Consider the following 72,089-nt stretch of genomic DNA (forward strand, 5'->3'; position numbering starts at 1 on the left):
GCAGATCTGGATAGAAAAGAAAAGAAAAGAAAGAAGTGCAGAATGAAACAGATAGTTATCACTCAGCCAATATTTATCAACCACTATGTCCTGAAAATGGTTAGGGCAATATTCGTCATTGATGTAGGAGCTCAATCACGGATTCAATAAATGAGTATTTCATTTTAATCATGCGTGTAACAATAATCTCATTTATCTACCAGGTAATTTGATGCATGTGCTCTTTAAGCAAATTAGACTATAATATGTATATGATAGAAAATTCCAATTTACACTAAGAAGCCAATATTAATGTCAATCCAAATTAAATAGAAGTTGATGTTATAGCTTTCGAAATCAATCTGAGGGTACCAAATTATAAAGAATAGGCCAGAAATCCTGCCATCCGATTAAGCAACATCTATAACTAGTTAAGTATCAAACAAGAACAATCATAAGCCTGGGATATCAATGTTAATCCCCAAGCCTGGTAAATCAGTAAATCTATGCAATGAGAACTCATAACATGATGCTTATTAATTTTCATTTTATTATGATATTTCATCCCATCAAATATTGGTTAATAAAGAATAAATCTATATAATTAAATTTAGAATTCTCCATATGATAGAAATTCCACTTCTGAACAATGTTTAGCACTTCCATCGTCTTAATCATCCAAAAGTATATTACTCCTCGCATGAATATAATCAACTCAGCAAGTTATTATTATTGAAGGTCATTAGATTCAAGCAGTTCAATTAACCAATTTTTGCATGCAACATAAGATTATGAGACACAGGACAACAACTTTACCATTAACCTTGAAAGAAAAATGACAAAAAAGAAAACTAATTAGAAAACAGAAGAAGAGATTCATATTGAGAATACACCAACCAGTATATTTCAACAACTGAGATTAGTTGAATCACTCATTATGAGTAATGGAGACATGTGTGAATGTGTACAATGGCATCATCACAATATACTAACATATATATTGGTTTTCAAATCAACATCGCAACAACTACAATGAAAGGAACAGTGAACTGAATACTGAATGTCTAAACCAAACTTGAATCAGTAAAATGGAAGCAATACTATTCTATAACCCCAACCATCAAATCATATTAAAATGTTGACATTAACACTTTGTCTATATTATAAGTACAATGGTAAAAAAGAAAATGACAAAGTAAATTGCATTCAAGTCCTACGTAATTCAAACACTTTAAAGTGACATTCCAATGAATAATGCCTCTAGTTCAAGCATTTTCCCAAACACCTAACACTCTAAATACATAATTGAAGTACTTTGAAATCTCTATCCAAACTAATTAAGTAGAAAAGCAAAGCTTCTGGCATGAAAAAAGGGTGCACTGACCTGAGCACAGACGTCAACAACAGCATCAAGGTCATTCCCAAACTCATCTATGTCATCTGAAAGCTTCTGCAAGAGCTCAACTTTGAACTTCCGTGTTTCCTGCAACATCCAAAATTATAGATAACAAAAACAAAAAACTTAAAAAAAATAAAAAAGAAAGAAAGAAAGAGCAGTTACAAATTGTGCAAAATGAGGGCTTGGGGCGGGATAGGGGTGGTTATGGGTGGGTGAAGCGCTGAGAGTGCGAGGGAGGGTGGTTCTGGCGGAGAGGGAGGGAGGAGAGAGTGGAAGAGGGTGGCGCAGAATAAGGCAGGGAGTGCGTAGGATAAGAGCAGCAGGAAGAGGATAGAGAGTAGTCGTAGGGAATGAATAAGAAGAAGCAACAAAGGAACTGAAAAGCTTCATTGGATACTAGTTACTTCAATTCAAATGGCGCTAACTTCAGATTTCGAGCTCCTACTACAATTTACAACACTGCTACTTTTGTTTTTTTTTTCAATTTTTTTTTCTCATCCTTACCAAGGGAATAAAGTAAATAAACTCAATGAATAATAATACTAGGTCTTTTTGTTAATTAAATTGGCCTAACATCAACAAATATTAGTTATATATAGTATTATTTTAAATTTTATTATTTAATTTTGTTAGATTTGATTCATAAAAGTACTTAGATAATAAGTTTCTGTATGTATAAAATAGAATTCAAATTCTGATACTTATTTAATTAATGAAAATAAAGAATTTGATGGTCTCAAAACGTTTGAACCATTAAATAGTCTCATAATAAAATGTTTTTTAAGTTTTTTTAATAACTGCTGAATAGTCTAAACTTAAAATTAGAAAATAATTATTCAACAGTTATTAAAAAAACTAAAAAATATGTTTTGTTATGAGACCATTTAATTGTTCAAACGTTTTGAACCATAAAATCCTTTGCCACTAACTATTAAATCAATCAAATTTGATTATAGTAAATGAATTATATTGATTTAATGCCAATTGGGCTCCAAAAACAAAAATAGTCATGTCAGTAATGTGATTTGGGGTTTGGAATGGAACCCTAGGCCCAAAATATCCTGAAAGGGCCTCACTTGACCAAAGCAAAAACTTTCAAACAAAATTCCAATTCAAGTCCCCAAAAAAAGACACAAAATTCCAATTCCCATTTACCTTGTTGGGGAATACTACCCCACCAGCAAAAACAACAAGATAAAGAAAAGGTAAACTCTTAAAATTTGACCCAAAAAAAAGCTCTTAAAAAAACAGAAAGAAAAGGTAAACTGGGAAAGGAATATTAAGCACTGTTGCTTAATCTGAGTGTAGCTTCCGACAAAAGGAAACAGGAATGAGAATGTTGCAGTCTTACACTCTTACATGACACATTGACACAATGTGATTCTCCCTTTCTTTTTTCCTTCTCTTTCTTTCTTTTACACAGATGCACATATTCTAATTTATTACCAATGCAATTAATTAGCCTATGCACCACTATTTGTGCTAATTTCCAAAGAGATAAAATCAAGGCGTATAGACTATAATGTGCTACAAGTGCGTAGTAGAAATTGATATAGCTAATTTTATTATTATTTTGAGATCTTTTATTAATTATTTGATGATTTAACTATGTTATGACTTAAGGACATACACATTTTAAGAACACAATAATGGAAATTGTTTAGTTTTTAAAAAATCATTTCCTCTTTTTGGGACAAATAAAATAAATTATTTTCTTATAGTATTTTTAAATGTATTCTTATGAAACATGTTAGTAAAACTTATTATTTAAGTGCTAAGTATAAAAAAACACACACATCTAAAGCAAAACTGAAACCAACTCAAAATAGTGAAAGCAAAAAAATATGTTCAACCCAATACAAAAAAGATATTGTTCACATGTTTTGGCTATATTATCGTGTATGTCATTTAGAGTAGTTGTTATTAAGCACAAATATTAAATATATTATAATATAAGTTAATTCATATTTAATCTGTAATCCTTTTTGTGCATCCCACGGATGGTATAATTTGAGAAAAAACTAAACCAATAAAAGAATTAAGGTATTTACAACATCACATAATTTAGATGAGTTAGAACTAATTAAAATCTTAGTACTTAATCATTAATATGTGTGTGTGTGTGGGAAAGTATCCAAGATTGATTGTGGGATATTGATGTGTTTTCATTCCTGCTTTTGCCATATTCTTCTCAGTTCTCACATGGATGCAAAGATATAAATTCAAAAAGTCATCATCATGATTTGAAGTATTAATATTTATTGATCAAAGAAGTGTAGGGTGAAAGAGGATATACATCTTTCCCCTTTTATCAAAGAGAAAAAAAAAAAGAAAAGAAAGATATAATGAATAATGAAAAGGAAAGAATAATTGAATGACCAATAATGGTATACTTGTGTAATCTACTTAAGGTGAACACTTAGAATGAAAAATTAAAAGTGATATGCAAGGAAATATATAAAATTTTAAGAGTAAATGTCGTTTTCTCTCTCTCACTTTGCTAGAAGGACAAAAAGTTCTTTTCTTAATTCAAAAATTTTTATTAGTCAATTGGTGGCAAATTTTTTTTATATTGGTTAAATACATATGTAATATATTAATATTGGAAGATTAGGTATTTTTTTTATATAGTGTTTTATTCAAATCGGACGGTCCGATTTGTTTGAAAAAAAAAATAAACTACAAATCGGAGGGTCCGATTTGCTTGAAGAACAAAATAAACACCAAATCGGAGGGTCCGATTTGTATTTTTTATTTGTTAAAATGAAAATCGGACGGTCCGATTTCAACATTAAAATTTTTTTTTATTTTTGAAATTACAAATCGGACCGTCCGATTAAGATTTTTAACTTTTTTTTTATTTTTTTCCAAACTCAAAACGGAGGGTCCGTTTTCTGCTGATACCATATATATGAAAAACATCTCTCTTTTTCAGAGTGTTGTATTGCTACATTCTCTTCTCCATATCAAAAATAAAAAGCGTCGATTGGTTTTTACTTTTTAACTATTTAATTAACTGATCTAAACGGGCTCTATAAACAATGACCTAATGATATATCAAAAATCGCTTAAATTAATTATTTAAATGATTAGAGATCGATTTAAAAATTTCGAATTATAAAAGAAAACACTTTATAATTAATATTATTATCATAAAATTTTCTAATTGCTTTAAAGTAAATATATGTAAATCGAAACAATTAAACTTAATTTACATTATAATTAAAGCACATGATATATTGCATTAACTTGATTTGATTTATTACTTTTAATTAGATTCAATTTATATGTATATATTGTAAAAGTAGTAAATTAAATTAACTAGATTCAATTTATATGCATTTAGTGTATTAGTTGTAAATCAAACTTATATAAAATAATCTCGCTAGATAATCAACTCCTAACTAATAACAAATTAACAAGCGTTTTTAACTTGCACTCTATATTAATTAATTGTCATTAATTAGTAATTATTTAAATGTTATTTTTTAAAAATATAAAATTATTAATTATTAATTACAGTTATTTAAAATTGACTGATTAAGAGCTATTTACCTATATTTTTTTGGTATAAAATTAATGTGAAAAATAGACATATATTTAAGTTTTTTCGTTTTAACTCTTCTCTCTATTAATTAAACTTCACTTTCACAAATCACAATTCAATTTTACGTACAAGCTTTCGACTAAAAGAGCCATTCAAATAAAGATGTTTAAAATGTAATTATTTTAAAGACAACATTTTCTAATAATTAAAATTCAACATATATAATCGATTAAACTGTGTTATTTTTCTCGTCAAAATTAGACCAGACAAATTGATTTAATCGAAAAACTGATAAATCAAATTTTGAATTAATTTAAATTAATATTTTTTATAAAAAATGATTACAATACTCTCATTATAAAAAAATGTTTAAAATACTTCTATTATATAATATATATATATATATATATATAAATTAATTTTAAAAATCTTAAATTCTAATCCTATAATGACATAGAGAGAAGAGAAATGTTAGAATTTAGAATTTTCAAATTATATATATAATAGAAGTATTTTAGTTATTTTTTATAATAGATATTTTATAGTTATTTTTATATAAAAATATTAATTTAAATCGATTTAAAATTTAGTTTATTAATTTTTAAACTAAATTAATTTGTTTAGTTTAATTTTAATAAATAATTAATTAATTATATATATTAAATTTTATTTTTTTTAAAATATTTTTAAAAAAATATTTTTTTTTATCTAAAAAAGTATTTTAAATATCTTTATACGAATGATTTCTCAAATAAACAGCAGCTTCCGCTTTTTGTGCTATCCATTGTATCTTTCGTTCATTACATATGCATGCGAGCATCGATCAACATGCATCTAATAAAATCAAACTTTGTTTACCAACCAAAAAGTTAATAAAAAGTCACCTTGACCAAAACTTTAACCAATTTTACCAAACCATCATGTCTTTTCATAACTACGTATGACTCTTCAAAAAATTTTAACTATTAAATAAAAATACATAAATAATTATTTTTTTACAATATTTTTAAATTTGCGAATTCAAACACTAATTATATATTTAATATATATCTTTTTCTCTCACACAATAATCTCTCTTAAACATAAAGCATAAATTACATTTACACATAGCTCTAGTTGTCTTAAGCTAAAAATATATTTTTAAAACGGTTAACATAAAATTATGTATTTTAAAAATTTAAGTTGTTTATTAAATAAAAACACAACAGTATATATAAATAGAGAATAATATTACACTAATATCTTAAAAACCGAAAAAAACTTGCATGCATGCATATTCGTTTTCTACACTAATTTTATATAAATCGAAGTTATTTTTAATTTAAAAATAAAAGTTTCACTCAATAATTTTTTATTTTATAATTTGCTTTCACATTGTGATAGTAATCACTCAGATAAAGATGTTTAAAATATTTCTTTTAAAAGATATTTTTTAGTAATTAAAAATTAACACATATAATCAATTAAACTGTGTTATATTTGTCAAAATTAGGCCAGACAAATTAATTTAACCGAAAAAATAGTGAATCAAATCTTGAACGGATCTAAATTAATATTATTTTTATAGAAAATGTTTACAATATCTTTATTATAGAAAATGATTAAAATACTCCTATTATATATATATATATATATATATATATTAATTTTAAACATCCTAAATTCTATCCCTTTACTTTTCTGCCGCCATAGGATTAGGATTTACAGTTTTTAAAATTAATATATATAATATGAATATTTTAGTCATTTTCTATAATAAAGGTATTATAGTTATTTTTTATAAAAATAATATTAATTTAGACCAGTTTAAGATTTTATTATCATTTTTTTTGTTAAATTAATTTGTCTAGTCTAATTTAGACAAAAATAATACAGTTTAATTGATTATATATATTAAATTTTAATTATTAAAAAACATTTAAAAAAAAAAACGCTCTACATGTCTTTATTTAAGTGACTTCCATTGTAATAAAACTCTAAAAAGATCCGATACTTTTAATTTCTTAAAAAAAATCCATATATAAAAAATTAGAGAGAGCATATTAATTGTATTATGCTTTATCGGAAATTTTCAAAGCGACAATAAAAGGGAACAGAGAAGAGTATCATTGTATGTTGCATGCGAGCCTATAGTTAATTACAAGTGCTATGAATCCAATTAACTAGGAAGAATCATTATTGATAACATACAATATATACAAACAGAGTTTTACGTGTAAATATGATATGATATGAAATTTATATTGTCTAATAATAACTAGCGTTCACTTTTTTCATTTGTTGCTTTTCCCTAACTTACCTTTTTTATTTTTATTATCTGTCTTTTATTCTTTCTAAAAAATAAAAATCCAATTGAATGGGACATGAGTGTCTGCATGACTTTAGAGTAGTAGTGCTGTGTCTTGTATTCAGCATCAGAATCCTCAGCAAAATAACCATATATCTCATGAGAACTCACTATCATTATTCTCGCTTTATTTTGAAACCCTCAAGGGACATAAAATGGAACTTTATTTTTTCAGATACCCATACCCACCAAGTATATGCTTAAATTTTACAACCAAAAGACCAAATAATTTTCTTGAGGGAGAATCTTTGCACGTTAATGACGTTATTATAGCTTTTTTTTAATACTTAAAAATATTTTTAACCACTTAATAATTTTATATTTAACTAATTTGTATGTTATTAGTATTATTATTATATAATTGAAATAGATGGTTATAATTTTTTTTTTCCGCTAAAACACACATTAAATGAATTTTTAAAAAATGCAATAATCTCTTCCTCCTTTACACATGGCCACCAAAAGTTGGAATAAATTCCCTGACTATAAGAGAGGATAAAGAGCTATATATATCCCCAAAAGCCCTACCAATTTTTTGAGAGGAGAAAAGTATGGTTGGCTTTTTTGTTGTATACTTAGGATTCCTAAATATTCCCACTTTAAAGTTCATTTTGTTTACAAAAAAAAAAAAAAAAAAAAGAGGTTCGTGGGGGAGGGTTATATTTTTCTTTTTAGTGCAAGATAAGGAAAGCAAATAAATGTAATGGATTACTATATACATTTAAGACAAAAATAAAGGAAACTCGGTAGTGCACAATTGGTCCCCAGTGCCACGCTCTAATATGTCTACACAATGTTGATTATAGTTTAACTACTTGTAGAGTTTTTAATAATAATTATTGACATGATTATTATATTCCTTTTCACATATGCCATAATAATAAGTAAATCATAAGCCATAACAAGATAAGGTCTTCAATATTGATGATGAAGAAAGCCCAAACTCCCATGTGTACTAGACTACTAGCTAGTATTCTAGGCTCATCATGAGAAAGCTAATGGCCTTAGAATCTATATGATGTTGTTGTTGTTATTATTATTATTATTATTATTATTGGACAGAAGAATCTATTTGTTATTGAAGTTTACCTTACTAGTTACTAGTCAATCAATAAAAACTTGTACTTGAGTACTTGACATAAAAATAAGTAGCACAATGAAAAACTCAATTGCCCACCCCGATAAATTAAATCTTCTGTGAATTAGGTACATAAAATTTAAAAATAATTACTAATAGGGTAGTGTTAGGGAGCCAATGGCTTAAGTGTACAATGTGTACAATGGGCTAAATTTTTGGTCCATATCTAGAACTGATTTTGGAGTTCACCAAAGATCGAACTCTTGACCTTTCGAATCTAGAACTCTAATACCATATCTGAAACCACTCATCCCAAAAGCGTAACCTGACAAGACAATGTAACACTAATGGTCATATCTCTAATACTTCTTAAACCTCCATTATACACATTGTACGCTTAGGCCATTGACTCCCTAGACTTTTTCTTACTAATATAAGCATTTCCATCCAAGTCCTAATAATAAATCACCGGGTTTGGTAGCCTCGCACCATTCATATATAAAAAATATATATTATTCAAAAGGGTCCCTAAACCCATAAATCATATATACTTACGTCATCAATTCATCATGATAATTAATAATAAACCCTTTACTTATCTAGCAATTAAGGGAAAAATAATAGTATATATATATATATGTAAACATTTCATGAAACGAACTATAAATTTCATCTACTTACTTAGCTAGCTACCGTGTTCTAAGGTTTGTTTGCATCGCAAACATACAAATTTGTGTCACTTTTACAAATTGATTAGGAACGGATCATCGGTTTTATTGTGTTGGTTATATTAAATTTGGACTAATTTTTTATTGTTTTTAAAATATTATTGATTGACAAACAAAATTATTTAATAACAAAAAAAATATTAGCCAAAATTTATCAAAATTTACTATTTTTATTTTATTTAATATATCTTATAATAAATATATAATAAATAAGATAAATTTAAACTATTTGAATTGATTAACTTTTATTTCTTTGATTTAATTGATTAGTAAATTATTGCAATCTTTCCGTTTCACTGTTTGTCCTAATATCCGTCTCATTAACCTTATAATTCAAAAGTAAACTTTTATTTAATTAATTAATGTCAAATTTTTGTCGCACATGAACCGTGAGTGACAATTATATTTCTTTATATGTATTGTGTATAAATATGAATGATTAATTAGATTTAATTAGCACTTGATTCAAATTTTTGGATCACGTCCCGTAGTGTGGGTCTAATGAGGGATATGCAATTAAATCGATTGATTGGAGATGCAGCTACCTTTAATTAATTGGCACGTCTCTGAAAAAATTGCCAAGTGTGGGAATAAGACATCTAATTTGGGTTATAAAAAGTACCCCCATATGAAAAGAGATTATGACTCAGATGACTTAGACATTTTTATCGCATCGAAGAATTCTTCTGTATATTATAATTAAAAAGGATAAAAATATGGATAATAATTACAAATTTCCCCAAAACTTAAATTAATTAATTAATTTAATTTCATCTTTGTACACATGCAGTTCATGCTAATATCCAACTAAAGCAATGGAAGAAATAAAGAGGTATTGAGCTATATATAAGATTGTTGTCACAAATCTATTATAAGTTTTATCATGGTCTATCTGGGAAGTAGAATATATATATGGTTTGATGAACATAAATTAATTAGACTTTAGAGACAAGCGTATGAGATGTGATGGAGAAAATGAAAATTTGTGCCAATAATATAAGCTGTCATGTGGTTGTCATGCAAAGGTATAGAAGGATGATAAAATTTCATGAGAAATGGTTAACACTTATTAACATGCTTGTTTATTACTTTTTCTAAGAAAAATGAAAAAACAAAAAAGACATGGTGGTGGTATGTTAGTGCTACTGGATGCAAAAATAATATACCTTATGTCGGAGATAGGAGACTAAATGACAACATCTTATAGAGCTGGACATTTCACTATTTGAAGAGACTACATAGATATTATTATTACAGAAAAAATTCTTGATTAAAGTATCTTTTCTGAGATCTGTATGCTTTTTCCAGCTTTTGCTCTTGTTTTTTTCTCTCTCTTTTTGAGCTTGGCACTTCTAGCTTTAATTTGTACTATTTGTTAGCATAATAATTATTATTAAAAATAAAAATTGCTAATTAAAAGGCCGGGTTATATGTTGCTATATATTAGTTTCAAAGCCCCCTCTTTAGGTGGCCATTGTTAATTGTTGCTACCCCATGCATGTTCCACTTCATTATGGATCATTTAATTGTGTCTAATGTGAAAAAGAAACATGGTAAATAATGATATCCACATGTTTGGATCCAGTTATATAATGGAAGAGATTGTTGGGTGGCTAATTCAAGATGATTTGTATATATAGAATACCATAATAGCACAGGCTGGAGAGAAGGTCACGAGGCTCTTAAGATCAGAGGAGTCATAGTCACTGATTGGTAATCTTTTATGACTTGAGGGACCAAGCATTGCACCCCCTACTCTTCACTACATTCCACACATGCAATTTTCTTTTCTTTTGTTTTTCCCATTCATTCATTTGAGTAATAATAAGAACAAAGGCAAAACTACAAAATGAATCACATGAGAGCTTTGAAAGGAACAACCAGATGAATATATACACAAATATACAAGTCTAATAATTCAGGGTGTACGTTAGGATTTGCATGGATATATATATTACAATATATGTTCAGTTTTGAATTATTTAGGAGCACATAAAATCACATGATAAGACTTAAGATTAAGAGGACATGTGACCAAAATATGAAATTAATAAAGTCATTTATTAATGAATTCAATACAAAGCACACACAAATAAAAGGCCCCAAAGACCTTTTTCTCTCAATTTTATAAGCCAAATTTAGGCCACTATGAAAAAGAGGGTTCTCTCATGATCCCTCTCTCTCTCTTGAAAACAAATAAAAGAAATCCAAAGTTTAAACCTATAAACACGTATTTCCCATCACACGCGTGGACACCAGGCAATGGAGTCCTGTATAGTTAGGCCATACCTCCAGGCCTAACAAGAAATAAACAAAAAATGTTAAAAAAAATAATAATAAAAATATATCACACCCACACACACTTAATTGGCACGTGAAAACAGCACCATCTGCACACGTGCCACAGTAAAGTCCACAAAATGTAGCCAACTCCAAACTGTTGCTGAGTAGTGTTGACTGTAGAAGAAACAATGATGCATGTTGGCAAAGATGAGAAGCTTGACTAATATGATGACATGAATAATGAACAGCTACCCCCCAAACTTCAAAGCTTCAAATTCAATACGTACCTGGCTCCACTATCTTCATCTATTTCACCAACAATCAATGCAACCTTTGAATATTCGTCCAATCTCCAACCCCCTCTTTCTTTCTTTCCATGCATCCACACTTGCATTGCAAGACCAAGCCATAAATGAATCTATCAGTATTTCCCTTTCTCAATTCTCACTCACAGCAAATTCTATTTATGTTACAAAATCTTCCCTTCCCCAAGGGAATCTGCAAAGCCATTAATGAATGGCAATGCCAACCAACTTGAAATAATAATTATTATAAATTATAAATTCTCCAAGCTGCAAATCCATCAAACTCACATCATACATATACAATATACACTTTATAGTAATCTACACCATCACTCATGAGTCAATTTTTAATCACAAAAAAAAAAACCTTCTAAAAAATTTTGAGGTTTCTACATAGACAGCATGGACGACCACCTTATTTCCTTCCTTTTCTTTTTTGTTTCTCCCTCCCTCATTATTTATTCCCCCACCCCCTCATTTTCACACGGAGTTTCCCTTTTCATCTTCATTCACCCGCAAACTGTCATTTAATTTTCTCCTTTTATTGTAAGAAGACAAGGATAATGAAGAAGAGGGCGAGGGGAATGATGATGCAACAGTGGTAGTACTCGACCTCATTCGGGTCCTAGTTGTTACTCGCATCTGTGGCAAATACTTAGGTGGATTTCTCCGATTACTGTGAATCACAATAAGTTCTTGCATCAACTGGTAGCACCCTATAATTTTTTCCTGCAACGACCACATGCATATATATATCTTATTTGGAACCTGATCTGATATCTATAATAATATTGATAACTTGTACATGTATATCTATTAATTATTTAGCATAGTACATGCTTACTTTTCTTAGTCCCTGGCACCATGATTCAGCATTCTCAGGCTTAAGAAGAGACCAATTAGGAATTTCATTAGCTGCACAGAGTATTGCTGCGGCAGCAATACATGATGGCCTGTAAGCAAGAAAGCTAGCCTCTGTATGTCCACCAAAAATTCAATATAACAAAAAAGAATTATTAATAATCACATTGAGCAACTAACAATGAATGCTTTAATTTCATTACTTTCCACTAATATTTAATTATGTCAAGTTTCAACGGTGTGATTCATTTATTATATTGTCTATGAAGTCCAGCTACCTCAACAACAGTTAACTACCATAATGTCCAACAAATTGAACGAAGGGCTCTTTGAAAATATATGCTTTTTAATTTCATGACCTATACCTTGGATATTAGATAAGATGATTTCCGTAGCTCGAGAAATGAGGAAGGGAGTAAAATTTCCAGCTGAATCAATTTTGCACGCAAAGAAATCAAGGAAGCTAAGTGGGGTAACTGATCTAAGCCTCCAATCCAACACACTAAGAACAAGTAGCTCCATCCTACGTATGGTTCCCGGCTCAAATACGTATTTGGCTCCTTCCACCTGTTTAAATAATTACACATGCCAAATCATCAACATAGTTTCTTATTAATAGTTGTTTTGAACTTTGAAAGGATTCCTCATATACCTGAAGGTCCAAGAGAGAGGGAACAAGAGGTTCCTCCATCTTTGCCGCTAAAGACAAACAAGCAACTGATAGAAGCTGAAGAGTCCACCCACTTGTTTGCTGTAATCAAGTGTCAACATAACGGAAATGCTAATAATTAAGTAATTATCATTATCTTGATTCGTGATCACTGTATAATAAACCATTAATAATTTGTTTAATTTCATAGCTTCTATATGTCTTAAATAGTATTCACACATCAGCCATGCACGTGCCAGGTTAGAGAGTAATACTAGAAGCTTGCCCGACCTGTCATTTTCCATGATCCAAAAATCTACAACAGTATACTTTTACAAATAAAAAATGTTAGTGGTATATTAAAATCTCTTATTAAAATTAGTAACTAATATATTTGTATATAAATATATGTATAATTTAATTTATTTTTAATATATATTTATATTTAATATATATTTTATATTAGTGATTAATATTAGTGGCTGATTTTGATATACACGTAATATAATTGGTTCTAAACACACATACATTATGAAAAAATGAATTATATATATGTATTTTGTGTATATATGTTTTTGTATTTTTTATTAAAACTGATGAAATATTAGGTAATTAATATTTTTTTTGTTTTTAAAAATTAACCAATTTTATTTGTCACTAAAAATATTAGCTACCTAGTATTTTATAAATTAATTTAAAACTGGAAAAAGATAAAAAAAAATTGCATTTCTCTTACTTATATATACCATATATATAGGAAGAGTTTTAAGTATATCGAGAATACCGGTGTTTCAATTGTTTTAACCGTTGATCTACATTATAAAAAATATATATAATATATATTAATTGAAATCAATGGTTAAAATAACTGGAACACCGGTGTTTTTGGTACATTTAGAAGTTTTCCTATATTATATACTAGCTACTTGATACTTGTTTTTACGCGAAGAATTGACTTGCTAATAGTATATATTATTCGTACACAATTATAGCGAAAAAGGTACTTTTACATATATATATATTTATAAATTTCAAGACTATTTTATCATTCGTCGAATATAAACAAGTGCTTTATTTAATCAATAATTGACGAGTTAATGTTATAGTAGCTGCGCTGCTTTTGGATTCAACTGAAAACGATCCAAAACCAATTAGAGTCCTAGACACAATAATTAGGTCTTAATTAAATATGAATACGTAACAAACAAGATAATAAAGAGAGTAGGTATTTGCACACTTACTGTAGCCCAATCTAAAAGTTTTAAGCAATTAAGTAATCAAGTAGCAACATATTATTGACTCTTGCCGATGTTATCACGGATAGTCATACCATGGGTTGCTATAATGAAATACAAGAAAACTTAATACAAGAAAAAGTTAAAAATCAAGTGCAATTAATTTTATATACAATTAATAGAAAGAGTTTTAAATGTATTTAAAATGTATTGAAAATATTAGTGTTCTAATTATTTTAATTGTTGATCTGAATTATAAAAAATATATATAATATATATTAATTAAAATTAACGATTAAAATAATTGAAATATTAATATTTTTAATATACTTAAAAAATTTTAATTAATAATTAAAAATTATTAAATAATTTTATAAATTTAATTATATTATTATTTAATGTCTTTTAATTATTACCTTTACATGAAAACTGAAAAGAGAGTACATGAGTTTTCACCATGCAATTAATAAGAAGTTTTGGCATTTGAAAAGTTGTGTAACTAATTACTGCGTTAGAAAATTTCTTCCCACGCACGTGACAATATGATTTGATTTGACGAAACGTAAATTAAAGCTGTGGAGAGGAGAGTGCTGACCGGCAGCTGGCGAGAGTCCAAAAACCGATCCAAGTAATTAACGGAGAGGTATGCCGTCAGAGGCTGAAAGCCATAGTATGAGTGAACCTGCGAAACACGTAATAATAATTAGGGAAAATCGAAGATCTAGAAGTTACTAGAGAAACGCAGTAGTTAGTTACGGCAGTGGCATTAATGTAAAATGAGGCATTTTTGGAAGGAACGGAACGAGAGAAGTGGTATTCAGTTGTAACTACCTTGAGGATCCATGCAACGGATTGTTCTCTTGCGTTGGCGTCGAGGGAGCGAGACTGAAACCTGGAGAGGTACTCCAATCCGGGGACGAAGTTGCGTTCGTGCTCCATGAAACACGCGATGGATTCCTCCGTCCACGACGACGACAATGAAGAAGACGAAGAAGACGATGATGATGAAGGTGATTCCGGCGAGTGTTGTGTGGAGAGGATTCCGGAGGAGTCCTCGCAGCAGAGGAGGTCATGGTGGCAAAGAGGCATATGTATGTGTAGTTAATTCAGTTTGCTGCGGCCATGTGGATGGTTGAGTCGGCGGAGAGAGAGTGATGGACTTTAAAAGCAGTGTGTGAGAAATAAAGACAGAGTGTGATGAGTGAGTGGAGGAGCGTGGTTGGTGAAAGAGATGTATGTATTGTTGTGTTTGGTTTGGTTTGTTTTGAAGCTTCAGCGTCTGCCTGTTTCACTTAAAATATAAATTCATCAATTATACATTTTTTTCAAATAAGTGCGTGTTTGATTTGATAAATAGAAGCGTGGGGACAGTAACAGTAGTAGATATCAAACTGAGATATGGTGGCATGAGATGATTGGGCTTCCATAAATCACCCTAATGTAACTATTTGAGCAGTACTGATAGAAAGATGAAGATGAAGATATTGTTTGGATTAGATGGAATTTGAGACAAGTCATTTTCTTACTGTTTGGATTCACGGTTGGTGATTAGAATTGAAATAACGGAAATGGATTACAACACTATTGAATATCAATTTTATGGGTTAAGTACTTTTTTCGTTTCTAAACTTTTGAGCCAAAATCGAAATCGTTACTAATCTTTTTTTCTTATTAAAATCATCCTCGATGTTATAAAATGTTAAAAAATTGTTCTTTCTATAATTTTTGGACAAAAATGACCTTCAACTATCATTTACCCTCATTTATTCTTTTTCCTTCAGCAACACAAACAGAGAGGAGGGAGAGCAAGCCACGAAGAAAATAACAGAGGAAAGGGTGGAGAACAAAGAGGAAAAAGAAGAGAAGAGGAAGAAGAAGGCACCGTTGATAAGAAAGGGCGTCGTTGGTGACGTTCTCCTTCAGTGTTGACTCAATCCCGTTCTCTCTTTCGGCGTCAACTCCTTTTCTATTGCGTTCTTTCTCGTACAGCGCAGATCTGCATTATCTGTTTCTCTCTTCTGCTTCTTAAAACTCATCTCTTTCCATATTTATTCATGTAGCTAGCTCTTTCTCTTTTGTGACTAAATTTGTGTCATTAATTATTTGAAAATTTTTTATTTAGCTTTTAATTTTGGCATGAAGTTTTTAGTTGTTACAGATGGTTATATTGTTGCTAAATTTGTGCTGCTACTTCATTTACTAATTTACAATCCTATAATTTTTGGTTGTTGATTTTGGATCTGAAATCATAGTTGACGATGATTGAATTGTTGTTTGATATGAAATTTTTGTTAATTTTGCTGAAGGTGGCGTCGGTGGTGTGCCGATCGTGGTGGGAGGTGTTGCGACCGCTGAGGGAGGCGATGATGCTGCTCCGATGGGAGAAGAAGTAGAGAGTCCTCTATTTGTTTCTGAAATCTGCATTTTTTCTCTTTGAGTTTGAAAGATTGGATTTTTGAAATTTTTTGTCTTGAATTTGAATGTGGTAGTGTTGTCGATGGATTTTTGAGTTTGAATGTGGTGGTGTTGTTATTGATGGATTTTTGAATCTGAATATATTATTATTGTTGTTGATTTTGTTTTAGTTTTGTTTGCTTTTTTTTAATTAAAAAAATAATTAGTATTGTTATTGTTAAAGATTTGTAGGAAGGCTGAGGAACAGTGAAATAAGGAGTGGAATGTGGAAAGTAAAGAGGAGAAATGATGATGAAGAGTATTTTAGTCTAAAAATTTAAAAAAGGATGATTTTAAAGCGTTTTTAAACGTTGAGAATAATTTTAATAAGGAAAAAAACATCACGCATACTATATTTAAAAAGAAAATGAACCAAAAAAATAAATGAAGATGACTGCGTATCATATATTATGTCAGCAATATTATACAATTAATAATTTTTATTATAAAAAATTTAAAAAATTATTAAAATTTATTATTTTAATTATTATTTAGTCATTAGTTTAATTTTTTTAGTTTAGTAATTAATAATATATTTTATCTCATATTTTTAAATATCAATAACTAACTAATGACTAAAATTAATAAATTCACATAATTTTCTAACATTCTTCTATTATTATTTTAGTTAACACTTAATCAATAATAATTTATATTTATAAAAATTTATACAAAAAATATATTGTTCATACTTTTTTTCAAGAAAGAGATTAAAGAATTCAATATAAAATTTATGGTCCTCTAATTATTCTTCCCTTTTCGTAATGTCATAAAAAATAATTAGAATCACAAAGATTACGTTCAAAAGACAAAAATGTACAAACCAAACAAAATAATTACCTAGGTATTAGAGTTGTGTGTACGTACTTAATGAAGACAAGTATGATATTGAACTAATTGAAAGAAATACGTGTCGAGATTAAGTAATAACTTGATTAACTTGTAAGTTTGTTAGAGTGTTTCTGGTTTAGTTTGTTAGAGTCTTATGCATGTATAGGTTTGTTGGTCCAGCTGTAATTAGTAGTGATTAATTTCGGAGAGTTTGTTAGACTCTTGCGTGAGTCTTGTGGCTTAAACTCTCATATATAAGGCATGTCAAGTTATTGTTGAACTTAAACTTAATTCACATTTTTAATAATATTTTTCTACGTTTCTGATTCATGCTCTCTCTTCTAAAGCACATTCATTCTCTAATTTTCTTTATGGTATCAAAGTGCCATTGGTTCTGCATTCATGGCTAACGCTATTATTCCTTTCCAATCTTCTTCAAACATCTTCTCCTACCCAATCTTAGACAAACTTGATGAGAACACCCATCGTACCTGGCAGCAGTTAGTATTACATGTCATTAATGGAAATAATTTAGAAGATCACCTGATTGAAGAGAAAATTTCAGCACAATTTGATAGTAAAGCATTGAAACAAGTTGGTACAGAATCTGAGTAATACAAATCATGGAAGTTCAAGGATCATCAATTGAGGACATGGTTACTCACCTCCTTGGATCCCCCATTCAAGAACAGAATGCTTGATTGCCACTTTGCTTATCAAGTTTGGAACAAAATGAATGACTATTTCTTCCAGATCTCGAAGATAAGGATTCAGCAACTAAAGACACAGCTCAAGAACATCAAGATGCATGGATTGACCGCTACAAAATATCTTCAAAGAATCCGCAAGGTAGTTGATGCACTCGCTGGTATCAAATATAGATGAGCATATCACTGCTATTACTGATGGCGTCAGTGAATAGTATGCCATGTACATATCATCAATCATGACAAGATCTGGTGCGATTTCATTAATTGAGGTTGAAGGCTTGCTTCTGGCACATGAGGATATGTATGAAAGGTTTAGAAAATCTCAACTTGACCCTCTTGTGCAAGCTAATTTTACAAATCATACTCAAATCGAAAGAGAAAATTTTCGTGGAACTTCTTAGCCAAGAAGAGGTCGCGGATCAAGATTCTTCAGAGGTGGACGAAATTTAAATCAAGACTCGCACCCTCAATGCCAAGTTGGCGGCAAACATGGTCACATTGCTCTTTCATGTTTTCACATATTTGATCAAACATTTCAAGTCAATTCGGATCCTTCTGCCACCTCTCAATCTTTATCAACCCTGCCATCACCTTCTAATTTCCACAATTCTCAAATTTACCTTGCCACTCCTACATCTTTCTCAGATTTTGGTTGGTTCTCTGACACTGGTACAAGTTATCATGTGACAGTCGATTCATTAAATTTTTTTACAATCTCAGAATATAATGGTCCTGATCAAATTCTCTTAGGTAATGGTTCAGGTACCAAGATTTCTAATGTTGGTTCATCTTTTCTTGTTTCTTTAGATAATCATGATGCATTTATTTTAAATAAACTATTGCATGCTTGTGATATAGTCCAAAATTTTGTTAGTGTCCAAAAGTTTGCAACTGATAATGATGTTTATTTTGAGTTTCATGTTAATGTGTGCTATGTGAAATCTAAGAGAACTCACAAAATTATGCTCAAGGGAGCTCCTAGACATGGCATTTATGAATTTAAAAATGTAGTTATTACCAAAAATAATCAATCAGCTTCTATTTCAGCTTCTAATTTTCTTAAAAGCCTTTATTACTAAATGTAATGAGTATTCTTTATGGCATAAAAGTCTTGGACATCTAGCCCTAAAAACTGTAATATATGTGATGAAACACTGTAATCTGTTTTCACCTACTTTACATTCAATAAAGACGCTGCTTTATGATTCTTGTTATATAGCTAAGATGCATTTACTCCCTTTTCAATTAGATTCATATAATTATACTACTCCGTTAGAGATGGTTTACACTAATATTTGGGGCCAGCCCTTATTACCTCTTATCATGGTTTTTGATACTATATTATTTTTATTGATTGCTTTACTCGATATACTTCAATTTTCTTGCTCAAAACTAAATCTCAAGCTTTCGCATCATTTTTACAATTCAAAGCACAAATAGAAAATTACACTGGTTTAAGAATTAAGAGTTTACAATCAGATAATGGAAGGGAGTATCTTTCTAATGAATTTACTTCATATCTTGTTGCACAAGGCATATCCCATCGTTTCTCTTGCCCATACACAAACCAACAAAATGGTAGGGCAGAAAAAAAAATATCGACACATTACTGAAACAGGTCTTGCATGCTATATTAGCAAATACATCTATTCTTCTCTTACATTGGGATGATGCTTTTCTCAGTGCTGTTTATCTTATTAATCGTTTGCCTTTTACTAATACTTCTTTTTTGTCACCATATGAATTGTTACATAAAGTCTCTCCTGATTGTTCTTTTCTGAGAAATTATGGATGTGCATATTGTCCATTTCTTAAACCTTATAATGTGTATAAACTTGATTTTAAATCTCAACTTTCTATATTTTTAGGCTATGGATGTGCCCAATCATAAAGGCTACAAGTGTTTAACATCTAATGGTAAATTAGTAATCACAAAATATGTTATCTTTAATGAGAGTAGGTTCTCTTACACTGAGATGTTCCCTCATCCACCAAATTCTTCTAAAGTTCAATTCTCACATCCTACTCTCTCCATTCATTTAATTTTACCTCCCATGCCATCTAATATCAATTCCTCTCCACCAAATACAAGTAATATCTCATTTCTGAATCCTTTATTATCTACTGATGTTTTACCTTCTAGTGATTATAATTCATCTAATCCAAACCAGGGTCCTAGCATAAATTCGGATATTAGTACCCTAGCTTCTCAAGCTAATGCCAATAATTCCTCTCGAGATTTTGCTGACAATATCAATTATACTACTTCTTTTCACCCAAAAGACACTAGTGCTTCTATTCCTTTATACCAATCTTTGCACAAGGACAGCATCCCCATCTCAGGGTTAAAAATTCAGTTTGGAATTCTTCCTCCCTCACATCATTCCTCTAACATACACAAAATGCAAACGAAATCCAAATCTCAGATTTTCAAACCAAAATTATTTTCAACTATTTCTAGTGCACCCTTAAATCTTTTTAATAATATACCAACTTCTATAGAAAAAGCCTTATTAGCACCCTATTGAAAACAAGCTATGTTGGAAGAGCTTAATGTTCTTTATAAAACACGAACGTGGTCCCTTGTTACTCCTGTTCTTGACCAAAGAATTATAGATTGTAGATGGGTGTATGCCATCAAGAGAGATCCAAACGGTACCATCCTTAAATACAAAGCACAATTGGTTGCTAAGGGTAATCATCAAATTGAAGGCATTGATTTTGATCAAATCTTTACACCAGTGATAAAACCAGCAATTATTAAGATTATTCTCTCTATTGCTCTCTCTTGTAAATGGATTATTCGTCAATTCGATTTTAATAACGCTTTTTTGAATGGTGATTTGTATAAATTAGTTCTTATGAAGCAACCTCAAAGCTTCCATCAAGGTGATTCTTCTTAAGTTTGTAGGTTAAATAAATCATTATATGGATTACGACAGGCTCCAAGGGCCTGGTTTATTAAGTTGGCAGTAACATTATTCTCCTTTGGCTTTTCAAATACAAGGTCAGATCCTTCACTTTTTATTAAGAAATCAGGTAATCTTCAACTCTTTATTCTTGTGTATGTTGATGATATACTCATAATAGGTAATGACGCTAATGCTATTAGTTTAACTATTACTCAATTAAATAATATATTCTCTTTAAAAGACCTCGGTGAGTTTAGTTATTTTCTTGGTATTGAGGCTACAAAACTCTTATCAAGAGCTATTCATTTGTCACAAATAAAATATACTAGTGAGCTTTTAAAGAAAGTTGGCATGGCTGATTCAAAAGGTGTTCCAACATCAATGTTTTCCACCACTAAGTTGACAAGTCAAGGGGTTGAGTTGTTTGAGAACCCTTAACTTTATAGATCAAGTATAGGATCTTTACAATATGCTACTCTTACCAGACCTGAAATTGCATACTCTGTTAATAAAGTCAGCCAATTTATGCACTCTCCTTTAGTTCCTCATTGGAAATGTGTGAAGAAAAAACTTAGATACTTGGATGGCTCTATTCATCAGGGGTTAGTTTTTCATTCTAACACTGATTTTTGCTTGTTTACCTTTTCAGATTCTGATTGGACATTCGATCTTGATGACAGACGATCAACTTATGGTTATTGTGTCTACATAGGTTCTAATTTGATAGCTTGGTCGAGTAAGAAACAGGCTTTGGTCAGTAGGTACAGCACCGAAGCTGAGTATAGGAGGCTAGCTGCTGCGAATACTGAGTTAATTTGGGTTCAAAACTTTCTCAAGGAACTTCACATATCATCATCAGGCATTCCAGTTCTCTATTGTGACAATATCAGTGCTATTTTTCTTGCAGCAAATCCAATATTACACACCTACACCAAGCATTTTGAGATCGATCTACATTTTGTTAGGGAGAGAGTTAACCAAAATCAACTAAAAGTGGTGCATATAAGTACTGATGATCAAGTGGCTGACATATTTATTAAACTGTTAAAGGCTAATTCCTTTGAAAAATTTAAGTCTAAACTCAAGGTCCTTCCCAAAATTTTCATGATTTTGAGGGGGTGTAATGAGGACAAATGTGATATTGAACTAATTGAAAGAACTACATGTCAAGATAAAGCAATAACTTTATCAACGTGTAAGTTTGTTAGAGTGCTTCTGTTTAATTTGTTAGTCTTATGTATGTATAGGTTTGTTGGTTTAGCTGTAATTAGTTAGTGATTAGTTTTAAAGAATTTATTAGAGTTGTGCGTGAATCTTGTGATTTAATCTCTCTTATATAAGGCATGTTAAGTTATTGTTGAACTTAAACTTAATTCACATTTTCAATACAATTTTTTTATGTTTTTTATTCATACTCTCTCTTCTAAAGCATCTTCATTCTCTAATTCTCTTTAAAACTTGTATTTATACATGATTCAATATAACTAACTTATATTTTTATTTATTAAAATTTATATATATAAAAGTAAAATTTATTCATCGAAGATAATTTAATATTTATATTGACAAAAATTATTAAAAATGGCTGATTCTAAAAAAAGTTCTGATATTATATTTGTGTGTACGGACACTTATTTATTTATTTTCCTTCGGTCTCAACGTAAATGATTTGTTTTTTCATTGCCAAAAGATTGAATTATTGAAGCTAAGGGCGCATAAAGCTAGCCTTTATACATTGCTTATTAAGTGCAAATAATCATGATAAATGACAAGTTACTAATTAACACATATCTCACGAGAATATATATTATCATTTAAGCTAGCTATGACATTATCAAACATATTTCAACAGACAACACATTGCAAAATTAAACTACAGAGGGCAAATCGCAAATAAAACTGGCGGTGAACTGTTGAAAAATTTATTCTAGGAAAAATTATTCATTAATGACATGTAATAATTGCTTAAGTTTACAATGTTTTTACTTTTTTACTTAATAATCATGCATAGCCATATTATTTTATATATTAAGCATAATTATAATAAATGTTTAGCTAATTATGTATCCTAATTAAAGAGACATAATAAGTTTATTATTAGTAAAAAATTTTAAATATTTTTATTTAATAAATACAAAATAAATATATTAAAATTTTAAATTTTTTTATATTTTCAATAAAAAAAATTTATTTTATAATCTTAGATAAACTCTTATAATAATTTGATCCCCGAATTTTTACTTATTAATCATTTTGGTTCCTGTATTTTATAATAGAATTAAATTGGTCCTTTCATCATTAGAAGAAACTTATTATGGAGGGATCCAACATTCCATAAGCTTCACAAAATGAATAACTGAAAGTTGGTTGATCAATTTCATTGATAAAATAATAGATAATATTTTTAACAGTTAGAATTATTGGATGAAACGCACAAATTATTTAAAAATTAAAAATGTCCATGAGTTACACTAGCTAGCTAGTACGAAAATATTCTTGAATTTGTTTTATATAACATAGTTGGGGACGCTGAATTGATAAATGAAGCTAGCTAGGAAGCTAGCTAGTGAACCATATTTGATATTAAATATTGGTGATGATTAATTAAATTTGGGACCTTTCAAGACCTATTATTAACATTCCTGCTAGTTAGACAATAAGAAATGCGAACAATTTGAATAACGAATCATATTTTAGGTTTATTAATTATTTAAAATAAGAATTATATTTAATTAATTTAAAATTTATTTTTTAAAATTAAAATGAACTTTTTTTTAATTTATTATTTAAATTATTTCAAAAGAATGTTATTTTCTTATTTTTTTAGGAAAAAATATATGAAACTAACTCTAAATCAACTAAGAATGGAACAACTTAGTTAATTATAAATATAATAATTAATTTTATTTATTTATAATTTAAAATATTGATTATTAAATGTTTCATTACATTTAAATTTGGAGGAGATATGTTCAATATCATTACAACATGAATCACATAAACTGATAATTAGCTTCCGTCTCTTCACGGCTTCACCCTCCTTCCCTTTTTAAATACTACTTAAAACATGATAAATTAAAAAATATATTTAGAATCATCCAATTTACAAAGAAAAAAAACATCATAATATCTAACATAAATACTATTCACATAAAAATTTGAAATTCATTCAAAAACATTTGACTGATTTTTAGTTGAAACCATCTTATTCTCTAGCATTATTTTTTTTTTATTATCAACTTATCACCCCAAAAATGCAATTGAGAGTTACCGATTTCGCTTTCAGCCTTGTCCCCTTTTTGTGCGCCTATCATAACATTTTCGTTTATAGTATTTGTTTGTCTTTTGCATGTAGTTTCCTAAGCGCCAACTGCCCAAATAAAATCCAATCACATACAAGTTCATATTTTGTTTGTCTAAAAGTTAATTTGCACACTGCAAGCGTGTTTTTTTTTTAATTGAACCCCTATAATTGGTTGCATATATAATTACTTATGTATTTTTTAATAATTTAAAAGTTTAAAAAAATTAGTTTTATAACCTACATAATACTTAGTCAGAGTTTTTATAGTCAAATTTAAAAAAAAAATCGATCTTTCTTTTAATTCGATATTAAATGAATTTATTTACTATTTATACTTCAAATGCAAAAGATATAAAGATATAATAGATAACTAAGATTTTAAATTTAGTAAAATTTATTATTTTTTTATCAACATTTATAATTATTAATCTAATTTTTTTAATTTAGTAATTTAATAACATGCTTATAATTTATATTTTTAAATATTATTAACTAATTACTGATAAAAAATAAATTCTGCTAGTTCTCTTGCATTACAATTTTTAGAAGATTTCCATGATTGCTTTTAAATTTAGAAGAATAAGAAAATAAAGTAAAAAAAATATTATTTTCGTATTTTTCCTTGTCTTTTGTTGATTAAATAAATGACATAGCATTATTCTTAGGGCAATTTACGTAAATAAATAAAGTGGGAGAGTTATTTACGTAAATGTGCAAATCTGTATGTTATTACGATTTTGTGCAAAATGGATTTATATGTAAACCGTGGCAACCCACCACGGTTTCTAAACATGCATAAACCGTGGGAGGTCACCACGGATTAGGAGCAAATTTTTGTAGGAGGAAACCGTGGTAGTAGGTCACCACGGTTTATGAAGGAAATTTGGCAAGCATAAACCGTGGGGAGTCACCACGGTTTATGAAGAAACTTGTTTGCACATAAAATCTTGTGGGTCACCACGGTTTATGTGTGGTAAATAATGGCCAGAAAACCTTGTTAATTTTATGTCCAAGACACACAACTTATTTTTTATTTTTTTATTATTCTTGTTAAATTTTTTATAATTATATTTTTTATTATTATATTTTTCATCTCAAATTTTTTTAATGAAAAAAATGTGAATAAATTAGATTTTCATAATTTGTTCTAGTTTATCACCAAGCAGAATTACAAGAACACAAAATTTTGTGTCTCTATCCATCAGTGTCTTGTCCTGTCCTATTTTCAGTGTCTTATCCTATTTTGTTGTTGAAAACAAAGGCAGCCTAATAAATACACACTATATAGTACATTTTATAAAGAAAAAAAATCATCTATTTCTATTGAATATTTATAATAAAAATTTTTCGTTCTCTTTATGTATTATTGACTAATATATACTATAAAATTTTTACATGTATTATCAATTAGTTTTTCATTATGTTTATCCCTATTTTTCATTTTACACTATATTTAAATATTTATTATACTATAAAAAATATTAATAAACATAATAAAATAATTACTTATTAATATTTTTTAGAGTACACATTAATATTCTTAAAATATAATAAATATTTTTTATTTTAAATTTAATAAATACTAATGTATCAATATACACTTATATGTGAATTTATTAAATCTATATAAAAGATTTAATCAATAAGCATGTTAATGAATATTAATATACCAATATTAACAAGTAATTATTTTATTGTACTCATTAATATGTTATAGTGTAATAAATCTTTATTTTATAAATGAAAAAATAAAGATGTATATAATGAGAGAGGTCACCTTAAGATTAAACGAACTTTTGAGTAGTTTTTATAAGTTCGCCTAAGATTTTGAAAACTTCATAAAAACTCAAAATAAAAAATAAAAACACAGATTCCAAACATTAATGTTAGTGTAATTTATTTTTAAAAATATTTTTTTATTTTATAATAGAAAAAAATCTAAAAATTTCATGGTGTTTATTATTAGAGTCTAATTTTTTTCTAATTTATTTTACATCACAAATTTTAAATATTTTAAATTTATTAAATTTCATCATCTTAAATTAAATATTAATTTTTTATTTTTTAGTAAATAGACATCAATTTTTTAAGCACTATAAAAATCATTTTCTTAGTATTATCTGATTTTTTTTATTGTACTCTTTCTATTATAAAAATAATGATTTTTATAATAAACAGCTTTGTGTCTCTTGAACATAAAATTAACAAGATTTTCTGGCCATTATTTACCACATATAAACCGTGGTGACCCACAAAGTTTTATGTGCAAACAAGTTTCTTCATAAACCGTGGTGACTCCCCACGGTTTATGCTTGCCAAATTTCTTTCATAAACCGTGGTGACCTACCACGGTTTCCTCCTACAAAAATTTGCTCCTAATCCGTGGTGACCTCCCACGGTTTATGCATGTTTAGAAACCGTGGTGAGTTGCCACGGTTTACATATAAATCCATTTTACACAAAATCATAACAACAAACAGATTTGCACATTTACGTAAATAACTCTCCCACTTTATTTATTTACGTAAATTGCCCTTATTCTTACTTGGTAGTCTTACTCTTAGACATGGATGGAACATATATAGGTTGGGTATGGACCAATGAGCAATGTGAGGCACTAGGTTGTGATAGTAATTTGCTTTGTATTCCTGACAAATCATTGTTCCATAGAGTTTTTTTTTTTTTTTTTGTCTTTTAAATCATTCAACTATATATTTATTATCTAATATTATCTTAAACTCCTTCTTTTAAGTTAGTTTCTTCTAATAGAAATTATATTGACATGTCCAAATTTTCGACTTTCATCTCTACTCTTAATTTACCTTATACTAAATATTTCATAAGATAAATTATTTGCTCATTATTCAAGGTTAGATATCTTTCTGCAATATATATGTTTGTCTCCAGTTTTATACACCTTGTTAATATAGTTTTTAATTTGTAGATACTCTATTTTCTAAAATCTTTTGATTCTTACAATTTTACACTACCCATAAAATAGCAAAAAAAAAAAAAAAAACATAATCTATATCTTTGTCCTCTGTCCATATACTTTATGATTTAAACAAAACTCTTATTTCATTAGGACTTACCTAACTTACTCTTCTCCGATTTATAGCTAACTACCAAAGTTTACAAGAAAATTTACATAAAAAGAATATATGTCTCTCCTTACAAGATTCTCTCGTGTATTTAGTGTGTCATGTTAATGTTGTTGAAAAGTGTTGAAGTTAGTCCCACATCAAAGAAAACAAAGAAGAATGAGAAGTTTATAAGATGAGAGACCTATTTACTTGACATTTTAAAATTCTGAGTTGAATATGATGTCTTCTCATCTTATGTTATCTCGTTTGATTCCTCTCCGAAATCTCCAACCCCGGTGATAAAGAAAATGTCCGTCATCAGATAGCAATTTCAATTCAAATGAGCAAATCCTTAATAAAAACCGAAATCATTAATAATTGGCAGAATTTATTTATTTTTTTAGTGATCATGTTTTATCGATACCTTATAAATTATCTCTTGAAATAGATTATTGAGTTTAGAATTTGAAATTAAAACACTCATACATACGTCCTGCATCATAACATCAATGTCTTGCTGATGTGGACCTGATGGCTCTCTAGAAGTAGTTGTAAATATTGGTCATCAAATAATACACTTATATAAGTTTTAATTTCTTTTTGAAATATCTATCCTCATAAATGCCAAAAAAAAAAAAACTTTTAGTATTGGGTTAATCTAAATTGCAAATTGACCTGAAGACTTGCATACTACTATAGACAGAGAGTAATGCTATAAACTTTATTGGTTGGGTTGAATTGTCTTCTTCCATGAAACCAAACATTTAAAATTTGACTCCCACAGATATAGTGGGAGGTGCATAGTGCTGCTCTGAGCTGTGCATCTCCACATCAATCATATAATAAGTGCCTTGAAATTAAAGATAGCTGGAAAATACTAATTTCACAATTAGCAATTAATAATTATAATAAATAAGTTTGAATTGTCTTTACTAATTTACTACTCTCTTAACTTAGCATAAATAATCACAATAAAAAAAAAACTTAAATTAAATAATCAGATAATCAATATAAATGCAATCTTGTATGACTTTTAAAGATGGCATATATGTATGTGGATGATTTATTTATTTTCAAGTTAATGACATACATTGGTTAAAAAAAAATTATTGGATGATTTATTTATTCGATCACCAATTTTTTTAAAATATTAAATAATAGAATATAAGATGAAAAAATATTATATTTGACACAAATATTAAAATATTAGAGTATATACCCATTTTGGTCCTCAAAAAATTTTAAACCAGACATTTTAGTCTTCAACTAAAATTAATTACTCGATTGGTCCCTAACAATTAATTCCGTCAGTCACTTAGGTCCTTGGCTCCGTCAACTCTAACGAAAGACGAAATGGTCCCTGAAAACTCTAACATGGCACAAAATGATCCTTGACAACTCTAACAAGGAATAAAATGATCCCTGACCTCTTTATTTGAAAACGACACTGTTCTTCCCCAATTTTTTATCATATCTCGCATAACCCTAACATTCATACTTTCCTTCTTCACCTTCACAGTCTTCTTTTCCATCTTTTCCTTCCTCCTCTTTAACTCCAAAATTAAGCCATGGTGTAATTGTCACACGTGTCGCACTTACCTCAACATGTCATGGACCACACATCCTCAAGCAATATAGATTGTTGGACATTAGGACACGTCTTTGATAATATCACCTCCAACCCTGACAACGTCCACGACATCCTCAAGACCAAGTTCTATAACTACTCCAAGGGCACGCCTTTCTCTACTCTCCGGCAAGCAATATAGATTGTTGGACATTAGGATATCATGAGAAGATTCTTCTTTGACATCGTATGCAAATTCTCATTTGAAATAGACACCGAGTGCTTCATTCCTTCTTTCCCGGAGTCCAAGTTGGCAGACAGCTTCGACCTCGCATCCAAACTATTACAACGAGCAATGTCGCCATTGTCGCTCATATGGAAACGGAAGCGATTACTGAACATTGGTTCGGAGAAGAAGCTGAAGGAAGCGATCAGAGTGGTGGAGAATGTGGTCATGGAGATGTTAGGGCAGAGGAGAAGGGAGATGGCAACGACGACAACGAGTATTAACGAATCAGACTTGCTGTCTAGATTCATGGGATCTATCAAAGACGACAGTTAGTTGAGAGACATAGGCATTAGTTTCTTGAGTATAAATTGGTTGAGAACAAGTTGATAATTTTTTTTCTTGTGAACATTAAATTTATAGAGTGTGCATTGTGTAGTTTGAAGTTACAGTGTTAGACTGTTAGTGTTATACGAGATATGATGGAAATTGGGAGAGAACAATGTTATTTCCGAACAGAGGAGATTAGGGACCATTTTGTCCCCTGTTAGAGTTGTCAGGGACTATTTTGTCCTCTGTTAGAATTAACGGAATAAAGGATCTAAGTGACTGACGGAGTATATTGTTAGAGACCAATCGAGTAATTAATTTTAGTTGCGGACTAAAGTGTCCAATCTAAAATTCTTTGAGGACCAAAATGAATATATACTCAAAATGTTAAGTTAATGAATTTCTCATTTTATATTTTTTTTTTATGTGTAACTAAGTTAGGTGGTTATTGGTCAATCAATTTGGCTTTGCCTTTGACATATATGGTTAGAAACTAGTTGTCTTTCATTCGAACCTAAAAAGGAAAACTTCAATATAATTGAACTAAATAATTCCATAATTTTGTTACGAGGACTAGTGTACTACTACTAGCTAGTACCCATGGAACAGTACCCTGTACTAGTAAAATCTAAACGAAGTCGAACTTAAATCGAATTATAGAATACTTAGAAATGGTAAAGTGAATTTAGATAAAAATAATAACACAGTTAGTTACCATTATTTAATAATATACTCAAAATTCACATATATAAAACTTTATTAAATAGCCCTGGCCTTAACTTTAATTGCTTTCAATAATTGAGATTAAAAATAAACTAACCTAGCTTGGCTAGCTAGAATATGCAATTGATAACCTATCAATAGCATTAATTGGTGAATGTTATGGTGCTTATAACATTGTATCAAATTTATTAAAAAAGACAAATAAATAATATTTAATAAATTTTAAATATTTTTTTATTTTATATATTTTATTTTTTATTTATAAAAATAAATTAGACAATTTAAACATCATAATAAAAAACACTATAGAATAATTTACCTTACGATACTAATTTGGTGGATGGGTTCTTTTGTCAAAATATTGCCATCATTCATTATGCCTATATTTAATGTTTATAGATATAAATATATAAAAAGTAATTTTTATTTAAAAAAAGGCAAAAATCCACTTTTATTTGTATAGAATTGCATCAAGATGACATCATTTTTTTCTTCTTCTGGTTTTTGTGTTAGTAAACAATGAGAAATTGATAAAGACTTTGCTTCTGTTTGATTAAGACAACCCATGCCCCGGAAATGAAGATATGTTCACCCAAAAAAAAAAAAAAAATCATATGTGGTTGTTCTCTTTCTTTGTAGTTTATAGCATATGAATTTATCTATTGATAATTGATTACTTTAAAAGAAAAAAAGCTAAATAATTTTCAGTACTATATAGTTTATTTTCCCTATTGGCTATTTGATCCTTGTATTATCTACTTTCATAGATATGAAGAGGCAAGGCATTGCATCTTTTTTCAACACTTTCTAGTTCTTTTCACATTTTTGGTTTATGTTTCTTTTTCCTTTTTCATGTTATTTGAAATGAATTGAAGAAAAGAAACTTAAAGGTGGCATGCATTGTGATAAGTACAATTGAGTTTGATTTAAGGGCGCAATAGGATATTAGTTCCTATCAAAGTTAGGAGCCTCTCACAAAAAGAAATTAAACCCCATTATTATATATCTACATGCTTTTTTCAAACTTTGGTCGGTGAATATATAGATTGAAACACAAATCCTCAATTAATCCACATTAAGAATTGGGTTTTTGAATGTTTGATCATGTGGAAGAAGCATAAGGATTAATTCGAGCAAACTATTATTTTTTTTATCTAACAATTTAAGTATCGATATTTTAACTATAAAAAAAAATACAAACTAACTTTATATATATTCATAAAAATTAGTTGCTTCAGTAAAACCACTTAAAATGTTCGACACAATTAATTACTCATTTTAAACATATTTGATAGATAATTTGTTAAATAATTTTGTCAAACTAGCTAATTCAATATTATATCAATATCGGGCTAGGTAGTATATATTTTCTCAAAGACTAATAATAGGCCATTGAATTAATGTCAAACCTACATTATGATTATGTTCAACATGGTTGAGATTTTGGCCGTTTGAATAGTTGGCTTAATAATATATATGGTAAAGTACTCAAAATTATTTTGTAGTTGACATATTTTTAAATTTATTTAAGAATATGATAAAAATACACATAAATTATTCAAGAAGACTGAGATTTTGGCCGTTGGAATAGTTGGCTTTATATATATAGTCTAAATTCACTAAACTGTCTTTGTTATATGTTATCTAATCCCTTTTTTTTTCTCCCCTTTAAGTGGCTAGGGTCATAGGTTACCTAAAAGTTTTTCCTCCCAATTTATTTGTTCGTGGTAGCTATATAGAGGCATAACCCACCACTTATGTGCACTGTTAGTTAAAGTTTGTTTGATGAGTAAAAATTAAGATAAATCTAATACTTACAATAAATTTAGGGGTTAAATACGATTTTGGTTCGTAAAATATAGATCGAAATTTTTTTTCGTCCCCAACTTTTATCGTTCTTACCTTAAGGACTAAAATCGTATAGAGGTGGCGGCAAAAGCGTATACAGAGATGAATCGTTGACAACTTCTTCTTCTTCTTTCTTTTCTCCTTCTTCTTCTTTCCTTCCCCCTTCATAGGAGGAAACACTCTCTTTCTCTCTTTTTTTTGTATTTTATAATTTTTTGTTATGGATAATTTGGTCCAAAATTTTAATATTTAAATAAAAATGACGATTTTAAAATTTGGTTTTAAATTTTAAAGACGATTTTGTATGCAAAAAAAGGTTAAAGATAAAAAAAAATTTCGACCTATACTTTAAAGACCAAAATTGTGCTTAACCTAAATTTTAAGTTCTTTACCAAACTATTTTTTCACTATTATTCGTGCTTATTTTATTTATTTTAATTTAAATAGTTAATTGATTATTATATTTTACCTGTACTTGTACCTTCAGCCACATAAGTTAGACAATTTTGATGAATTGGAGAAACGTGTTTTTGTTTATAGTAAGTCGTTTTAAAATTATTTTAAATTTATTGATTTTTTTATCTCCATATTTAACCAATGGTCTAAAATTCAACGTGATTTTATTGAAATAATAAAAACTAATAAACTTTGTATTTTAATTATTCATGGTTTTTCTTCAACATCGTGCTAAACAAGTAGTGACGAATCTACTATAAAGTTATGTATATTGTGTTTACTTAAAAAATATCGATCAATATTCATAAAATACGGATGATGATATTATTATTTTTTCAATGTCCATTTCAATATTTTCCTTCTTTTTTATGTGGCATTGGCACAGTGGGCATATAGTTGTTAATTGTAACATGAGGAGTGTTAGGGGACCAGCAGTTTTAGTGAGTTGTAGTCATCAATTAGCCATTAATAATATATTTAATGGTGTGAGATTTCATCTAATAGTGGAGAATCACTTATTTTTGTTTTGCTGGCTAAGTGCTGGCCAAATTTTAATAAATCTGCTGGTCCCTAGACTTTTCTTTGTAACATAAATATTAAATAAATGAACTGACCCCATGCATTCAAATTTTCAACGTACAAAGAAAAGAAAACAAATAAACTAAAATATGAATAAGAAAAAAAAATTGAAAAGATCCACAATGTGGCTGCAACTGACAAATCGGTTTGTCCATGGTAAGAAGACTTTTAATTTCCCTTAATTTCTCTTCAAAATCAGTTAAACTAAACTGAAATAGCTTACAATAATATATTCTCGAAGCAAATTGTATTAATAAATAGCTGTGTGTTTTCTTGTACCATACAAAACATTAAGCATGTCATATAACAAATCTAGATATGGATAAGGAAAACGTATATTATAAGAAATCCAAACTTTAGAAATCCTGAAATTAAAAGCGAGCTTTTGCAAGAAGATTCATAGAAGTTTCTACTATTTCTACCAAAGAGTACCAAAGTGGGCTCACTAATTGATGAATTTCTTCATTTCTCCCTTGACTTATGCATATCAAATTAGGTTTATATAAAAAATCAGATATTAAAATGGTCATTAGTATAAATTATATGTTAAATATAAAATATATATATTATTGAGTTAAATAATATATATTTATATACAAATATATAATAATTAATTTAATAATTAGTTTTTGTGTATATATAATATTTTTTATATACATCAACAGCAATCAAATAATATATAACAATAATTTTTTAAAGATGAAAAGAAAAAAAAATACCGAATTGTCTAACATGATGGAAAACTCTACCCAATAATAATAATAATAATAATAATAATAATAATAATATATAACAAAGTATTTAACATGTTATAAATTTTCATTTATTATGTATAGGTTTCCTTACACATGATGACAGCTTATATATATGTAGAAAAAAGAATCCATTCTGAAGAATAGTCTTTTGATATTTATGTTAATAAAAATTAAGAAAGAAGAAGATTAAAGAGTGTATTTGATATGTGTCATTGTTATAGATATAATCATTTACGTATTTTTTTTATCAGTTTAAGTATTTGAATAAAGTGATTTTATGATATACTAAAAAAAAAAGTCAATGAAAAATTTTGAACAAATTAAAAAAAAATTTCTTATTTAAAGAGACATATATAATATGTACCTCCTCATATTAGTATAAATTTCTAGTAGAAGTGATTTTATAACAATATAATAAAGATAAAAGACAAAGAATTTTTTTTCTCGTGTTTTTGTTTCGTGTATAATTACAGTGGACAGAACTTTAAAAATGTTTTTAACTTATATATGATAACTCCGGATAAAAAACAAAGACATATAGAAATAGCAAAATTATGTAATTTTTTTTTTTCATCTGAAAGACATAAAATCTGTGTCTCTTGCATCATGATATACAAATTTTTATGTGTGTGTTTTTGTTTCTACAATCAAAATAAGATTTGTCCGTCTATGTCTTTGTAGTATACTGTGGCACAAATCAAATTATATCAAACGCATCCAAAGAAAAACATGGACCATCATATGCAAAAATTGAATGTGCAATCGTGTGTGATTTACTAGCCGACGAAGATATATGCTTGACAGAATTTAGTGATGAAAAAAAGGTTGTAAGCTAATGGTAAGATGTGGGCATGTACCAATTAGTGCACACACATGGGGAAAAAAGAGTGCCACTGGTGCCTTATTGGGTAACCGACATGTGAATACCGAAAAGAGAAAAAGTAGTTAGAATAAAATTATTGTATTAAAAAAAAAACCACCACGTTGGGCTTTTGTGAGAAGCTCATTTTTTTTTTTGGTCATGTGAGAAGCTCGGCCGTTAAATATAGGAGAGCCCAATTTGGGACCCAATTAAAAAACTGGCGTCGCCCGGACTCGAACCGGAGACCTTCAGTGTGTTAGACTGACGTGATAACCAACTACACCACGACACCTTAGATGTTTGTTAGCTGAGTTTATATACTTATTTAAAAACAATATGAGCCTAGCCCATCTTAATTGAGACCAAAAAAGCCGCCAAAAACAAAAACCCCAGGCCTGAGACCTCAGCTAGCTACAGTCTCAGCATCGTGCACATTCTCCCTCACTCTAACCAGTAACCACCGCTTCGCAGGGGAAGGAATCGGTTGCAACTAACCCTGCAGCTGTGTCATGAACTGCTTCTCCAACCTCTCATCCTACACTGCCGCCGTCCTCGCTCGCTTCCTATCCAGCCGCCGTTCCCTCTGCAACTTCCCCATTAAGCTAACTCTTCCTCCTACTCTCTCTCCCCACTCTCAATTCGTGCTCGCTAGGTTTCCCTCTCGCTGCTGCTACTCCTCCTCCTCCTCCGCCAAGAAAGGCCGCAAGAAGAAGGTGGTGGAGCCTGAACCTGTGGCGTCTGTTATGGAGCACGAGGAGAAGGACGCCTTCTTTGTGGTCCGAAAAGGGGACGTTGTTGGAGTATATAATACACTCGTTGATTGCCAGTCTCAAGTTGGATCCTCTGTAATTATTCTCTTTTGGAACCCTATATTATCTATAATGCTCTCTTATTCATGTTTCTAACAATTAGTTTCTATTGTTGCTACTATTCGAATTGCTTTTTGTTGTTTCCCCTTTTTAGATAATTATTCTCTTATCTGCTTGTAACCTTCTAGCATGATTACAATGGGTGGTGTGGTTAATTTATCTGTTTTATTGGACAGGACACTAGTGGCGATTTATGTGGTTGTTTTGTTTGTGGTTCTTGTTTCCCATGACAATAGTGAAATGTAGAAGGAATATTCAAAGGCTATTGAGAATGAGGTATTGACTTTTCCCATTGTGTTATTGTCTTGCCTTTCAGGTATGTGATCCTCCTGTTAGTGTGTACAAGGGATATTCTTTGTCGAAGGACACTCAGAATTATCTTGTTTCGCGTGGACTCAAGAATGCCTTGTACACAATTAGAGCTGCTGATTTGACAGAGGATTTGTTTGGCATGCTTGTTCCTTGCCCTTTCAAAGTATGTAACTTTTCCCTTGTGTTCAATATTATTTTCATTTTGTCAAATCTGTTACTTCTTGCCTGACCAACATAGCATGCGAAGAAAGTTAGTATAGCTGTTAGTTGAAGGTATTCCATTATATTAAAATTTATATCCACTTCTAAGTTCTACTGATACTATTTTTTCTCTTGTCCATATTATTTATCATCTTTGATCCCAAGCTTATATTGCATCCTTAACATTAATTTTGAATTGAAGGTCTTGGCCAAGTTTTGATTCAGAGTAATTTGAGTTGATAGTTGAATTTGCTCCAAGGTTGTGTAAAATATCTATTACATTCATATTAGAAGGGTATAGATGACTCTTATGGGACATGGGAGTATTTCCTGTATGGCCTGTACACTTCTATACTCTTGCAAGATAATATTTTCCTGTATGGCTTAAAATTCTTTCTTTTTCATTGATATGCTCTGTTACTTTTTGATAGAGATTAGAAATCCCCATTTTATCATGTATTCTTATATACTCATAGAAGGATTAGGTAGTGGGAAGTTGTATGTTCTGTTAACATATCATCTAGATTTATGGCTGACACATTGCTGTTTTCTTCATAAAAGCTTATGCTTTCTCCCTACATAGTATGTACCCTCTAAATACCATTTAAATAAGTACGAGGTTTATTCATTAAGCTAATCATGGATTATATGTCTCAGGATCCTGCTTCTATTGAAAGGGCCACTTCAAGTAACGATGTATCGAAAAAGAGATCTGTTGAAGTAGATAACGTGGTAAGTTTCCTACAATTTGGAAGTACATGGTTATCAAGAAGCCAAATATAATAACTACATGCCTAAAAATGTTATTTATGTCAAATATGTTGTAAATTTGTGTTAAAATTATCAATCCAACTTTCGTATTGAGAAAAGTTTGGATATCATTGTTATTATAGATATCTGAATTATGTTATCTCTATAACACCCATTACATGTCTCTACACTGTACTCTTTTATCTGTCCCTCTAACTTGAGGTTGCATTTTGCTGCATTGGTTCTTCGTTAGCTGGAAATTTATAATAATTGTCACCCATTTTCTGCCACATGGTATTAATCATATGCATCTGTGTAAATATATGGTAGTAAAGACGAGTAATAACGTGCTATGTATGTTGGCAGAAGTTTAACTTATATAAGGGCTTGAATTATTGTTTGGTAGTAATGTAATAAAAAACGCATACTGGACTTTCTGTACCAGATACTACACTTGTACTGGCATCATCTATCACTTTTTTTTTTTAAATTTCAAATTTTAAAATTCTGTGTTTCCTAACTGGATGCAGAGTTCAAACTTTTTTTTGGCACTTTTTTAAATCTATTTTTAAGACATTTCATTATTGCGTAGCAAAAGGTAACTGGAATGGCCTCCATCTCCGAAGATCCCTTCAGAAAGCAAGTCAAGTTAGATCATATTGCAGCAGCTGAAGAACCTTACGGAAATGTAAGCAGTAAAAGATAATATACTGATGCGCATGAATCCTTCTTTTTTTTTTTTGGTTGCTTGTTGCTACTGTTATTTCAACAATAACTACCATGCTTAAACCATGAGGGATTATAATAATTAAACTATTGAGTGACAGTCTACCAAAGTTACATCCACATGACATGTCACTTTCCTTTTATTTGAAAAAAAAAAGGTATTAAAGGGAATGATTGAATGGTGATGCTCTTAGGGTTTTTAATAAAATATTGACTAAAATGCACATGACACCATGTTAGTTCAGTTGGCTTATAAATAGTTGACAGTAGTTGCATTTTATATATAAAATATCAAGTGACACACATGTTACACTATTTCCTTCACATCATTTTATGCATAGTTTTTTTGCCACTTTGCAACGTTATAACCCACATTTGACCAAGGCAATAATTTATCGTCTGTCCACCATGCACTGGGCAGCATGAGATGTTGATAAGTGACAGGCCCTTACTTGAAAGTCTATATGAGGAGAAGAGCGAGGGATGATGGGCCAACAGCTCAAGTTGTAAATCCAGCAATAATTTAATAAACTAGGGATGGGTAGTCAGGAATGCATTGGGGGAATAAATATCTGCTATAAGAGTAGTTAGAGCCTTGGAGATTGTTCAGTTGGTTGAGTACAGTTAGCTCTCGGAGAGTTGGAAAATCCTTCCAAATTAGGGAACAGTTAGCTCTTGGAGAGTTTGAGCCGCATTGACCAAGATCAGTTCAATAACACAGTGACACCTCTTTCATCACTTTCCCTCTATACCGGTTTCATCAGAAGCACTATTCATTGGTTAAACTCGAATAGATTGCTAACTCTTTTATTAGAAAGAGGAGAAAGAAAATGCAAATTCAAGTTTTATAGGGTGATCTCAAGTAGTCCTATTGAATATTGATGTTCTGAGTGAATTTTTCTTATTAACTTAGGATTCATTTGATTTTGTGATGCTTTTAAATCTCTTTTTTGCTTATAGAAAAAGTAAAAATAAAAAGAAAATCTTTATAGTCATCTATCCCTTTGTATCAGACTTGCCTTCTTGAGTTCGATGGTGCATCAAAAGGAAATCCTGGAAAAGCCGGTGCTGGGGCTATTTTGCGTTCTACTGATGGAAGTGTGGTATACATTTGATGTTGCTGTTTATATATGTATCATTTTTTACAACCCTTAATCCCATTAGCTATTATTAGTTTATTACTTTAAAGATTTGTAGGTTGCGTGAAGGTGTGGGTATAGCAACATGCAATGCTGCTGAATATCGTGCAATGATATTAGGAATGAGATATGCTCTTAAAAAGGGATTTTCTTCTATCCGTATCCAGGGCGACTCCAAGCTTGTTTGCATGCAGGTTGGCCATCTTTTATGCTTACATCAGTTAGTTTATTCTGGTATACATGAGCTATTTTTGTCGTTTCCTTATAGTTTGCATCTAACGGCTCCTTTTCTTCTCTGTATTTCAACATTTATGTTCTGATCTTAAAGACCTCCTGTTGTCTGTTTAAAGACTGTCTTAGTACCAAAATAATAATAATAATAAAAAACTGTCTTCACCAATGGCCTTGTAACCTTGTGGCACACCCAACTTCCTTGAGAAAGACTTGATGTGGTGTTTGACTTACAGTGAATTTCAATACTTACTTTGATTTGAGCTGACCTTTCATCATCCTGCTCACCAGGCTTTTGGATCTTTGGTTAACCAAAAAACAGTAACCTTTGCTTTTGTTAGCAATCATCGTAACTTTAATTTCAACCCATCAATTCTTGTAGCTCTTAAATTTTAGCATGCTTATAAACATTGTATACTTGCGTCTTAACAAGTTATAGGATATGCAGGCATGATGCATCACCACACTGGTGACTGATATTATCAAAATACTGACACTAGTAAACTACAAATCTTTTACTTTGGGACTTGATAATGAAATAACCCACTGGGTGCTGAAGTCAGTTATTTTTAAAGCAAATTATGGGTTAATGACATGGTGGGAAACCTGAATTTTAATTTGAAAATATCCTCTAGAGTCTAAATAGAAGAAAAGTATATGATTTCATCTATGCTCTTCTTTTTCTTTATCTTTATCCTAGTTTCATTTGCAACTAAATGGTTACCAATTTCTATAATTTGTAGTTTTTCTTCCCCTCCCAATAATCTCATGCTATTGAATCAAACAGATTGATGGTTCATGGAAGGTCAAGAATGAAAACTTATCTACATTGTATAAGGTGGCAAAAGAACTCAAGGATCAATTTTCTCTCTTCCAGATCAGCCATGTTTTAAGGGTAGGTACTATTGACTTAGCTATTGGTATGTCTGTAATGTTTTGGGCTTTTTGTTGAACTCCTTGGTCTTGTAAAGTGATCAATAAAGAGAAAATCCCTATAAAAACATCAACAAAGGAAATAGACGTTTACTGTAAAATTGATTTATTTAACAATCCAATAACATAATGCTTTTTGTAGCCTCCTAAGGGTGCCAATTTCCCTACAAAAAGACGTATTTGTGTAAAACACAAATGAATTATAGGAAGCTGTTCAACCCAGGCTATTATTTCTTAACTGAAAAACCAATGGTATTGTCTCCTTAGTGATTAAGATTCGTTTTACTGAATTCTATAAGATGAACATTGATATTTTGGTAGTTTTTTTATGTTTATCTTTATTTATTTATTTATTTATTTTATATAATAACGTAATGGCTATTATTTCCTGGATGCTTAATATTACCCCAGAAAGGACATTAAGGTTAGCCATGTTCTGAATTCAGTTTGTTGAGTGTTGATGAAATTCCGGTTCCCCTTTTAGTAATCATTTATCTAATAAATCACTTGTTTCCTTTTAGATATTTCTGTGTTTCCAGAATAGCATCTTTTATCATGTCAGTGAATGGATAAGAATTATTCTTTAATTTATGAAAATAATTTTGTTTCCCTTGTGAAGAACTTGAACTCTGAAGCTGATGCGCAAGCAAATTTGGCAATCAATCTCGCTGGTGAGTCCTTCTCTAATTCGTAGATTACTTCAGCTCCAAGTATATACCTGCATTCAATTTTGAAAACTTTCTCTGGTATACAGATGGCCAAGTACAGGAAGAATGTGTGTAGATTAATTCAATCATGCTAGATTCTCGTTATGTCTTGCGTTTGTAGCTGACATATCTACAAATTGCAGAGTAGTGCCAGCGGTCTTTAAATTAGTCCACCTTATCACTTGAATCATTCTGATTTTGATGGTAAGTTGGTAACTATTAGCATTAACCTTTTCAATAGAATATGTGGGACTGAAAAGTGCTCATTAACATTCTTGGGAATATGGAAGGACAGAAACTCGATTCTTCCTGTGTTTCGTACACGATTCTTGTTCAGTTATACTTGCAAATTGCAATGTACATTTCTAGCCGTAATGTGTGTCTTGTAATTTTAAGTTATTGCGTGCATCAAAGAGTATCCGTTAATGCAATCGACGTTCATCGTTAAACATGGCCGATTGTAATTATTTGTGCTATTAAAACCTTTGATATGATCATGCGTAGTTAGTCACCATCCTGCTGCCGATGTTGTGTTGGCCTCTTGGGTGTATACTGCTTATTGCTTTCGCAAATCTCAGTGCTTTCTTGCTTCGAGCTTTAGAGAGGAAATGGCATGATTATATTACATGAGATAATAAGATAGGTAAATCTTTGAGGAATTTTGCGACAGACTTGGAAAATAAAGTCTTTCAGAAAATTTTGCGATGGTTTATATGTCTCTGAAGCGAAAAAAAAGTATACGCCTGTCCTTTGAAAAATTGTAACAGTAGGGTTATGAGTCCCTAAATGAAGAATGGATCATGTGTTATTAACATTATTTCGATCTGATAAGTCCATCACAAATTTTTTTCAGAGATGTATTTGATATTTTATTTTCTGTAAGGCCTATAAATCTATCGCAAATTTCTTCAAGAATTTAGTTGTCCTATTTCAACATTATGTGCTAGTAACATTATTGAATGTCATCCCCCACTACGTAATTATATCTCGTTTAACCAATAACCATGCGCTGAATTGATATCTCTGCGATGTTCAATGCTGAATAAAATAATTCTATATGATACGCCTTTTTGGCATCATGATAATGGAGAAGACGACGCACTACAAGAAAACACCCATTCAGGTACACTTGAAAAGTGTAGCCAAAAGTGAAAAAAAATGATGCCTTAGGCTATGGCTACGCTTTTTGGGCTACGGCTACGCTTTTTGGAGTGATTCCTATTCGGCCGTTGTCTATTCTCAAAGGCTACGCTTTTCTGCACCAAGGGCTACGCTTTTGGCTTTTGAGAATAGGCTACGCTTTTCAAGTGATGCTGTCCAGGACCAAAGGCTACGCTTTTCAACTTTCATTTTTCTAGAATAGGCTACGCTTTTTAACACTACTACATCACTTGTAAAGCGTAGCCATATTGTATACCATAGCTACTTTTTATAAGCGTAGCCTTAGGTCCCACTTTTTTTGTATACTATAGCTACTCTATATAAGTGTAGTCTTAGGTCCCTCATTGTTTTTTTTCTATATATATATATATATATAATTCTAATAATTTTTTGTACAACATAATATTTAATAATATGATTATATATATAATTATGTATTTTTAATTAAATAAATTAAATATTATAAAATAAAAATAAACACACAATTATATTAAACTAAAAAATATTCTAGCAAAAGACAGCAAATACATTCTAAAGATTCACAAGCACTGTAATGTTACAATATATTAGTACATTACAGTATATTAGTACATAAAACAATGGATCCAACTATCCAATTGAACAATCATTCAACAATAGAGTAAAAAAAAAATGAAACATGTCTAAACTACTACTTTCCATGTATCAATGAATATAAAGAGGATTACAAATTATTGTTGTATTTTGATATACTGGATTCGCACAATGCTTGCTCCTCTATTTCAGGATATCTCGAATCTTTCTTGGCGGTACTTTTATTTGATGCTGCTGCAGCCATCTATCAAAAGAATCACTAGTTGAGTTCTACAACAATATCAGAAAAGTTAGTTTAGTTCATACCTCTTCAGATTGCGCTATCATGCTTGGAGGACTAACAGCTAAATAAGCATAAGCCATTAACTCCAATAGCCAACCAGAAATCTGTATTGGAAAACATTGAGATCTGACCAAAAATAGAACAAAATAAGTTGGTAACAATTAAAGTTAAAAGTATTCATCGGAATGATATCTTAAAGGCATATCAGATAGTATAAAGTCATCAAGAGAGAGTAAGAAACGAAAGGTTATGGGCTTATGGCCATTATGAAAACAGAAGCTATATCAGTAAATAAATAAAATTCTAAAAAATAACGAATTTGCTTAAAAAAAATGGTAGTACATTTAGTTATTTTTCATTAGTGTTCCACAGTTCAAAAATGGATATTTTTCATTTAGTTATCCTTCAGAAGACCAGAAAATCAGAACCCAGATTTCATAACCATAATAAAAAAACTATATGAAAATTATATGGGAGCATAACAGCAATAAAAAAATGTCTATGTATAGATTCTGTTTACCCTGGTTGATTGGCTTGTTTCTGAAATGCTACATATATCTAACTCCTATTTGAGAATAGCATGTACAAAAATATTATAAAGTATATATAATACTTACATCGAATCTTGAAGGATCAAATATCCTTAGATTAGGATAAACCTGAGGGTCTTGGTGAATAGCCCTATACCAAACAAAAACCTTCCAACCTTTGGGAATAAGAAAACCTACACCATATATCAAAATGTAAATGATTCATCACTCTTCATCATTCTTACATGTATCTAAGCAATAATAATAACCATTATTAGAACCAAAAAATATAATTTTACAGAAACAATTGGGACTAACCATTCAGTTTGACATCACGCTTTGCCTCCCGAAATGTCATTAAAGAGAAGGTAATATAGCGCATAGTTTCATCAATTGCCTACACATACAGATGCATTATAATTATAAATATGAAATTTTCCTTAACACAAGATAACATAGCTTGTATAAGAAAGTAGTAAAAATATATCTTATCACCTTAGAGAGGAAATCCATCTGCCTATATTCCTTTATTGTCATACTCTTCTGATTTGCTGGCCTCCGCTTTACGATCTCTTCCTGTTCTTGCTTAGCCTTTTGGAAATACTGAGGGTGCTGTTGAAGGATCAAAGTAGCCCACATGGTAGTGTGTCCAGAAGATTCATGTCCAGCATTCAAATACATTATCATAATGTCAATCACTTCATCATCAGCCAATTTCCTACCGTTCTCGTCTTCAGCATCAATCAGTTGATCCAACATATCTTTTGCTGTTTTGTTTGGATTTTCTAACTTCTCCTTTCTCCTCTCATTCACAACATTTTGAAATATGCTAACTAGATTCTTTCTAGCCTGAATATCACAGATCATATATATTAGTCAAATATGTATAATATAACATAAAAAGATTCTATTTAAAATGAAAAACATCCTGCATGCACCTTGAAGGCTTTGTGGAATGCAAAACCGGGAAGATCAATGCGCAAAGCTCTCATGCCATAGTTAAGCTTAGTGTATTCCTTTTCCAAAGCTTCCATAACAGAAGTGCTGGAGGTGCCAAGGAAAATGTGGATGATGATCTTGAAGGTAAGCCTTCTGAGTTCAGTCAGCAACTCAATTTGCCCCATCTTTGACCATTTTTCCAATTCGTTTTTCATGAGTTCGTCCATGAAAGCCAAGTACATGGAAAGTGGTTCCAAGCCAAATAATTAATATGCAACAAAAATAATTAACATGAAATCAGTAAACTACTCTAGACAAATGAATAATAGTCCCCATTAGTACTTGATTTTTGTTTATTAGAACATTACCATTTACCACTACAAAGTAAACAGTGCTGATTAAGAAAGCAACAATCATTCACATACAGATCCAAGAATCAAACAGCTGACTGGTCAATAAGCATACTAAATGGAAAGGTTTCTGCCATTTAATCACCAAATACAACTAAAATCAATATCTAACTATTCTAACCCTTACCTCTTTGTTGATCAAATACACAAGACTTGTCCCTGTTTTTCTCTTGAGCCCAAACCTTAACCGTTCCAAGAACCAGAATTTTAGTTACATTTCACAAGGCCATTCGACCAAATTAAACACAGAGGAGAGAAAATCACTCACCTCTCTTTGCTTGTGGTGGTAGTTGTGTTAACAGAAATTGAATAAACTGAAAAAAAAGGAGCAAGAGAATTATCAGAATTTTGAATTAGAGGAGAAAAGAAAGAAGATGAAGTCGCTGTCCTCACCTAGCAAAGAAACTCGAAGAACAGTTGGGTGAGTGGAATGCAGCTCCCTCTTAAGCTTTAGTCAGCTCCTTCCTTGGCCATCATTCTCTTTCTCTTGGTGCTATGGTTGATGAAGAGCCAAAAACTTGAAGAACGCTCCTGTTTTTGCTCCCTGGTGCTTTGGCTATTCCTCTGTTCCTTGCCCTCTCTCTACTGTCTGTGAATTCATGAGGGAGACAGACAGAGACAGACAGAGAATGGCCCTCCATTCCTCCTCTGATTTCTGAACGTGAAATCTTGTTGACCCTGCCATTCAATATTCAATATTAGGGCAATCACTTGATAAACTTTGACTTCACTAGTTCACTAGTTCACCATCTACACCCACATTTAGATCCTTCTGCAACTCACCTGATTAGTACGACCATTGCTATACTTATGAACAATACTTATCTTCAAGAAATGGAAAAGAGCTGCAATAGGGGACTGAACCGACCACTTAGAATTTAGAAACATGCAAGATTACAGCTATTGAATCAAATTCCTTCCTATCAAGTTCTACAATGATCAGAATTTGAAACTAATCGACACTAACTTCTGAAACTAAAATAACTGTTATAACATATGCTAGTCTAATAGATATAGTGCAGCAAATTGTCAAAATCTGAAACAAACTAACTTCTGATTTCTAACTAACCTGACAGTTACAACAAATTAACCAACTCACAAATTATCCAACCCAAAGCAAACTGAAAGTACCTCCTCATTGTCACCCTCAAGATCTAAATGTGGCTCTGTAACACTACAAGCAATTCCTCTCTTCCCTCTTTATTCCCTCTATGAGTGACTTGTTGAGTCCCTAATAAACAAGAAGACAATCAGAAACTATACATGAATGCGAGTTTTATGAAAGAGTGTGATTAGAATATTTGAGCTGAGACTCTAATGCCAAGTTATAGGAATCTATTCCAAAACAAAAAGCTGGAGCAATAATGATTTCTTCAAAGATATCCAAAGCCTAATGTCTAACAAGAGTGCCATTCAACTCTTGGTCAGTTTAGATAACTGCAAGAGTGTGATTAGAACATTAACATACCTTAACTGTAAGTTCTCCAATAGCCCAGCATGCATTATTTACTATTGAAATAGCCTCTAACAAAGGAAGAAAGAATCAATATTATTTAGATTTAACATAAAATTTTTAGTACATGTCCTCTAATTATTGCTTTTCTCTTAAACAATACTATTCAGATTTAGAATAAATATGTCATCACTCTCTGTTATTCAGATTCACATCACCAACAGGAGCAATTATAAGTTACACAGCAACAACACCAACAATTAAATCACAATAACACAATAAAAATAAGAAAAAAATAATAACAGACAGAATTCAAACTCAGATGAGGGCCAGAACTCAAACCGAGTTGAGGGAGAGGGAGCAGTGGAGCACGGGCGATGGAATTAGAACAGACAACGGCCGTGGAACAGAGGCGACGTAATGCGACGATAAAGACGAGCTGCGACGGCGCTGGAGCAGTGGGAGTGGGGACGGCGGCTGGACCAGATTTGACGGCGGCGACACAGCTTGAAGAAGAGAGCAGTGGCTAGGGTTTTTCTTTGAGAGAGAAGAGCTTCAATGTCTCGGTGAGTGGTGAGCGAAGGTGAGAAGACGAAGGAAAAGGGCGACGGTGAGTGGGGTGAGCAAAGGTGAAGACGAAGGAGAAGGGCGACGGTGAGTGGTGGTAGCGTGAAGCTTTCTGAAAGAGAAGGAGCAAGGCACGGGTTTCTGAAGGAGGGGAGGGCTTCTGAAAAAAAAAAAACAAAATTCATTAAGTATACATTAATATATTAGAAAACACTTCAAAAGCGCACCCAAAACTTAATAAATAGGCTACTCTTTAAAAGCGTCTCCTTTGATACGAAAAGTGAACCTATAGATATCAACCTACGGCTACGCTTTATAAGTGATTTCTATAATACCTAAGGCTACGCTTTTTAAATGATGCCGCATTTGTGTATCCTTTTCTCTTATAAAAAGGCAACACGGAGAAAAGCGTAGCCTATTCTATGAATAGGCTACGCTTTTCAAATGTAGCTTAAAAAAAGTGTGGCTGAATGGGTATTTTTCTTGTAGTGACGGCATGCCCTATCAACGTTTATGAAAAAAAAAATTGCAAATAACATTTATATATGGTGTTTTGAATGTTATCTATTTGGACGTCAACGTGAGGTTTAAGATCCTTTAGGGTTTTGTCCGACTAACCATTCTCTTTTGTTAGGGAGGTTGTTTAGATCTCTTTTATAGATGAATGGGAGATGTCATAGGAATTAGTTATTGATTTGAGTAGGTAGGATTGATGTTGGCGTCGAGTTCGACCTCCACAAGATCGGGTAGGTAGGTGAAGTCCTTGCATGTTGATTGGCTTTACATACTTTGAACTTGATTGTTCTTTGAACCAGAGTATAAACATATGGTTATATATTTTTTCAGAATACTGTAGGATTTCTTACCTACATGATTGATGTGTTACGTTATTTAACTGGGAAAGTATGAGGAGCCAATGGAATATTTGTACAAGGTGTACAATGAAAGTTTATGGAGTATTAGAAATATAACCATTAGTGTTACCTTTTCTCATCAGTTGAAGCTTTTGGAATGAGTGGTATCATGACATGGTATTAGAGCGCTAGATCCGCCCTAAAATCAGTTTAAGCTTTTGGGAAGATGTTTATTATTCCTAGTACTCGGATGGTTATTCTAAATAGTATGAGGGATGTTCATTTTATAACTCAATAGTCCATTGTACATATTGTACAAATAATTAATTGTCTCCCTAGCGGGATCCTATTTAAATATACAAAATTAGCATAGGAAACAATATATTTTTTCACTTAATATATTTACACATTTAATTTTATTTACTAATATACTCATAGGTGATATTGCTAGTTACCTAGTTTCAGAAAATTTGGTCTTCCATTTAAACTTTTGTTAAATCAATCTCATTGGGCATATGCCTTTTATAATAAATATCATTTTAACATTAATATGTTCTTAATACCTAATATTTATTCTCTTTACTTTTGTTCCAACCCTGGCCCAATAATAAAGGCCCAGGTCCAAATAAAAGGCCTAGTCCAGAGGATTGAGCCTTACTAAACACCAACCTTCACACTTAGAAGTCGGTGTCAAACCCGACTTACTCCCAAGAAGTCGGGACGGAGAATAGTTGGCAGATAAGCACTCATTCAAATGAGTAACTGCCCCTAAAATCTCTCTAACTACTTTAATCAAGCCATATCTTAACCTCCCTAAGATAATGGGACGGTTAACACCCTAAAAATATGGCACTACTCCAACGGTGGTTATTGGCTCACCACTACAAATACACTGACACCCCTCAGGTATCTCTAAGCCCAATACTCTCTAGACCTGCTCACACCCTTGCTAACTTAGGCATCGGAGTGTCTTTGCAGGTACCACCCCCCATTCACTCACGAGCACAAGTCGGAAGGAGGTTCCAACGTGCAAACTAGCTCGGAAGCCACCATCCGTGGACGATTGGGCCAACCAAAGCCATCCATCTTATTAATCTCCGGTTACCCATCGTAACATTAGCGCCGTTGCCGGGGAACCTGAGAGATCATCCAACGATGGCAGATAGATCCCACGAAGAAGGCCATGTGGAGACAGACTCTGAACAAGAGAATCTGGACACAGGCAACAACGATGTGGACCTCACCCTCCACCAAGAAATCGATAATCAACACAGGGAAGGCACTTCCGGAATAAAGAATCCGAAGGTAAACTCCTCAGAAGGGCGCAAATCAGAAAAAGAAGGACCACCCCATGCAACTGAACTCATGGGATTAGTCCACAGCCGCCTGGAACAATTAGAGCAGGAGCGAGAACGACAAAAGGAAACTGAAAAGAGCCTAAAAGAGGAGATGGAACGACGAAAAGAGTTAGAAAGAAAGCTCTTACAGTTGGAATCCTCCATCAAAAGTCGCAACTCCCGCGACGAACAAGAAGAACCACCCCTAGGTGGGGAGGATCCTTTCAGGGAGGACATCATGAGGGCTAAAGTTCCGAGAAACTTCAAAAGCCCTGACATGGACCTCTATGACGGGACCACGGATCCGAAGCATCACCTGAGCAACTTCAAAAGTCGGATGTACCTAGCTGACGCTTCCGACGCTACACGATGCAAAGCCTTCCCGACCACTCTATCGAAAGCAGCGATGAAGTGGTTCGATAGCCTCCCCCCGAGGTCGGTTACTAGTTTTGAAGACCTCTCAAGGAAGTTTTTGATGAGGTTCTCAATCCAGAAAGACAAAGTGAAACATGCACCGAGCCTCCTGGGAATAAAACAGGAGATCGGAGAATCTTTGCGAGCCTATATGGAAAGATTTAACAAAGCATGTTTGGAGATCCAAGACCTGCCCACAGAGGCAGTCATAATGGGACTAGTCAATGGCCTCAGAGAAGGTCCCTTCTCGCAGTCCATATCTAAAAGATATCCCGTTTCTCTAAGTGATGTACAGGAAAGAGCTGAAAAGTACATCAATATGGAGGAAAACGCCAAACTAAGAGACTTGAGTTGGCGACCTGGGCCCCCTCCCTCAACAAAAGAGAGGGAAAGGGAAACCAAGAAAAAGGAAGAACTCGGTCTCGAAAGGCCAAGAAAATATCACTCTTATACTCCTCTGAAAGCCTCTATAGTGGACGTATATAGAGAGATTTGTAACACTGAGAGATTGCCACCCCCTAGACCCATTAAAAATAAAAAAGGGGGAAGCTGCAACGATTACTGCGAGTACCATAAGATATATGGTCACTCCACAAACGACTGTTACGACCTTAAAAATGTGATAGAAAAGCTGGCTAGAGAAGGTCGGCTTGATAGATATCTCATAGAAAGGTCGGACGGTCACAGAAAGAGAAAGCGAGACGACATGGATAGAAGAGACCCACCACCGCAGACACCAGAGAGACATATCCACATGATCTCAGGAGGGTTCGCGGGAGGAGGACTCACCAAATCCTCTCGCAAAAGACATCTCAAAAGAGTCTATCAGGTCGGGGAAGAGCCCTCCGACCTCCCTACCATTTCATTCACAAAAGAAGATAGGCGAGGAATAATCCCTGGACATGATGATCCAGTAGTGATAACCATGATCCTAACAAATGCCCATCTCCACAGAACCCTGGTGGACCAAGGAAGCTCGGCGGACATCCTTTTTAAGCCCGCTTTCGACAAGTGACAAACCCCAATTTGAGGGTTTGTCTTGTATTGAATTTAGAGTATTTTGATAACCTTTTGTCACATTTAGCCTAGGAATTAGCATGATTTTGTTGTCTCTCCCATATTTGTGCTTAAAAGTAAAAACATGCTTTTTAGGCCTTATTTTGATGAATTCTAGTTTCTCTTCGATTCCATAAGATGCCTTGATGTGTTTGCTAGTAATCTCAGGACTGAAATAGGCTAGGCATGGATCAAAGGAAGCAAGGAAGGAAGCATACAAGTGGAGAGAAGCATAAAAAGTCAAAGAAGCAAAGTCAGCCATGCACGCGCACGCGCACAAGGCGCTCGCGCGCACATTGCGAAGCAGGCCAAGGACGCGCACGCGTACCGTGCGCGCACGCGCCGATGATGGCACATGACCTCATTAAGGCAACACGTGCCTGGCGATTTTGGGAAGGCTTCAGCAACCAACTTTGGCGCCAAAATGCATATAAGAGCCAAGGATTGAAGGGGATTGACATGATATACACACATTCACATCCATAGACTAATTTTAGATCATTAGATAGATATTTTTAGTTAGTTACATTTGTAGAGAGAGAAACTCCAACTTCTCTCTAGGATTCATCTTCATTTTCTCAATTCTCAACTATTCTTTGGTGAGATCTATTGCCACTCTCAATTTACTTTGTTCATGTTGTAGATCATCTTCTCTAATCTCAATTAGTGTTTGTAATTGTTCAATTCTTGTAGATTTTAGGTTTAACTTTGTTGTTTTGGATTCTATTGATTCATTAAAGATCTCATTTTCCATTGTTGTTCATTGTTAATTGTTGTTAATCTCTTGTGTTGAATTGCTTTGATTCTAAATCTCTTCTCAATTTTACTATGTCTTTCATTCTTGCCCTCCAAATGTTTGAGAAAATGCCAACTTTAGATATGGAGTAGTATTCCCTCACTTGGCCTAGTGGTTGAGTCATTGGAGACACTTGAATAATGGATGTCAATTGTTGATTAAGAATTGAGGATTGCTAATTGACTTAGAGTGCACTAAAGCTAGACTTCCCTAGGGTAAGACTAGGACTTGTGACTTGAGTTAATTACTTTTACTTGACTTTCCTCTATAATTAGGGGTTAACTAAGTGAAGCAACACTCCTTTGTTATCACAATTGAAGGAAGCTATAGTGATGGGACTTCCAATGTTCAACCTTGGCCAAGGCTTTTAATATTGATTGATTGTTGTTTTCTTTTATTCACACTTTTATGCCGCACTCTTCAAGCCACAAAAAGACCACTTAACCAATACATGCATCCTTGTAGCATTCCTAGGGAAGAACGACTCGGGACTAATACTCTCGATTATAGATTGTAGATTTGTTTGATAAATGGATTTTGCGTCGGTGTAGACTATACTACGATTGATTACTTGATAATTTCTACACCATCAAAAATTCATTCGTCAAAATGGCGCCGTTGCCGGGGAATGCGCATGAGTGCCATGTCTTTGGTTAATGTAAATATGTGAATATTGTGAATATGTTTGTCTTTTGTTTGTTTGTTAGTTTTTGTTAGTTTTAAAGATTTCTATTGGTTTTGTTTCTATTTGCCACTATGAATTCTCATCCTTGTGGTTTTGGATATGACTATGAATATGTTGTAGGCGATGAAAACTTGAATGATGGCTCACGTTATGGGAGAGATGAATTCTTAGGAAGGGAGCCATATCCATATGAGCACTCATCATGGCAACCTTCCCCTTCAAGTTACTACGATGGTAATCCTTCCTATAATGCATATCATTCCTATGGATATGATGACTCTTATCATGGTTATACCTCTCAACCACCACCATTCTATACACCATATTCTCAACCCACATCTTATTTCCACCAATTGCCTACATATGATCCAAATCTATATTCCCCCTATGCATACCCTTGTGACGATTATAAACAAGCAACCCTTGAATCACCACCACTCCAACATTTTTACCCTTCAACCCAAGTTCCCATAAATGATGCACTTAGTATCGTTCTTCAAGAGCAAGAAGAGCTCCAAACCGCCTTCACTAGTTTCACCTCTACCCTCCAAGAATTTACGTCCCATATAATTTCACCCTCTACCGATAACCAAAATGACTTCCCACCTCAAAGCTTTGATGAATCTTCTTTCCAACCATATTATGATTTCTCCTCTCCGCCACAAACCTCCATGGAAGCATATCAATGTCCATTAATCCAAGAGCAATATGATCTTACTCATGTTAGTAAAGCGGAACAAGAACTAAGGGATCGTTTCAAGGAAGAAATGGATCGACTTCAAGCAACCATCCGTCAAAAGATAGATTCTTGGGATTCATATCACAAGCGAAACGAGTTCACGGATGATTGTGAGAAAGCAACCAAAGATGGAGGTATGAGAGAGACTTTAGAGTCTCAAGTTGAGCACAAGGAAATGGAGTGTATGTTGCAACAAGCGGAGGAAATGAAGATTGTTGAAGATAAAGAAGTGGAAGAAGACCTAGAGGAGGTTGAACAAGAAGAAAGTTCCATCAACGAAAATAACTTTACATCAAGTGACAATGATGATCTTGTTGAAGCTTCCCCCTTCGAATGTGAAAACAATGTTGAGGAGGGTGCGCAACCTCCAACACATAACTTGATCAATGATAAAGGTTTGAAGGAAGTTAGCAAACAAGAAGAATTTAAAAAGAGTTATCAAAAGATGGAAATCATCATGGAGGAGCCAAAGGAAGGGGAACCTACAATGTCAAGACCATTGGATATCTTCCTTGCTAAGTCGCCGTCCCAATCACAAATTGAGTGGGTAATCATCTCATCCTTTAATTTTCTTGGCCCATATCAATATGCGTTGTTAGAAATGGACGGTCAACTTAGAACTCTTTGTGGGCTAAAAAGTAAGAACGGATTAGATGTTGGTGGACAATTTGAATCAAGGAGCATAAGGGATGGAAGATCAAACTTAGAGTTTCAAAAGTGGAGTGAAGCCAAATTCAATGGAACTAGGATGATGAGTATGAGTTATAAGGAGAATTCAATAAGTTTGTCGCCCTATTGGAAGCATGAAGATCAAGAAGAAAAGGGGTTGACAAACAAAGTATGGGACCCCGGAACATACATAGATCACTATCAACTTAGGGGCCTTGTTACTTGCTTAGGCCCCCTTGAAGGCCTTGTACGTTTAAATTGGGATCCCGGAGGCTATTGGAAGAGCAAACATTGGTGGGGATTCGAAGAAGAGTTCAAGCATAAGCCACCATAGCAAGGACTCCATCAAAATGTCCAACTTAAGGACTTTAACTAAAAGTGCTAGGTGGGAGACACCCCACCATGGTAAACTCTTTCCATATTCTTTTAATTTGGTTTAATAAGTGATTTGAGTTACCATTGTAGGTAGTTTTTCACTTCATAATTAGCTTGTTTGTGTACACTAGTTGCTAGCATATTAACATGTATGTTGTGCTTAGTAGAAATAGAATAAATCTCAAAACCAACTTGCATTTTAGAAAGTGTGTGATTTTGACTAAATAAGGAGTTGCAGGCACCATGGGGAGTCTTTGGGCAATTAGAGCTTTTAGGCATTTCAAAAAAAAAATAATAATAATAAAAAAATAAAAAGGGGGAGGGTGGACGCGCGCGCACCATGTACGCGCACGCGTCCATGAGCGGATGCATCATCACCCATATTCCAGAGAGTTGGGCCTCTCATAAGCCGGCATTGTGCCCCAAGCCCAACTCACTTCACGCGGACGCGCACTTGCCGCGCCCGCGCCGATTTGCTGTTGCAACGATTGAGCCAAATCCACAGAGAGTTGAGCCAGTTCTAGGCCAACCTTAAGCCCCTGGCCCAACTTGCTTCACGCGGACGCGCACTTGCCGCGCGCGCGCCCTTGCGTGCTGCCACCTAACTAAGCCACGGACCCGAGAGTTGGGCGTGCCTCAAGCCCATTCTAAGCCTCAGGCCCAATCTCATGTACACGTGCGCGCACGGTACGCGCACGCGCCCTTACCTATTCTTCCATTCCACGCTAGGGCACACTGCACGCTCACGCGTGGCTCTCCCTTCCTCTCGATGCACGCGGACGCGTACATGCCGCGTGCGCGCAGATCTGGTGGCGCGACTCCCAGGCCATTCTCCAGAGAGTTAGGCCTGCGTTGGGCCAACTCTAAGCCCCTAGCCCAACTCCATGCACGCGTGCGCGCACTGTACGCGCACGCGTCCCTTCCCATTTTGCTCATCCACGCTTAAGCGCGCTGTACGCGCACGCGCAGATCCCAAGTTTCCTCAATGGACGCGGACGCGCAAGGTACGCGCTCGCGCCGATTCAAAAAAATGGGAACCCTAAGACGCGAAGAGCGTTGCGCCGCAGCGCACTCCCTTCTTCTCCCTCCCCATCTTCTTTTTCTTCTTCCTTCCTCCATAATCGCCGCTGCTCAGCCGGTACCACCGCCACAGCCAGAACCTACCGGTGTACCTATCCCGGATCCTCAGGATTAGCATCGAGGACGATGCTTGATCTTAAGTGTGGGGAGGTAGCCGGTGGCATCATTAGATACCGGTGAACATTTCAGCCACTTTTCTAGCTATCTCACTTTGCACACCTTTTGTGTATATTTGATGTATTTTGAGTTTATTTTAGATACTTTTACTGCTTGATACTTTTACTGCTTATTTTGGATTTATTTTGGATTTTAGATACTTTGATGCTTTTGGATATTTTTTAGATGTTTTGGATGATAGATTCCATACTTTTAGTTGGATTCTTCTTTATACATTTTGTTTATCTTTGTTTTTAGTTTGTAGTTGTGATTAGAAATCATATTTTGGATTGCAAATATTTAGTCACCCTTTTTGCATAACATATTGATTTTAAGTGAAAAAGGAAAGGGTGAACTAAGAAATTTTTGAACTTTTCAATCACAACAATGCTTAGTCAAACATTGAGATTTTTCAAGAAGTCTAAATATAGAGCATTGACCCAATTGATTGAAAGAGAATTTTTGAAAACTTGCTTGAATTTCATACCTTGTGAAGCATGTATTGAACTAAGAACACAAGCTTGTGAGACTTGAGCCTATTGATGTGGTTACATTTTATAACCACTTATTTCCCATTCTTGTGTGAAATTGTTCTCTTTCTATGATTGTGATCCTTGATTTGCTTGATTCTATATATCCATTTACTTCTTGTATTTATGCATTTATATGATTGAGGCCATTACTTCATTAGCCACTTACCCAAAATAGCTAACCTTTTACTCTCCTTTGTTAGCCAATTTGAGCCTATGATTAACCAACTTATTCTCAATTTAGCTCATTACAAGCCCAAGGCAGAAAACCAATGAAAAGTCCCTGTTTGGATCTTTGATTAGCCTAGGCTAGTGAGAGTGTTTATTATTCAAGTTGGTGAGGCTTGGGAACATTGGATAGGATAAAAGGGGTAGTACACTTTCATGTTTAGGAATTGGGTACATATTCATGTATTGATTAAATGTAAAGACCTTATGCATTGATGTTCTTGTATGTAGTTTGAAAGAAGAAGAAGAAAAAAAGAAAAAAAATATATAAAGAAAAAAAAATGAATGAAAAAGAAAAAAAAAAAGAAGAAGATGAAAAAGAGAAAAAAAAAAGATATAAGAAAGAGGGGACAAAATGCCCCAAGGTGAAGTCAATAAAAAAGGAATCAATGCATAGGTGTTATGAATCAAATAAGAATGCATGAGTATGTAAGAAAAAAAGTGAAGAATGGGTAGTTAGATTAGTACTTACTTGTATAGGTCATTATATAGGTTAGGTGGGAAAGCCTATGTTAATCAAAGATTCAATCCTAGTCCACTTAACCACAAATGATCCTACCTTGACCCTAACCCCATTACAGCCTAAATGAAAGACCTCATGATGAATGTATGCATACATTAAATAAGTGTTGATTGTTAGAAGAAAATCAAATTTTGGAAAACATGATTAGAAGAGAATTGAGTGAATTAACCCTTAAACACTTGAGTGAATAGAACGGATACACATCCGGTGAGGGTTCAAAAGTTCAATCACATGTATTCACCCATATTATCTATATTCTTGCAAGTTGAACTCTTTTTGATAATTCAATACAATTGTGGTTTGGACTTAATTCCTATTGCCTAGCTCTTGTGCTTAAACATGCTCTCTTGGGAATTAATTTGTTTGAACTAAGCATTTCCATTTGCTTAGATAATTGCACTTAGATAGGATTCATGTAGTTTAGTTGCATTCAAATGTCATGACCCTTAGTTCCTTCTTATTTTAGCATGAGGACATGCTAAGGTTTAAGTGTGGGGAGGTTGACAAACCCCAATTTGAGGGTTTGTCTTGTATTGAATTTAGAGTATTTTGATAACCTTTTGTCACATTTAGCCTAGGAATTAGCATGATTTTGTTGTCTCTCCCATATTTGTGCTTAAAAGTAAAAACATGCTTTTTAGGCCTTATTTTGATGAATTCTAGTTTCTCTTCGATTCCATAAGATGCCTTGATGTGTTTGCTAGTAATCTCAGGACTGAAATAGGCTAGGCATGGATCAAAGGAAGCAAGGAAGGAAGCATACAAGTGGAGAGAAGCATAAAAAGTCAAAGAAGCAAAGTCAGCCATGCACGCGCACGCGCACAAGGCGCTCGCGCGCACATTGCGAAGCAGGCCAAGGACGCGCACGCGTACCGTGCGCGCACGCGCCGATGATGGCACATGACCTCATTAAGGCAACACGTGCCTGGCGATTTTGGGAAGGCTTCAGCAACCAACTTTGGCGCCAAAATGCATATAAGAGCCAAGGATTGAAGGGGATTGACATGATATACACACATTCACATCCATAGACTAATTTTAGATCATTAGATAGATATTTTTAGTTAGTTACATTTGTAGAGAGAGAAACTCCAACTTCTCTCTAGGATTCATCTTCATTTTCTCAATTCTCAACTATTCTTTGGTGAGATCTATTGCCACTCTCAATTTACTTTGTTCATGTTGTAGATCATCTTCTCTAATCTCAATTAGTGTTTGTAATTGTTCAATTCTTGTAGATTTTAGGTTTAACTTTGTTGTTTTGGATTCTATTGATTCATTAAAGATCTCATTTTCCATTGTTGTTCATTGTTAATTGTTGTTAATCTCTTGTGTTGAATTGCTTTGATTCTAAATCTCTTCTCAATTTTACTATGTCTTTCATTCTTGCCCTCCAAATGTTTGAGAAAATGCCAACTTTAGATATGGAGTAGTATTCCCTCACTTGGCCTAGTGGTTGAGTCATTGGAGACACTTGAATAATGGATGTCAATTGTTGATTAAGAATTGAGGATTGCTAATTGACTTAGAGTGCACTAAAGCTAGACTTCCCTAGGGTAAGACTAGGACTTGTGACTTGAGTTAATTACTTTTACTTGACTTTTCTCTATAATTAGGGGTTAACTAAGTGAAGCAACACTCCTTTGTTATCACAATTGAAGGAAGCTATAGTGATGGGACTTCCAATGTTCAACCTTGGCCAAGGCTTTTAATATTGATTGATTGTTGTTTTCTTTTATTCACACTTTTATGCCGCACTCTTCAAGCCACAAAAAGACCACTTAACCAATACATGCATCCTTGTAGCATTCCTAGGGAAGAACGACTCGGGACTAATACTCTCGATTATAGATTGTAGATTTGTTTGATAAATGGATTTTGCGTCGGTGTAGACTATACTACGATTGATTACTTGATAATTTCTACACCATCAAAAATTCATTCGTCAACAAGCTAGGGTTAGATGAGAAAGAATTAAGAGCCTACCCCGACACCCTATATGGATTAGGGGACACGCCAATAAAACCACTAGGATTTTTGCCCCTTCACACTACTTTTGGAAAAGGGGAAAAATCAAAGACTCTGAGTATAGACTTCATAGTCATTGATGTGGGGTCAGCATATAATGCTTTAATCGGCAGAGCTACCCTCAATCGACTCGGAGCAGTGGTATCTACTCCCCACCTCTGCATGAAATTCCCGACCTCAGCGGGAATAGCAACGGTAAGGGGAGATCAAAAGTTGGCAAGGAAGTGCTACAATGAAAGCCTAAACCTAAGAGGAAAGGGCAGAGAAGTTAACACAATAGAGCTCGGTGGCGCAAGGGCCAGAGAAGAGCTGCGACCACAACCGGGAGGAAAAACCGAGGAGATACAGGTTGGTAAAGAGGAAGGGAAGAACACTCATATAGGAGCCAACCTAGGAGAAACTCTAAAACAAGGGTTGACTAGGCTCCTAAGAGATAATTCCGACCTCTTCGCCTGGAAGGCCTCTGACATGCCTGGGATTGACCCCGAGCTCATGTCCCACAAGCTCTCGGTTTATCCAGGATCCCGACCTGTACAACAAAGAAGACGCAAGCTCGGCCCAAAACGAGCTCTAATAGTGGAAGAACAAGTACAGGCGCTCCTGGAAGCTGGCTTCATCAGAGAAGTCAAGTACCCAACATGGCTAGCCAATGTAGTGCTAGTCAAAAAACAGAATGGCAAATAGAGAATGTGTGTCGACTACACCGACTTAAATAAGGCATGTCCTAAGGACCCTTATCCCTTGCCAAGTATTGATACCCTAGTAGACTCTAGCTCGGGGTACCAATACTTATCATTTATGGACGCCTACTCGGGATATAATCAAATCCTAATATATGAGCCAGACCAAGAGAAAACATCATTCATCACACCCAGAGCTAATTTCTGCTACGTGGTCATGCCATTCGGATTAAAGAATGCGGGGGCACATATCAAAGGTTGATGAATAAAGTGTTTTCCCCTCACCTGGGGAGTCTAATGGAAGTATACGTCGACGACATGCTGGTAAAAACAAAGAAAGAAGACGACCTCTTGACAGACCTCTCGCAAGTCTTCGACACTATAAGGCTGCACGGGATGAGACTAAATCCCGCAAAATGCGCCTCGCAGTGGAAGCAGGGAAATTTCTAGGATTTATGCTAACACAAAGAGGGATTGAAGCCAATCCCGACAAGTGTAGAGCCATCCTAGAAATGAAAAGTCCGACTTGTTTGAGAGAAGTCCAGCAGCTAAATGGCCGACTTGCAGCCCTCTCCAGATTTTTGTCAGGATCGGCACTGAAATCCCTTCCACTATTTTCCTTATTAAGAAAGGGATGCCAGTTCGAATGGACTCCTGAATGCGAGGAGGCATTCCAGGAGTTCAAAAAATTTTTAAGCCAACCTCCTATTCTAACCCGACCCGTACCTGGGAAAGACCTCGTCCTGTACTCATCCGTAGCAAACAAGGCTGTCTCGTCAGCCCTGATAAAAGAAGACGAGGTCGGACAACATCCAGTCTACTTCATCAGTAAAGTTCTACAAGGCCCCGAACTAAGGTACCACAAACTAGAAAAGTTTGCTTACTCCTTAGTAGTAGCCTCACGAAGGTTACGGCCTTACTTTCAAGCTCACACCATAAGAGTCCGTACAAACCAACCCATGAAGCAAATCCTCCAAAAAACGGATATTGCAGGGAGAATGGTTCAATGGGCAATAGAGCTCTCCGAGTTCGACTTAAGATATGAAACTCGGACAGCGATCAAAGCTCAATGCCTCGCCGACTTCGTTGCAGAATACGCAGGGGATCAAGAGGAAAAACCAACTACATGGGAACTCTATGTAGATGGATCCTCCAACAAAACGGGAAGCGGCGCAGGCATAATATTGGCGGATGAAAGAGGAACCCAGATAGAGGTTTCCTTAAAATTTGAATTTCCGGCTTCAAATAATCAGGCAGAATATGAAGCCTTGATTGCTGGACTAAAACTAGCAGAAGAAGTCGGTGCTACAAAGGTGATGATATACAGCGACTCACAAGTGATAATCTCCCAGATAAGTGGAGAATACCAGGCAAAAGACCCAAATATGAAGAGGTACTTGGAAAAAACTTTGGAGTATCTCAGGCATTTTGAGGAAACCGAGGTCAAACACATAACTCAGGATCTAAACAGCAGAGCAGACGCCCTATCCAAGTTAGCAAGTACCAAACCAGGAGGGAACAACAGAAGCCTGATCCAAGAAACCCTCCAGGAACCCTCAATAATAAAAGATAAACAAGAAGTACTTGAGGTAGGCGGTTTAAACCTCGGATGGATGAACCCCTTAGTTGAATACATGAAATTCGACATCCTCCCTAACGAGGAGAAAGAAGCTAAAAAGATTCGAAGGGAAGCACAACACTACACCTTGGTGAGAAATATCCTCTACAGAAGGGGGATATCAACACCATTGTTAAAGTGTGTACCGACCTCGAGAACTACCGAGGTATTGGAGGAAGTACATAGTGGAATCTGCGAAAACCATCTCGGAGCAAGGTCACTAGCCAGGAAAGTAATCCGAGCTGGATTCTATTGGACGACCTTGCAGAAAGATGCCACAGAATTTGTGAAAAAATGTCAACCATGTCAAATGCATGCAAATTTCCACGTGGCTCCACCAGAAGAGCTTATCAGTATCACTTCTCCATGGCCTTTTGCAAAATGGGGAATGGATTTGTTAGGTCCTTTTCCCCAAGCGCCTGGACAAGTCAAATACCTGATCGTGGGAATAGATTATTTCACAAAGTGGATAGAAGCAGAAACATTGGCCACCATCACCGCTCAAAGAAGTCGGAGGTTCCTCTACAAAAATATCATCACAAGATATGGGATACCTTATTCCATCACTATGGATAATGGAACCCAATTCACCGATGCTACCTTCAGAAGCCTAGTAACCAGTATGAAAATCAAACATCAGTTCACCTCGGTGGAGCACCCACAAGCCAATGGGCAAGCCGAGGCAGCCAACAAAATCATACTGGCAGGACTAAAGAAGAGACTGCAAGAAGCAAAAGGGGCTTGGGCTAAAGAGCTCCCTCAAGTGCTATGGGCTTACAGGACAACACCCCAATCCGCCACTGGAGAAACACCCTTCCGACTAGTCTATGGTGTGGAGGCAATGATACCAATAGAAATCAATGAGCAAAGCCCAAGGGTAATTCTCCACGACGAGATCGGAAACATACAGGGGCACAAAGAGGAGCTCGACCTGCTCCCCGAAGTCCGAGAAGATGCCCAGATAAGAGAAGCAGCGTTAAAGCAAAGGATGACTACAAGGTACAACAAAAAAGTCATTCGAAGAACATTTGCTCCAGATGATTTGGTCTTAATCAGAAACGACATTGGAGTCAACAAATCAGGAGAAGGAAAGCTCGCCGCAAATTAGAAGGGACCATACAAAGTCAATGAAGTTTTAGAAAAAGGTTATTATAAAATAATCGACCTGAACAGCACTGAGCTCCCGAGGTCGTGGCATGCTTGTAACATGAAAAGGTACTATAGTTAAAAGCGAACTCTACTCCCTGATGTACTCTTTTCCCAACTTCATGATTTTTTCCCAAAAGGGTTTTTTCTGGAGAAGGGTTTTTAACGAGGCATCATAGTAGAGGCTAAGGGAAATAGATTATCAAAACCCTTAGTAGCAAAAAGGTACCTCCCCGATTAATAAAGATCTTTTTCATCTACGATATCTCTTATAAAATCCTTTTCATTTTTTATTTTTTAAGTCTTTCTACGAAACGCGCCGACTTAAGCTCGACAAAACGTGAAAATCCCATGAACCGACCTAAAAGGTCGTCAGGATAAAACGACGAGGTACAAGTCGGTGTAAAGAGGTTATAAGAAGTCGATCGTAAAAACTCGGGAACAAATCCGACTCATAAGTCGAAACGAGGTCCCGGGTAGAAAAGCTCGGGAATACTTCGATCCATAAATCGGAGTGAAGGACCGAGTAGAAGAAAAACGCATCGCAAAAATAACCTAAGTCATAAGAACTCACTAAAACTAAATTGAGTATGAGGGATAACGAAAAGAGATAGGAAAACCTAGGAAGAAGTTTAAAGGCTGTCCCAAAAGTCCTTAAACAAAAAAGCTCAGAAAAACAAACAAGCCAAAAAGAAAGGTTTTCAAGAAAAGGTCAAGGGGAGTTCAGAAAATCAAAAAGACATACACGCATAAGGTAACTTAAACCCTTATCCAAAAAAGGGTATTTATTTTGTTAAGTTAAAACCCTTATTAAAAAGGGCACGCATAAAATATTTTGTTTACGGCCTCAAAGGGCCAAAGAAAATTGTTCAAACTAGAAATAAATAAAGAGTTTAAAAAACGGGGGTCCACAGGCCGGACCCCAAATAGCCACAAGTCATTTTTTAGAAAGATCACCACCACCGGAATCAGGAGGAGCGCCACCAGAGGTATCCATGGGAGATGAAGAGATAGGAGGAACTGCTGAAGAACTCGGAGCGTCTTTGGAATGAGGAGGAGACTCAATAATCCTCTGCCCCCGAGTCTTCAATTCTGACTCGGAAACAATTACGGGGGCAGGAGGATCCACGATGGCACCATCAATAACAACTTTGTCAGGATGTAAAGGAGAAAGATCCAAGTCGGGAGCAATCACCCTGACTTGCTCCAAGAAAATCCTCCAAGACTCCTCGGCGCCATCAGCAATTGAGTCCTCCAACTCATCATATGCCTTCCGAGAATTCAGCAGATCATTCTTCACAGACACAAGATCCTTGAATAAGCTTTGATAGCTGGCCTGCGCCGTTTTCCTCAACTCCATCTCCATGTTGTACTGGGCCTGCAAAGCCTTCCCTTTCTCCCGGAAGGTATCTCTCTCCTCCCTCAGCTTGGCAATCTCCTTCTTCAACTCTCCCTCATGCTCCTGATATGAGCGAAGCCTTCCCTCTAGCTCCTCGACCTTCGAGGTCGTCCCTAAAGAGCTGAGGGGAGCCTTCTCAAAGATATCCAAGAGCTTGCCACAAACCCCCGCCGCCTTGAGACTCTCCTCGACCATAGTGGTAAGGTGGCCCCGAACAGACATATCATCCATGCCTATACGAACATGGGGATAGATATTCTTTCGGACAAACTCAATAGCATCCGCCTTAACCTCACCAGAAGCACCAGACTCTAAAGTCTTGCGCTTCTTTGGATCAGGGGAAGGTCGGACAACGGGGAGCGACTGAGGGGGAGCTGAAGAAGAAATTACGATAGGCTTGGAAAGAGTCCCAACGTTCCGAGGAGGAGGAGGAGGAGAGATAACCCTGGCACCACCGGCCCGAGCGCAAGACTTAGCCTTGGCCTCCTGGACTCTTTGGAAAGATTCTTGAGCATTTGTCTTAGCCATTTCTGAAAGAGAAAAACAATAGCTAAAGAATCAAACAAGTCGGAATGATCAGTTGATAAGTCAGAAATTTAAAACAAGAAAAAGCTACCTAGCTGCGTGGTGCACGAAATTGTGAACAATACTTTTTCACAACTCTCATAATCCCCGGTCATGAACTCCAAAAACTTGGTAGCTCAATTCCATGGCATTACACAACTTCGCACAACTAACCAGCAAGTGCACTGGGTCGTCCAAGTAATAAACCTTACGCGAGTAAGGGTCGATCCCACGGAGATTGTTAGTATGAAGCAAGCTATGGTCATCTTGTAAATCTTAGTCAGGCAGACTCAAATGGATATGGTGATGAACGAAAATAACATAAAAGATAAAGATAGAGATACTTATGTAATTCATTGGTAGGAACTTCAGATAAGCGCATGAAGATGCCTTCCCTTCCGTCTCTCTGCTTTCCTACTGTCTTCATCCAATCCTTCTTATTCCTTTCCATGGCAAGCTTGTGTAGGATTTCACCGTTGTCAATGGCTACCTCCCATCCTCTCAGTGAAAATGATTGGAAATGCTCTGTCACAGCACGCGGAATTCAGCTGTCGGTTCTCGGTCAGGACGGAATAGAATCCATCGATTCTTTTGCGTCTGTCACTAACGCCCTGCCTGCTAGGAGTTTGAATCACGTCACAGTCATTCAATCATTGAATCCTACTCAGAATACCACAGACAAGGTTAGACCTTTCGGATTCTCTTGAATGCTGCCATCAGTTCTCGCCTATACCACGAAGACTCTGATCTCACGGAATGGTTGGCTCGTTTGTCAGGCGAGCACTCGGTTGTCAGGCGATCAACCATGCATCGTGCAATCAGGAATCCAAGAGATATTCACTAGAGCCTTGGTTGCTTGTAGAACAAAAGTGGTTGTCAGTCACCTTGTTCATAAGTGAGAATGATGATGAGTGTCACGGATCATCACATTCATCAAGTTGAAGAACAAGTGATATCTTAGAACAAGAACAAGCGGAATTGAATGGAAGAACAATAGTAATTGCATTAATACTCGAGGTACAGCAGAGCTCCACACCTTAATCTATGGTGTGTAGAAACTCCACCGTTGAAAATACATAAGCATAAGGTCTAGGCATGGCCGAATGGCCAGCCTCCCAATGATCTAAGATAGCATAAAACACAAAGATAGCTACCCAGGTATCTCAATACAATAGTAAAAGGTCCTACTTATAGAAAACTAGTAGCCTAGTGATGAGCGGATAATTTATACGCTTTTTGGCATTGTTTTTATATAGTTTTTAGTAAGTTTAAGCTACTTTTAGGGATGTTTTCATTAGTTTTTATGTTAAATTCACATTTCTGGACTTTACTATGAGTTTGTGTATTTTTCTGTGATCAGGTAAATTCTGACTGAAATTGAGGGATTTGAGCACAACTCTGAAAAAGGCTGACAAAAGGACTGCTGATGCTGTTGGATTCTGACCTCCCTGCACTCGAAATGAATTTTCTGGAGCTACAGAACTCCAAATGGCGCGCTCTCAACGGCGTTGGAAAGTAGACATCCAGGGCTTTCCAGAAATATATAATAGTCCATGCTTTATTCGAAGAATGACGACGTAACTTGGCGTTAAACGCCAAGTTCATGCTGCTGTCTGGAGTAAAACGCCAGAAAAACGTCATGATTCGGAGTTAAACGCCCAAAACACGTCATAACCTGAAGTTTGACGCCAAGAAATGCCTCTACACGTGGATTGATCAAGCTCAGCCCAAGCACACACCAAGTAGGCCCCGAAAGTGGATTTATGCATCAATTACTTACTCATGTAAACCCTAGTAGCTAGTCTAGTATATATAGGACGCTTATCTATTGTATTAGACATCTTTGGTCTCAGTTTTGTTTTATTCTTCATCTTAGGAGATCATTGATCACGTTTTAGGGGGCTGGCCATTCGGCCATGCCTGAACCCTTTGCTTATGTATTTTCAACAGTGGAGTTTCTGCACACCATAGATTAAGGGTGTGGAGCTCTGCTGTACCTCAAAGATTAATGAAGTTCTATTTTCTTTTATTCAAATCTCTCTTATTCTTATTCCAAGATATTCATTCGTACCCAAGAACATGATGAATGTGATGAGTTAGATAACCCTCATTATCATTCTCACTTATGAACGCGCGTGATTGACAACCACTTTCGTTCTACATGCAAAGAAGCTTGAATGTGTATCTCTTAGATTCCCCAACAGAATCTTCGTGGTATAAGCTAGATGGATGGCGGCATTTATGAGGATCCGGAAAGTCCAACCTTGTCTGTGGTGTTCGAGTAGGATCCTGGGAATCCGGAAAGTCTACCTTGTCTGTGGTGTCCGAGTAGGATTCCGGTAATGAATGACTGTGACGTGCTTCAAACCTGTAACCTGCTGGGCGTAGTGACAACGCAAAAGAATCAATGGATTCTATTCCAGTAGGGGAGGGAACCAACCGGTGATTGGCCGTACTGTGACAGAGTGCGTGAGCATTAGCTTTCACTGCGAGGATGGGATGTAGCCATCAGCCATGGGTGATGCCTCCAGACTGGTTAGCTGTGCGAGTGACAGCCGCATAGGATATTTCCCCGAGAGGATGAAAGTAGCCACAGTTGATGGTGAACCCCTATACAAAGCTTGCCATGGAAAGGATTAAGAAGGATTGAGCAGAAGGAATAGGAGAGCAGGCGTCCGAGAGCTCTACAGCACCTCCATTCCGCTTATCTGAAATTCCTACCAATGAATCTACATAAGTATTTCTATCCCTTTTATTATTCCCTTTTATTTACAATCTAATAATCACAATTACCCTTTAATCTCCCTAACTGAGATTTGCAAGGTGACCATAGCTTGCTTCATACCAACAATCTCTGTGGATTCGACCCTTACTCACGTAAGGTATTACTTGGACGACCCAGTACACTTGCTGGTTAGTTGAACGAAGTTGTGAATTTAACTAAGAGACACAATAGTTTTTGTGTACATACCAAAGAGCCAATATTATTGATCACAATTTCGTCCACCAAGTTTTTGGCGCCGTTGCCGGGGATTGTTCGAGTATGGACAACTGACGGTTCATCTTGTTGCTCAGATTAGGTAATTTTCTTTTCAAAAATCTTTTTCAAAATTTTTCTTTTTATTTTTCGTGTTTTTAAACTTTATTTTCGAAAAATAATAATAAAAATCCAAAAAAAAATTAGAAAATCATAAAAATCAAAAATATTTTGTGTTTCTTGTTTGAGTCTTGAGTCAAATTTTAAGTTTGGTGTCAATTGCATGTTTTAAAAAAAAAAAATTTTTTTTTCTTGCAATTTTCGAAAATCCCATGCATTCATAGTGTTCTTCATGATCTTCAAGTTGTTCTTGACAAGTCTTCTTGTTTGATCTTGATGATTTTTTGTTTTGTGTTGTTTGTTGTTTTTCATGTGCATTTTTGCATTCATATTTTCCATGCATTAAAGATTTCTAAGTTTGGTGTCTTGCATGTTTTCTTTGCATCAAAAATTTTTCAAAATTATGTTCTTGATGTTCATCATGATCTTCAAAGTGTTCTTGGTGTTCATCTTGACATTCATAGCATTCTTGCATGCATCTTGTGTTTTGATCCAAAATTTTCATGTTTTGGGTCATTTTTGTGTTTTTCTCTCTCATAATTAAAAATTCAAAAATAAAAAAAAATATCTTTTCCTTATTTCCCTCCAAATTTTCGAAATTTTGGGTTGACTTGGTCAAAAATTTTTAAAATTAGTTGTTTCTTACAAGTCAAGTCAAAATTTCAATTTTAAAAATCTTATCTTTTCAAAATCTTTTTCAAAAATCATATCTTTTTCATTTTTTTTATTATTTTCGAAAATTTTAAAAATCTTTTTCAAAATATTTTCAAAATCTTTTTCTTATCTTTATACCAAATTTTCGAAAATAAACTAACAATTAATGTGATTAGTTCAAAAATTTGAAGTTTGTTACTTTCTTGTTAAGAAAGGTTCAATCTTTAAGTTCTAGAATCTTATCTTGTAGTTTCTTGTTAGTTAAGTAATTTTAAAAAATTAAATCTTTTTCAAAATATCTTTTTCTTAAAAATCTTTTTATCTTTTTATTTTATCTTTTTCAAAAACTTTATCTTTTTCAAAATTTGATTTCAAAATATCTTATCTAACTTCTTATCTTCTTATCTTTTTAAAATTTTGATTTCAAATCTTTTTCAATCAACTAACTAACTTTTTGTTTGTTTTTTTTTTCTTTTTCAAAACCACCTAACTACTTTTCCCCCTCTAATTTTCGAAAATATCTCTCTCTTTTTCAAAAATTCTTTTTAATTAATTAATTGTTTCATGTTTTATTTTTAATTACTATTATCTTTAATTTTCGAAAATCACTAACTTCTTTTTCAAAATTATTTTCGAAAATTATCCCTCCCCCATCTTATTCTATTTATTCATTCATATCCTAATATCTCATCTCACATCTCTGCCATCCTCACAGTTGTGTTTCTTCCATTACATTACATTCTTTGTCTCCAACTCTTCTTCTCCCCCTTTCTTCTTCTACTAACATAAAGGAATCTCTTTTTATATGAGCAGGAACAGGGATAAAGGCACTCTTGTTGAAGTTGATCCAGAACCTGAAAGGACTCTGAAGAGAAGATTAAGAAAAGCTAAATTACAACAATCCAAAAACATCTTTAAGAGAAACAACCTTTCAGAAATTTTCGAACAAGAGGAAGAGATGGCAGCTGAAAATAATAATAATAATGCAAGGAGAATGCTTGGTGACTTCACAAAGCCAACGTCCAAGTTTGATGGAAGAAGCATCTCCATTCCTGCCATTGGAGCCAATGATTTTGAGCTTAAGCCTCAATTAGTTGCTTTAATGCAACAAAACTGCAAGTTTTATGGACTTCCATCTGAAGATCCTTACCAGTTTTTAACTGAGTTCTTGCAGATCTGTGACACTGTTAAGACAAATGGAGTTAATCCTGAAGTCTACAGACTCTTGCTTTTCCCTTTTGCTGTAAGAGACAGAGCTAGAGTATGGTTGGATTCACAACCCAAGGATAGCCTGGACTCATGGGATAAGCTTATCACTGCATTCTTAGATAAGTTCTTTCCTCCTCAAAAGCTGAGCAAGCTGAGAATGGATGTTCAAACCTTCAAACAAAAAGATGGTGAATCCCTCTATGAAGCTTGGGAAAGATACAAGCAGCTGACCAAGAGATGTCCATCTGACATGTTTTCAGAATGGACCATATTAGATATATTCTATTATGGTCTCTCTGAGTTTTCGAAAATGTCACTGGACCATTCTGCAGGTGGATCTATTCACCTGAAGAAAACGCCTGAAGAGGCTCAAGAACTCATTGACATGGTTGCAAACAACCAGTTTATGTACACCTCTGAGAGGAATTCCGTGAATAATGGGGTACCTCAGAAGAAAGGAGTTCTTGAAATTGATGCTCTGAATGCCATATTGGCTCAGAACAAAATGTTGACTCAACAGGTCAACATGATCTCTCAAAATCTGAATGGATTGCAACATGCATCCAACAGTACTAGAGAGGTAGCTTCTGAAGAAGCTTATGATCCTGAGAACCCTGCCATGGCAGAGGTTAATTACTTAGGTGAACCTTATGGAAACACCTATAACTCATCATGGAGAAATCATCCAAATTTCTCCTGGAAGGATCAACAAAAACCTCAACAAGGTTTTAACAATGGTGGACGCAACAGGCTGAATAATAGTAAGCCATATCCATCATCTTCTCAGCAACAGACAGAGAACTCTGAACAAAATACTGCTAATTTAGCCAATATAATCTCTGATCTGTCAAAAGCCACTTTCAGTTTCATGAATGAAACAAGATCCTCCATTAGAAATTGGAGGCACAAGTGGGCCAGCTGAGTAAGAAAGTCATTGACACTCCTCCCAGTACTCTCCCAAGTAATACAGAAGAGAATCCAAAAGGAGAGTGCAAGGCCATTGATTTAATCAAAGTGGCCGAATGCACTAAGGAGGAGGAGGACGAAAATCCCAGTGAGGAAGACCTCCTGGGACGTTCCTCAATCAAGAAGGAGTTTCCTATTAAGGATCCTGAGGAATCTGAGGCTCATCTAGAGACCATAGAGATTCCTTTAAATCTCCTTCTGCCATTCATGGGCTCTGAAGAACATTCATCCTCTGAAGAGGATGAAGATGTGACTGGAGAGCAAGTTGCTCAATACTTAGGAGCTATCATGAAGCTGAATGCCAAGCTGTTTGGTAATGAGACTTGGGAAAGTGAACCTCCCTTGCTCATTCATGAACTAGATACTTGGATTCAGAAGACTCTACCTCAAAAGAAACAAGATCCTGGCAAATTCTCAATACCTTGCACCATTGGCACCTTGAGCTTTGAGAAAGCTCTATGTGATCTGGGATCAGGAATAAATCTCATGCCACTCTCTGTAATGGAGAAGCTAGGGATCATTGAGGTACAACCTGTCTTGTTCTCATTACAATTGGCAGACAAGTCTATAAGACAAGCTTATGGAATAGTGGAGGACGTTCTAGTAAAGGTTGAAGGCCTTTACATCCCTACTGATTTCATAATCCTAGACACTAGGAAGGAAGATGATGAATGCATCATCCTAGGAAGACCTTTCCTAGCCACAGCAGAAGCTGTGATAGATGTCACAGAGGTGAGTTAGTCCTTCAATTGAATGGGGACTACCTTGTGTTTCAGGCACATGGCCATCCTTCTGTGACAAAAGGGAGTAAGCATGAAGAGCTTCTCTCAGTTCAGAGTCAAGAAGAGCCCACACAGTCAAACTCTAAGTTTGGTGTTGTGAGGCCACAACCAAACTCTAAGTTTGGTGTCCAAACCCCATATCCAAACTCTAAGTTTGGTGTTGGGACTATACACTAACATTGACCTGATCACCTTGTGGCTCCATGAGAGCCACTGTCAAGCTATTGACATTAAAGAAGTGCTTGTTGGGAGGCAACCCAATTTTATTTATCTAATTTTATTTTATTTTATTTTGGTGTTATTTTTGTGTTGAATTAGGTACATGATCATGAGGAGTCACGAAAAAAATCAAAAAAATTAAAAACAGAGTCAAAAACAGAAGAAAAAAATTTTCACCCTGGAGGACGCACGGGCCGGCGTTCAACGCCCAGAAGATGCATCTGGCCGGCGTTCAACGCCAGAACAGAGCACCATTCTGGCGCTGAACGCCCAAAACAAGCTACATCCTGGCGTTTAACGCCAGGATGCGCACACAGAGGACAATCTGGCGCTGAACGCCAGAAACAAGCATGGAACTGGCGTTCAACGCCAGAAACATGCATTACATGGGCGTTTAACGCCCAGAACATGCACCAATGGGCGTTTGAACGCCAGAATGATGCATGAAGGCATTTTACATGCCTATTTGGTGCAAGGATGGAATTCCTTGACACCTCAGGATCTGTGGACCCCCACAGGATCACCTCAAGGATCTGTGAACCTCACAGGATCCCCACATACCTCGCCCTATCTCTCTATATTCATGGTCATCCCTTCTGTTTTTCATTCACCACTCACCCTTTCCCATAAACCCCACTCACCTTCAAAATTCAAAATTCTTTCCCACCCAATCCCACCCATATAGCCGAATCCTTCTCCCCTCACTCACCTCCATTTTTCTTCTTCTTCTTCTTTCTTTTCTTCTTCTCTTGCTCGAGGGCGAGCAATATTTTAAGTTTGGTGTGGTAAAAGCATAGCTTTTTTGCTTTTCCATTACCATTAATGGCACCTAAGGCCAGAGAAACCTCAAAGGGAAGACAAAAGCTTCCACCTCTGAGTTATGGGAGATGGAAAGACTAAAAATATAAGCCATCATAGCTCAGTGGTAGAACATGTGGCTGCAAATCAAGAAGATTCCTGAGATACCTCAGGGGATAAGTTATCCTCCACACAAATATTGGAAGCAACTAAGGGTGGAACATCATGAGCACTCCATCATATTCAAAGAAAAAAAAAGAGCAAAAAGCAATGAGGGAGGAGCAACAAAGGCAAGGAAGAGACATAAAGGAGCTCAAAAAGCACCATTGGACCTTCAAAAAGGCGCCACCTTCACTCAGGTGGATTCATTCCTTGTTCTTATTTCTTTCTGTTTTTCGGTTTTTAATTATTGTGTTTATATATGTTCTGTGTCTTTATTTCATGATCATTAGTATGTAACCATGCCTTAAAGCTATGAATAAAATCCATTAGTCCTTCACCTCTCTTAAAAGAAAAATGTCTTAATTCAAAAGAACAAGAAGTACATGAATTTCGAATTTATCCTTGAATTTAATTTAATCATATTGATGTGGTGACAATACTTTTTGTTTTCTGAATGAATGCTTGAACAGTGCATATGTCTTTGGATCTT

At 34.0% G+C, this 72,089-nt stretch overlaps 4 protein-coding genes and 2 non-coding genes across 6 annotated transcripts in view; 1 reads left to right on the forward strand and 5 right to left on the reverse strand.

The window, feature by feature from the left end:
* Window positions 1-1,815, reverse strand: part of LOC130966315 (protein PLASTID REDOX INSENSITIVE 2, chloroplastic-like) — a 2,505-nt gene extending 690 nt beyond the window's left edge. Inside the window, exons 1-2 of the mRNA XM_057891103.1 lie at window positions 1,541-1,815; window positions 1,364-1,462 (exon numbers count right to left, since the gene is read on the reverse strand). Of these exons, the coding sequence (XP_057747086.1) occupies window positions 1,364-1,462; window positions 1,541-1,768 (327 nt within the window). The 5' untranslated portion in view covers window positions 1,769-1,815. The remainder of the gene's footprint in view (window positions 1-1,363; window positions 1,463-1,540) is intronic.
* A 10,080-nt stretch (window positions 1,816-11,895) lies between these two features.
* On the reverse strand, window positions 11,896-15,674 carry LOC130965271 (cyclin-D1-1-like). Its single transcript, XM_057890010.1, has 6 exons — window positions 15,243-15,674; window positions 15,007-15,093; window positions 13,180-13,278; window positions 12,893-13,094; window positions 12,511-12,641; window positions 11,896-12,395 (listed from the first exon to the last, which is right to left on the reverse strand). Exons 1-6 carry the CDS (start codon window positions 15,498-15,500, stop codon window positions 12,147-12,149), a joined length of 1,026 nt encoding a protein of 341 aa, XP_057745993.1. The 5' UTR covers window positions 15,501-15,674; the 3' UTR covers window positions 11,896-12,146.
* A 19,595-nt stretch (window positions 15,675-35,269) lies between these two features.
* TRNAV-AAC (transfer RNA valine (anticodon AAC)) lies at window positions 35,270-35,343 on the reverse strand. The gene has a single exon. It is a non-coding gene; the product is annotated as a tRNA-Val (tRNA).
* Window positions 35,344-35,460: 117 nt separating this feature from the next.
* On the forward strand, window positions 35,461-41,368 carry LOC130967586 (uncharacterized). The gene is made up of 9 exons (XM_057892515.1): window positions 35,461-35,896; window positions 36,237-36,395; window positions 37,091-37,165; window positions 37,776-37,871; window positions 38,923-39,012; window positions 39,099-39,242; window positions 40,067-40,174; window positions 40,832-40,883; window positions 40,967-41,368. The coding sequence occupies exons 1-9, from the start codon at window positions 35,561-35,563 to the stop codon at window positions 40,993-40,995; spliced, it is 1,089 nt and encodes a 362-aa protein (XP_057748498.1). The 5' UTR covers window positions 35,461-35,560; the 3' UTR covers window positions 40,996-41,368.
* Window positions 41,369-42,606: 1,238 nt separating this feature from the next.
* Window positions 42,607-45,125, reverse strand: LOC130965239 (ent-kaurenoic acid oxidase 1-like). Its single transcript, XM_057889976.1, has 8 exons — window positions 45,084-45,125; window positions 44,943-44,997; window positions 44,405-44,590; window positions 43,962-44,315; window positions 43,785-43,863; window positions 43,554-43,660; window positions 42,960-43,040; window positions 42,607-42,897 (listed from the first exon to the last, which is right to left on the reverse strand). Exons 3-8 carry the CDS (start codon window positions 44,588-44,590, stop codon window positions 42,784-42,786), a joined length of 921 nt encoding a protein of 306 aa, XP_057745959.1. The 5' UTR covers window positions 44,943-44,997; window positions 45,084-45,125; the 3' UTR covers window positions 42,607-42,783.
* Window positions 45,126-68,820: 23,695 nt separating this feature from the next.
* Window positions 68,821-68,924, reverse strand: LOC130972270 (small nucleolar RNA R71). Its single transcript, XR_009083460.1, has one exon. It is a non-coding gene; the product is annotated as a small nucleolar RNA R71 (small nucleolar RNA).
* Window positions 68,925-72,089: the final 3,165 nt, after the last annotated feature.

The sequence above is a fragment of the Arachis stenosperma genome, chromosome 3, assembly GCF_014773155.1.
Source record: "Arachis stenosperma cultivar V10309 chromosome 3, arast.V10309.gnm1.PFL2, whole genome shotgun sequence".
Classification (NCBI taxonomy): Eukaryota; Viridiplantae; Streptophyta; class Magnoliopsida; order Fabales; family Fabaceae; genus Arachis; species Arachis stenosperma.

Coding starts and splice junctions, on each gene's coding strand:
- LOC130965271 (XM_057890010.1), bottom strand. CDS start 15,500: ATGCCTCTTTGCCACCATGACCTCCTCTGCTGCGAGGACTCCTCCGGA. Junction 15,094..15,242: donor CCGTTGCATGGATCCTCAAG/GTAGTTACAACT, acceptor CGTGTTTCGCAG/GTTCACTCATACTATGGCTT. Junction 12,396..12,510: donor GGTGCCAGGGACTAAGAAAA/GTAAGCATGTAC, acceptor TGGTCGTTGCAG/GAAAAAATTATAGGGTGCTA.
- LOC130967586 (XM_057892515.1), top strand. CDS start 35,561: ATGAACTGCTTCTCCAACCTCTCATCCTACACTGCCGCCGTCCTCGCT. Junction 37,166..37,775: donor CTGTTGAAGTAGATAACGTG/GTAAGTTTCCTA, acceptor ATTATTGCGTAG/CAAAAGGTAACTGGAATGGC. Junction 40,884..40,966: donor TTTGGCAATCAATCTCGCTG/GTGAGTCCTTCT, acceptor TCTGGTATACAG/ATGGCCAAGTACAGGAAGAA.
- LOC130965239 (XM_057889976.1), bottom strand. CDS start 44,590: ATGGGGCAAATTGAGTTGCTGACTGAACTCAGAAGGCTTACCTTCAAG. Junction 44,316..44,404: donor CATTCCACAAAGCCTTCAAG/GTGCATGCAGGA, acceptor TGTGATATTCAG/GCTAGAAAGAATCTAGTTAG. Junction 43,864..43,961: donor AGATGGATTTCCTCTCTAAG/GTGATAAGATAT, acceptor CTGTATGTGTAG/GCAATTGATGAAACTATGCG.